The sequence below is a fragment of the Prunus mume genome, linkage group LG2, assembly GCF_029339155.1.
Source record: "Prunus mume cultivar Tortuosa linkage group LG2, ASM2933915v1, whole genome shotgun sequence".
Classification (NCBI taxonomy): Eukaryota; Viridiplantae; Streptophyta; class Magnoliopsida; order Rosales; family Rosaceae; genus Prunus; species Prunus mume.
In genome coordinates this window covers 16,456,894-16,527,597 of record NC_142699.1, presented here as the reverse complement: position 1 = coordinate 16,527,597, position 70,704 = coordinate 16,456,894, and the positions used below count along the sequence as shown (strand labels likewise).

Here is a 70,704-nt window from a genome sequence, read left to right as displayed (position 1 = left end):
CGCCCCTGTCGCACAACTTGTCACAGTCCGCCTTTTTCTCGCCGTTGCTTCCACGCATCGTTGGCATCTTTATCAGCGTGATGTCAACAATGCTTTCCTCAATGGTGATCTTGATGAAGATGTTTATATGAATCTACCTCCTGGATTCGGACGAAAATGGAAGACTCGTGTATGGAAGCTTTATAATTCCTTGTATGGACTTAAGCAAGCTTCACATCAATGGTTCATTAAACTTTCTATATCCCTTAAGCAAGCAAGCTATCATCAATCGAAGGTAGATTATTCATTGTTCGTTCGAACTCGAGGTAGCACATTCACTGCATTACTCATCTATGTGGATGATATCATTTTGACAGGGAATAGTTTACAAGACATTGAAGCAACCAAGTCATACGTGCTGCAACAATTCAAATTGAAAGACCTTAGTCAATTGAAATATTTTCTTGGCATAGAGATTGCTCGTTCTAGCAAAGGCATAGTCCTTTCACAATGCAAGTATGCACTTGAAATACTAGAGGATGCAGGACAACTTGGTGCAAAACCAGCCGATTCACCCATGGAGCAGAATTTGTCCTTTAGCAAACATAAGGGTGATTACATTGATGATCCATCTTCGTATCGAAGGCTTGTAAGGAAGCTGATCTATTTGACAATTATGCGGCCTGACTTGGTGTACACCGTTCACACTTTGAGTCAGTTCATGGATAAGCCACGAACACCATACCTAGGGGCAGTTCATCGGGTTTTGGGCTATGTCAAACGTGCACCAGGACAAGTTATTTTTCTTTCTACCAATAATCCAATTCAATTAAATGCCTTTTGTTATGCGGATTGTGCTCGATGTCGTGATACTCGACGTTCTACTACCAGGTATTGTGTGTTTGTCGATTCTTTGGTTTCTTGGAAGACCAAGAAGCAAACCACAGTATCTCAATCTAGTGTCGAAGCTAAATATCGTTCCATGGCTACCGCTTGTTGTGAAATTACTTGGTTACGATATATTTTGCAAGATTTAGGGATCAAGCATTTACATGCAGTCAAGTTATACTGTGACAACCAAGTAGCGCTCTACATTACTTCGAATCCAGTATTTCATGAACGGACTAAACACATTGAGATTGATTGCCATTTAGTGAGAAAAGGTTCAAATTGGAACGATCAAAACGGCTCATATTTCCACCTTACAACAACCAACAAACATATTCCATGAGTCTTCCACAATTTGCAATTTTACTCGGCAAGTTGGGAATCATCATCATACATTCCAACTTGAAAGGGAGTGTTGAGGAGCGTAAAATCCCAACTAAATCAACGTGATTGATTATGAATATTGATTATTGACCTGTACAGACATTTAATTTATTTCCTTCCTTTTATATAGACGTGTACATTAAGAATAGCTCATTTAGGCTAGTTTTCAGCATCTTAATTGGCTACTGTATTTGTATAAAGGTTTTGTACCTCATTTTGAAATATTATCAGTATACGAATTACCAATTCTATTAGAGCTTGTATTATGGAAGAGTGAGAAGTGATACAGTTCAATTGGTGAAAAATTGCCCCCAGCCTGAAAAAGATAAAAATAGAGATTGAGGTAGTGAACAAAAAACAGAGGCCCACATATACAGGGAAACATCAATGCACTATGTGGTTCATGGCATTTGGCATGGGAGGTTATGATGCCCCCAGTTGGTCCCTCTTTTGCTTTTCTTTTTTCTTTTCTTTTTTTAATTTTTTGTTTTTCTGGTTGGCAAGCTGGGCTGAGCTGAGCCTGAGCCCCTCCTCCTATTCGAAATATTCATCCTTCCAACCCTCGGATTGGTTTAATGTTTTGAACCAATTAATCTGGACTTAGAAAAGTTATGACTTTATGGCTGGTTTTGGGACCATCATCCGCTTTTGTTTCACTTTGACAGTTGATGGGATGATGTATTCTTGGATTCTGAAATGTAAAGTCAGCTGGTAGCCTAGTGCTAGCTATATAATGATCTTTGAATGAAGCCATGATCCATCATACACAAACTAATTTACTTACTGGTAACATTATCTACCGCTTCAACCAAACTCCTCCCCATGGTGGTAAACACATCTCACCAATAGTAAATCCTCGGTAGTCAAATGGAAATGGACCAAGTGAAGATACAAGATGCTTGTGCTACAAGTTAGCCGTTTGTCTAGTCAAATGTAGATGTACTTGCAGTTGCAGAATATGATGGAAACACGACAAAGAAACTCCCCATGCATATCAATGAAATTAATTCTTCCTCCTTCCCAATTTGAAATTGGTTTCAGTTAATAATCACAGATGTGAAGCATTCTATTAGCCTGTTTTTCAATTATTAGTCTCCCCCGACCCAAATATGAGTTTAGACTCTCTTTCTCTCTCGGTCTCTCTGTCTCTCTGTCTCTCATCCACAAGACTCTTAACACAAAAATGAATCAGGGATTTGAACAGAAACATGAAACAGGGAAACTTTCTTAGTACATAGTTGTATACATGTGAAACTAGAAACAGGGTTTTAACTGCTTCACATCAATCAATCAATCAATCAATCAATCAATATGATTAATGATGGTATATATATCTTAGCATATATTATGGTGGTGAGGTGGGAGACCGCAGCCGGTGATCCTCCGCAGCATAAAAAGAAATGCCGTTCCTTAAAGAAGCCTTAAGGATGTCGATGGATGAGCACATGTATTAATATTAATATTAATTAAGCAGATTAGTGAGTGCCCCTCAAAATTTTCAACCCAATATTAATTCTTTGTTTCTCATTCTTGAGAGAGAGGCTCAGACCCCTCCAATGACAGAGACTACTTGTAGTAGAAAGTAACTAGAAGAACCAGGGAAATCCACTCCACTCACTCCGAAGTCTTAAGACTGTAGAGACACTGCACAACTTAATGATAAAGCAGGATTGCATCTTGACCGTAATAAAGCTATTAGAATCTGTAATTATTACATTTATAATTAGTGCCCAACTTTGTCCTTGTAACAATCATTTTCGTTTTGGGGCCTGTTTGTTTATACATGAAACTTTGGTGCTGATCTTATCGCTTCACTTCACACTAGAGTTTTCTGTCTTGTTTTCCTTGGTTTTCCACAGGCATACATGTATAGTTTGTATGTGCCATTTTTGTATCTAGGGTTTCTGTACATGTGAAGTGAAGCACACCATCTTTCCTTTTCTGGAGCAATTTGTTTGGAACAAACTAATTCTTTCTTTCCCTAGTTTGCTTTGAGCAATGGGGGCACTTACTTAGGCAAAGTGGCAAGTGGAAAGGCCATCATATAACCAAAGGCTTTCAACCACTTCTCAGGCTTTCTGCTCAAAGCCTGATCAAAGATAAAAATGTTACTGTTTCTTTTGAGTGTACGTACGTATAATTAAAAAGAATCATTATCTTCTTCACAGTTTGGTCAACTCTCTCTTGGGAGAAAAACCCTTCGCTTTAAATCTTTCTACTGGATAGAAAGATAGAGCCTGCCTGACCACTTTTGACGCACAAAAGAAGCCTATAGTTTGTATTTCTTCTATATCTACCAGAAAACAAAAGAAAACAGAAAACGAAAATGAGCCTCACATTTGAAAAATTGAATTTGATATGGTCGATGAATAAGCAACTGAATCATGCAAATATGATATGTAAGCCACTCAAGTTTACTGAAAATATGAGACGGACGGTCCCTGTAAATGATAAAAATCCCATCCCATCAAAAGCCATGAAACTTGGGAACACCTTTACCCCAACAAATACTTGCACGCCAAGGGAATCATCTTCATCATTTGCAAAGACCTTTTATTTCATTGAGGCCAAGATTTTATACAACACAACACACCACACCACCAAGAGAGAGAGAGAGAGAAAGAGGAAAGTTTGAAATTGGAGAGACAAAAGGGATGTGGTTTCTTGGGGTCACCACCAATCATTTGGATTTATGTAAAAATGCAATTAGTGGGAAGTGATATATATCAGTCGGGGCCCTTTGGCGTGCCATCAACGACAACTTTGGTCTTACCCCTTGAACATTTGTAAACCCTTTAATTTGCATCAAAAGCCACACCCCAAAAAAACGAGAAATACTGCTTCCCTTCCCTTATGTATCTTCATTCACCCAAAACTCATCAATCATATCTATGTTTTTTTAACAATTTTTCTCACGCGTCATTTAGTAAGTTACATTTTATAATAAAGATATAACTTACAAGTGTTTCTTATACTTAATTACTAGCTAGGTTTAGTGTTAATCTTCTGGTCCTTTGAATTAACTTTGACTAATTAATAGACTTCTTCTAGCTAGGTAATATTATTAAAGATCCTCAGAGAAGGTTTTGGTTTGAAAACAGTTGAGTGGGATTCATTCGATCAGCAAGAAGATCTAGGTAGGGCCTACCTTTGTAATCATAAGTTATGGGCAAGCTTAAGCGTTGGAAATTCTATCTTCCATTCATCGAACGCACAGTATTTATCCATAACATTTGTCAATAAAAGTAAAGGGGCATTTCAATTTGTGCTCTGATTCGATATATGTTTGACTTTGAAATGCAATGCTAGAGCCTAGAGAGATGAGAAATCATTTTGCATGTGATAATTAACAGTAATGTTCTGTTCCCTGAGTGACATTATAAAGTCCAGCTAGTCCAACTTTGTATGTAAACTCCAACTCTTATATACGGAAAGTTCGTTGTCATTTTAACTTTGACTTGGGCTATATTTATACAATCCGGGTGATGGGCCTTTTAAAGTTATGCAAGGCTTGGTTATTGAGCCTAAACCCAAACAAAACCTACACAACACGAACTAAACGGGCCTTAGAGACTAAGTATATCATCAACCAAAGCCGCTCCAGCCCAAAGAGGCACTGAGTCATACCAACACACGCCTATGTCCATATTATAGCTTTCATTAACAAGATATCAGGCCTTCAATTTGAGGTAGAATAATTCCTTTACTCTCTATTTGGATGAAGGAATTTAAAATTATATAAAATTCTTAAACGACGAAATTTAGATCTCCGTTATTAAATTTCTGGCAATTAATAATTTCAGTGTTTGGATTTATGTATGTCGAAACTTTGCAAATGACAAAAATTATAGTGAAAATGAAGTCATGCTCAATTAGAATTGCGAAATGACGACTCTTCTGGCGAAAATTAAATTTGGGAATCTCGAATCCCCAATTTTCACTATTTTTTCCACCTCATTTAATAAGTTTCATGTTTAAATTGACAAACAATGGAAATATCAATTTCTTCTCTTCAATTTCTAACTTTTAGCTAAATTCCGAGTTATTTTTCTTCATCCAAACAGAGGATTGGTGGTGCTTCTAAGACTAATAAAGAATGTTTAAATGGGGTTGAATTAAGGAAGCAAGTCTAAGATATCCTAGGTCTGTTTATGAGATTGCAAGAAAAGAAGAAAGAAAAAGAAAAATCTTTTATGAGATATTGTGCAATGCAATGCCATGCTCATGTAGATGAGATATTCTAATAATATGAGGTAAAAAAATAAAATAAAAAGCCACAAAGGAAAAGGATATTAAAATCCCACACCTAACCTTAGCTATAATAAGTTAGAGGCATACTGATCAAAATCAAATCATCCAGATGACTAGATATTTACATGCATGGATGGTGTACATGTTGCCAAATTTGTCGTCCTTTTCTCCGAAGGTAATCACCAAACACTAAATATGGACCATTTAAGTTTTAGCTGGTCGCAGAGATTACAGAAGAGAACCAGCACAAGCCTGTGGAGATCAAAATTCAAAATGGGAAGAAGCAATATAAATATTCCGGAGTTGCCAGTGCCAGTGATAGGATTAGGGACGGCTTCATATCCTTTTGCTGACAACGAAGCCACAAAAGAAGCCATTCACAAGACACTCAAGTAACTAATTACTTGATCAAATAACATTCATTTTCAATTCATAATACATTTTCATTAATTGCAAATTTTGATTCAGATTGTATATTGTAATTTGTATGTGTGTGTGTGTAAAATATATTCAGGAATCTGGGATTGGAGTACCTTGATATGTATCTGATACATTTGCAGTGGGTTTGAAGAGAGCTGAAAGCTATGAATATCCTTTTAAGAAAGAGGACCTTGTTGCCATGGATTCCAAGTCATTGTGGGAAGGAATGGAGGAGTGTCAGAAGCTTGGCCTCACCAAGTCCACAGGTGTCAGCAACTTCTCATGCAAGAAGCTAGAAATCTTGCTTGCTACTTCAAAAATCCCCCCTGCAGTCAACCAAGTAATCACCCAAAAACTATATATATACGAATGATTCAAGGCAAGAGTACTTAATAATTAATCTGCTGGTTTGATTATAACTTGCAATTAATTTAAATAACTAGGTGGAGATGAACCCGCTGTGGCAGCAGAAAAAGCTAATAGAGTTTTGTGAGACGAAGGGCATAGTGATCACAGCCTACTCTCCATTGGGGGCAAATGGAGCACCTTGGGGGACAAAGATTTTGGAGAACAATCAGTATAAAACCAAATAACAGAATAATAAATAAATCGAAATATGCTTTATATATATAATCAAATCAATACAACAGTAGAATAAATTACAAAATACTGACTTGAATTTATGATAGTCACAAATCATCAAATGAGGCCCAACTTTGCCTCCACTAGGCCCATACCCTATTTAGTATTTTTAAAGTTTTGGTGCTTATAAACCATGAAATGAAACAACTACCTCCCAACGTGGGACTAAATGCAAGTGTATTTTTTCCTATACAAACTCTAACAAAGGAGTCATGGAATGTGAGGTGCTCGAACAGATTGCGGATGCAAAACGAAAAACCCTTGCACAGGTACAGGTGCACTCACACCCTATTTAATTACGAAATAATTACCATGCACAATCCTGCCTGAATGATTGCATTTAATTAAAATTAATGAATGATTCTGGGTGCTCTTCTTGTGCATGCATAAATCAAAATGAAGGTTTGTCTGAGATGGGTATACGAGCAAGGGGTGAGAGTTTGGTGGTGAAGAGCTTCAATAAGGACAGGATCCAAGAAAATACTGGCATATTTGATTGGGAGCTGAGTCCTCAAGAATTGGATAACATCAATCAAATTCCACAAAACAGAGGATTTCCAGCAATCAACTTCATTGCAGATGAAGGCCCTTACAAGTCTCTTCACAAGCTTTGGGATGGAGAGATTTAATCATCAAAATTCACCTATATAACACATTCTTGTTATCATCTCAATTTCCTTTAAACTTGCAAGGGGCTTGTAGCTTAACTGATTAAAAGCAGATTACTTCTGCACCCGAGAGGTCATGTGTTCAAATTTCTCCATACCCAACATCACTTGTATCAACAACAAAAAAAAAATTAAACTCCCAATAAACTCTACCAATGATTATTAAAGTTTGATGAGAGAGTTGCAAGTTCCAAGTTTGATAATGCCTTCAACCTTCTGATTGAACTCAAGCTCTTATGTGTCCCAAAAAAAAAAAAACCCTCAAGCTCCTTCGACCCAAAAAAAACACTCAAGCTCAATTGGCCCATCTTCGAGCCCACATTTTGCCAAAAAACTTACTTATAACTGGAATAACATTGTCATGCTATCTCCGGTCAATAATACATTGACACGTGAAAAATTTATCATACATATCATTGCATTATTGACATGTGATAGCAAAAAGTATTATCTCGCATTAGAATTTCTCTCTAAGTTTTGGCCACAGTGGGTTTCTTTTGTTTCGAGTCCAAATTCCAATGCAAGCTTTTTTTAAAAATTAAAAATTCCAATACAAGCTTGTAAAGGTAATTTCTTAATTAACCCTTTTAAGAATATAACTACTTTCCGTTGAGCAAAAAAAGAAGAAGAAAGAATTACCTTATTTTTTCCTTCGCTGATGAAGTTTATGTTGGCAAAAAAGAAGACACTGGAACTATTTCTTCACAAAAGTCAAGGGAACAAATTACCTAGGTTAATTAATTATAAGCTTTATTTATTGAAGTATTCTTTGAAATTATGGTAAAATCTTATTTAATTCTTTTAAAGTTAAAGTGACCTAGAGTACCCCCTTGACAAGTACTTCTCCAGAAGGCATTTTATGGCCCATAAGCGCAGAAGCATTTTTGTTTATCAAAAAACACTTTTAGCCCTTTGAGAAATACTCCCAAACAAACCCTTTAAGACTAGGATCCAAATCCAAGCTACTTTTCCACTTATGTCGGTTGCATAATTTTGCACCTGAGAAATGTTTACTTACAAAAATATATTTTAAAAAAAAAACTAGTGATCGCCGTAGATTCTTTTTTGTTGTTGAGAATTAGTGATTTCATTGATAGCAAAAAGGATTACAAATTGTCCTCCGCCAAAGCATCATACACAGCAGAAGGGAGAGAGAAGAGAGGGGTGGTGGTGGTGACCATGATGATGTTTGTGGTAAAGTCAAACCGGCTAACCATGTGCTACCCGATTAGTTTCTCAAAAGACAAATTGAATAGAAATATATCCTCTAACTGCAAAAATTAAAGTCTGCAATCTGAAACCAAAAGGCTCAAATGCGACCTGTCTTCATGCTCGCTTGTACAGTCCTATCTCTCCTTGCGCATCTCTGTCAAAGTCAATGAGCCTTTCGCATTGCCGTAGACGCTTGAATTACTTGAAAATATATGTAGGTGATTAGTTTGTCCAAAGTCAAGGTCGTTATTTATGAGATAGAAATGGAAGAAAGACAAGAGACAGAAAGGTATCCATCGAATTAATTCATATGAATTAATTGTCAACACCCACTCACTTACAAATTTGATTTCAATCAGTTGATCGAATCATTGAATATGAATCGATCAAGTTCATGATATACAAGCAGCAGTAGCTAGCTAACTTTTATTGACATGTTTCAAACTCAAACAAAAGTCAGAAATCTTAGTTTCGCTTTCATAAATTATCTTTATTCCATGGTTAACGTAATTAATTAATCATCAACTGAAGTGTTGTATCATATGCATCATTGATCAAGTCTTTGTTGCTAGAAATCTTAGGTCATCCATGCAGGAAAACAACCACTTATCCTAATTTAAACATCCAAATTAAAATCTGATATATATCGTAATACTGTAATTAATTATTGGACCTGACGCACATCATCATCATTATTATTGAGTTATTGAGTTTTTTGGGGCACCTAGATACCCCAAAATATACATGGTCATGGTTCGCTCAATCAAAGGCAAGCATCACATTCTCAATGTTTGACTTTTCTTTGATCAATCCACTCACAACCACAGGCTATTTTCTAATTAAATCATTATGAATTTAAGTAACTTTTTTTCTTTCTTAAAAATAAAAAGGTAAACAAAAGTTGCAGTTGACTTAGACTTAGTATTTTTCGCATGACCTACGACTCTCTATGTAGTGCCTATATAAAGGCAAGGCAATAGTGCAACTGGAGGCCACGACATACATCTACCTATCTAGTGTGTAACTCGTGTTGAAGAAGTTAATTTGGAAATTATTAGTCTTTTTTTGGGTGGACATTTATAATGCCGTCAATGGTGGTTCCTGAGGTAACACTAAACTCGTGTGACGGCATAACAATGCCAGTGATCGGCATGGGGACTTCATCGTACCCTCGCGCCGATCCAGAAACAGCCAAGGCTGCAATTCTTGAAGCTATCAAAACGGGGTACCGCCACTTCGACACGGCCTTCATTTACGGATCAGAGCATGATCTGGGTGAAGGCATAGCCGAAGCCCTGCGTCTTGGTTTCATCAACTCCAGAAGTGAGCTCTTCATCACCACCAAGCTCTGGGCCAGCTTTGCTGAGAGGGACCTTGTAGTGCCTGCCATCAAGGCCAGTTTAAGGTATCCTATATATTATTTAATTTAATGTAATATACTAATTAATCATTAATTGAAGTTTGATCCACTATTAATGAATAATATTATGATATAGGAATCTTCAAGTGGAGTATGTGGATATGTACATAATTCATTGGCCCTTCAAGTTAGTGAAAGAGGTGAAGAGTACGCCTGTTGAAAAGGAGATTGTGCAACCTCTAGATTTGAAGTCTGTTTGGGAAGGCATGGAAGAGTGCAAGAGACTGGGCCTTGCCAGGGCCATTGGCGTCAGTAATTTCACCTGCAACATGCTTCAGGACCTCCTTTCCATCGCCAAAATCCCTCCCGCCCTCAACCAAGTAACTATTTATTTATATATTATATATATGCAGAATTAATTAAAACACGAGGGAATTAATTATGATGTGTGTGTGTTTAGGTGGAGATGAATCCAGCCTGGCAGCTGAAAAACATGAGGGAGTTTTGTAAGGCAAAAGGGATCCATGTCACAGCATTCTCTCCGTTGGGTGCATCTGGGACAAAATGGGGAGACGACAGAGTTTTAGGCTCAGCTATCCTCCAAGACATTGCCAAAGCCAGAGGCAAAACAACAGCTCAGGTACCTTTGATTACTTACGTAGGCCATCCCAAATGGGGGCCTCAAATTGGGCTTTACTTTCTTGGGGCCCATAAATATAGAGTCCAAGTGCAAAAGGACATCCTCAATTAAAGAATTTTTAGACTTTATATCATAAAACTGAGTCGGAGATAATTAAAATACAAATTTATAAATAAACCAAATTCTAGACATGTATTTATAAAAAAATTCAAACACTATTTAAATATAGAAACACACTCAAAATCAACCCCAAAATCAACAATTGTATATTTTTTGGGTGTGTTTATAAATGGGTTTTGAGTGTGTGTAATGATGGGTTTTGGGTGTGTTTATAAAGTGTTTTGAGTGTTGAGTTTTTTTATAATTTCAGCCCCCATTTTGGGTGTTTTAGTGAAACCCCCTAATTAAAACAGAATAAGTTAACAACAATAAAAATTAATACATAGAATAAATTACATCATAAATTAATAGTATCTTTGATTTGATTAATTATTGATTAATCTTATAATTAATTACATATGCAGATATCGTTGAGATGGGTGTACGAGCAAGGGGTGAGCATGGTGACCAAGAGCTACAACAAGGACCGAATGAAGCACAACCTCGACATCTTCGGTTGGTCCTTGACGGAGGAGGAGTTGGACAAGCTGACTCATCTTCCTCAGCACAAAGGTGTCAATTTTACCTCACTTTTGGGGCCGCATGATATTGTGCTTGAGATTGATGCTCAATTATAACCATTCAATCCATCCTCATGGGCTTTCTTTCCTTCATTTATTTGCTTTCTCTCTTTATGTTGAACGTATTATTCGTCATAATATATAAAGTTTGAAGAAAAAGAATTACATTATAAAGAAATAGTAGTTGACCCAGTTAGGATGTAGCGTTTGCAAGGGACTTTTCTTTCTTTAGTCAATAACCTTTCTGTTTAAATTATATATGTATCATATCATGTTAGTTTAGCTTCTGGCTAAGTTTTTGGCTGCCCCCATTTTACCAAAAAAATTATATCTATCACTTCCAACAAAAATATATTTATATATGTATAACGGGCACATTGCATTAGGTGGGGCAAGCATGTGGGCTGCTTTTGTTGTCTTCGTGGACTCCATAAAATATTGATTCAGGCAATTCATTAGGCAGTACGTAGCTCAACAAGTTGACTCGGCAAGGATTTAGCCCCAATACCATTTTTTATTTGGTCAAAAAGCCCCAACAAATACGTAGGTTGGAGATGGATTTTAGGGTCAAAACTCAAATTTTGACATTTCATTCCACCACTTGGACATGGTCTAATAAGCATATTTAAAAGCGATGTCAATTGTCTCGTACACACAGTGGTGGACCCATTGAGGTACAAGGAGGTGTGGCCGTACCTCCCCTCACCAGAAAATATCATGAAAATGTTGGAAAATATCTATTTGCTGGTGTCCATAAACTATTAGATAAAAGGGACATTTTGCCTCAAAGAGGCTATAATTTTGTTTTCTAAAACGCTTAAATAAAATGCTCGCTATAATTTTGCACGCTGCTCGCGCATATATTTTTTTAAGTCATGACCAAAACAATGTCATTCTGAACCAGGCCAGGAAAAAAATATATATTTTTAAGGAAATGAAGAGACATGCCCACCGAATAAGTCTTCAGCCCTGGAAGCTCAAGCATAACTTCATAGTCTCGAAACCAAGTATATTGACAGATGGATTAGATATATAGATCTTGTTCATGTTCCTATCTTCAATTTGAAGCCTGGTCAATTACATCAAAATTCATTCTCTTCGCATTGCAAGGTCTGCTGTTTTTTTTATTTTCAGTTTCGTTTCTTCTGGTTTCTTAAAATGATTTTTTTATGTTTATTATTATTATTTTCCATGATTTGTTTGTTTAATTGTGGGTTTTAATTGATTAGCCAACTTAAGGGAGAGAAAAATAAAAAGTCTTGTTTGCAAGTTGTCATCGTCAGTTTTACTATTTTGATTAGCCAACATTTTCTGGTGTCATAGCTATCATAATGAGATTAATGAGGCCTTCTTTCTAGTTGGTAATTAAACTCGATTTATAGTTAGGAGGAATGAGATTAATGAGGCCTTCGTTCTAGTTAAGAAACAACATTGATTCATTGATGAATGATTGAAGGTCACCAATTGGTGTTGTGTCCACATACATATGATATATGGACTTACTCTCCTGTTGAAAAAGAGTGAAATTACCTATAGAATAGCTTAAAACACTAAAAGATTAGTGAAGGGCACGTAGGCAAAACGAAGGAATATAAAAGACACACCTAAAGGATTAATAGGTGCTACCAATCCCTTGAAAGTGCAGAACGTAAATAAAGAACATACATGGATTATTTTACGTGGTAAAACTCCATCTTTGGGAAAAATCCATGGAACCAGATAGTCCAAGGTAAATTCACTATAAAAATAATGATTACACCGTACACGAAGTATACAAACTTGCCATAGACCCTCTAAACAAAGTACCAACTTCTTTGTAACTGTACTTCTCTCTGGATTATCCTTCTCTCCTTATGTTGAGTCTGATACTTGACACGATTGATTCAAGCTCGCCACAGGTATGAGAACTTTGTAACTTATGCAAATGGATGCAATATGAATAAACAGACAGATCACCGAGATAATCTTACTCTTGATAATATGTCCTCAAGAAAACAAAGCACGTCAACTTTCTTTCATAATTTGAAACTCAGAAAAACCCACGTTGAAAGTTGTTGAGAAGAATGAAGCATAGGCTTCCTTTTTATAGTGATTTTCAAAACAAGAAAGAAAATTAATCAACACTTAAATTGAAAATCAAACAAATTGATTTACAAATAAAACTTATTCGTCTTCAATCAATCTAGCACAATGAAAATGCATGATTGAAAGAAAATATTACTTCAGAAATCGTTGATTGAAACATGTGCCTTCAAATCAGATCATGGAATTGAGACAATTGCCATTGATATTCTTTCACAACAAGTTTACCAGAATGCCAATTATTTAATCATATACTGACAAAGAGAAAACGTAATTGTATTTGTTTGTTTAATATTGATAATTTGATATGCATTTTGATTAATTGATATTGATTTTTGGTTATATTAATTGATGATTTGATATGAATTTTGGTTGACTAATTGTATAATTGTATAGAATTTTTTATTTAGCTTTCAATCTTTTATATATTGCCCATCTCCTGAACTGACAAAATTAAAAAAGTTAAAGTTACTCCAACTGAGTAGTCAAATCCTACATGAATTTGAAGGCCATAAGATATATGTCAAAAATAACATATAAAAAAAACTTGGCGTCATATATTATTTTAATTTTTTTTTTCAGTCATAGACCCTGATGTTATTTACTATCTTTTAAAATTTTATGCATTATAGGGACCCCATTTGCTTTTAAAAATATAATAAAATGATATGGACATACATTTCGGTTGAAGTTGATTTTTTTTTTTTTAAATGTCAAATTGTCATATTAGCTATTAAATTCAAATTTAACATTTTATATCTCCAAGGGAGATACTCTGAAAGTTTAAAGGGGAACAAATGCTTTTATGGTGGAGAAGCGAAAGTAACTACTTCTTGTAAGAATTCATGTTCCATGCATAAATGTAGTTCCGTCCTCGTTAAACATATTTCCAATTCATGTTCCAAAAATGTAGAAGCTTAGTTTCATATGCCAAGCAAAGCACATGATCATATCTAGGATATAAAAAAAGATTAGTTATTATTGGGTTTTAGTCCACGCATTTTTGGATTTAGATGTCCTTTGACTTTCATTACTTTTTTGTTGTTGTCGATTTTACCCTTTGAGATAATTAAGGAAAACACATTGAAAATCTATATATATAAAGCAAAAGGCAAAGAATGGTAAAAAATTCAAAATACCAGAAAATGCCCTTAGTTAAAGCAAACATTAAGAATTGAAATTATTAATTAAATGAGGATAATATGGTAAATTCACACTTTTCATATTTAAAAAATGAAAAAGAAAATGGATCCTATTTTTATGGAACAACTACCTATTATCTTTTTTAATTCTAAAATAAATTTAGGCTAGTATAAATTTAATGCATTATTTCCTTGTAATTGAATTTCAAAATTTTTTGAATTCTTTCCTTATAGTATTTACCTAATATATAGCAATCACATGAAATTATGTACCTAACACACATGTAAATAATGTTATCATTAGCAACGAAAAAAACTTAGTGATAAATCGTGTTACCTATAAGTCAGGAACATAAATTAGAAGACTACTTTTAAGTTAGTAACATAAATTAGAAGACTACCTATAAGTCATTTACAAAAATAGACAAATAAAATTTTATGTTGCCAATAAAAAAGGGTACATAAAAATACCATTTTATACGTTGTCAAAAATAATTTAAAAAAACATATATATAGGCAATAAGACAATATACCTACACCATAGGATAAGGGGCGGCCCTAGGGTGGTGCAAGTATACCGCACATAAAAAAATTTCTTTATATTATATATATATATATATAATATTATATGAATCGTATATATAATATAGCGTTTGGATATTTGCACAATAGCGTTTTCAGGGGAGTTGGATGGAGCGCATGCCTCTTTCGTAAAAGGGCCCGAGTTCGATGCTCCTTGAGATCGTTCTACTAGCTAGCCTTTTTTGATATTATTTTTGCATTCAACTTTACATAATTATAAAATTTAAATAAAATAAAAAAAATAGAGAGCCTTTTACAAACAGGCAACGTGGAAGCTTAACCACACCAAAGGAGGAATATATATGATATATCCCCCAAACGTTCTCAAAAATAAAATAAAAAAGGTTTTCTCCTCCAAGAAAAGTACTTTCTTCATTCAAAACACCATGAAAAAAGCTTCATGACTCCTTCTTTCTCTTAAACTCTGATTTTTGGGTAAGTAATCATCATTGTTCATCAATTTCTCTTTGGTTCTTCTTTTTTCAATCCTTTGACAATTTTTGTTATTCTTTCAATTTCAGGAATTTGAACACCAAAAAGAGAAAACCCTAATTCCTGAATTCATAAAGACCACTCAAAATCAAATAGTCAGATTCAAATCTCAATTCAAATTCAGGTATGTATCAAAATTTCAATCTATTCTATATATTACATGACTTATTTTATTAAATTATTATCATGTTGATGATTGGTTGTATGAGAATATAGTTTGTAGAAATATTTATCTATTTCTTGTTGGGGTTTTCTTCCAGGTTATAGGGTTTTGGAATTTTTCTTTGTAATCTAAACATGCCACCTACTAGAAAATATGTTTCTGGATATACAAAACGGCTTAGAAAAAGAAAAATCGAGGAATTGACTCAATCTCAAAGAGGAGCTCTTGATAGATTCATTGTTAGAGAATCACATGCTACAATTGATGAAAATATTTTCAATGAACAAGAACAAGATGATGTTGAGGAATTGCAAGATATTGAAAACAATATGGATGAATGTGTGGGTAATGCTGAGCAGAATGAGAATGATGATAATGAAAATGCTGATATTGATGATCATAATGAAGATGTTGAAGATGTAGACATAGAAAATCATAACAATGAGAACATCACTGATTTATTCAATGAAGAACCAAGCCAGTCCATTCCATTGGATATTTATGATCCAAGAAATTGGGATAATATTGATCCCAAATTATGTGACCTATTAGTGGAAAAAGGTCCTGTAAGAGATCTATTAATAGGAAAAGGTCCTAAAGATCATTTACATAGACATTTCTCTTCAACATTTTACACTCGTTATTTGCCAAATGGAGAGCAACATGATAGAGATTGGCTAGTGTATTCAAAGGATCTTAACAAAGTATTTTATTTTTGTTGTAAGTTATTTAAAAAAGGGCCACAAAAAAGTCAGTTAGCAAATGAGGGATTTAAAGATTGGATACATCTTAGTGGCAGACTTAAAGAGCATGAGACAAGTATTGAACATATTAATCATATGAGCACTTGGATTGATTTTCGTATTAGATTGCAGAAAAATAAAACAATTGATGGAGTTGTTCAAAACCGAATCAAGACAGAGAAAGAGCATTGGAGGAACTTATTAAAAAGATTAATTTCAATTGTGAAATATCTTGGAAAATATAGTTTAGCTTTTCGTGGAAGTAATGAGAAGATCCATGATATAAACAATGAAGTCATCCCAATCACTTCCTGAATCAGCTGAAGAAAAGTTTAGAATTGATTATTTCTTGTATTTAGTGGATCAAGCTATTGGTTATTTCTTGAATTTTTATAGTATTTTCGTATTAGATTATGCGAGGCCCAATTTAAGTTTCGCACAGGACCCTCAAAATCTCAGGGACGGCTACAAGAGTATATAATATATTTCTACCATAGGGTAAACAAAAATAAAATTGTTATTTATAACTCATGTGTGTAAACTAAAACACCTACGATACACCAGTCGAGAGCATATAGAAACATAAATACTACTTTACCTACACAATTGGATAAACTTAGGTTACAACTTAATGGCAGAACCATAAATTTATATAGGACCAGGCTAATTTTGTTTTTCTTGGCTTCTTTTATAATATAATACTAGCCTCTCTGCACGTGCTTATGCGCGTGTTGAAGGCTTTTTTAAAAAAAAATTAAAATTTTATTTTAGAATTAAAAAAGATAATGGGTAGTTGTATTACATAAAAATAGGATCCATTATCTGATTTTTCTTAAAAAAAATTTTAAAAAAAATATGAAAAGTGTGAATTTACCATATTGTCATCATTTAATTAATAATTTCAATTCTTAATGTTTGCATTAACCAAATGTATTTTCTGGTATTTTGAATTTTTCACCATTCTCTGCCTTTTGCTTTATATATATTGATATCATGCTTCAAATTGTCAAGAATTTTTTTTTTGGGTAGGGGATTAAAGCCGAAAACAACATAAATAAACACGAAATAGGGGTCTAATCAAATTTAGAAACCAAACGAGGCCTATAGTTGTAAGCCGAACATGTTAATTGGCCGAGAAATGAACTGGAGAAGAAAGAGAGAGAGAGAGAGAGAGAGAGAGAGAGAGAGAGAACTGGAAAAAGACGAGAGTGAAGAAGTGAAGGAAAAAGTAATAAAAAATAGCGAACTATACAATAAATTGAGAGAAGTGACTGTGAGAGAGAGTTGCATTTTATAACACCAACCGGAGAAGTTGTATCTTTAAAATAAGCTAATAAGCTAAATTCAAGGAGAAGTTGTATCTTTAAAATAATAAATTATCTTAAAATTATGGGATTTATGTATATCTCTATATTGAAATTTTAATAAAAATATCGTAATTATTGTCCTATAAATTTCTACACGATTTATACTTTAGGGGCATAATAAGAATAACCAAAAAAAATCTACATCAGAAAATACAAAAAATGAATGAAATCCTATTTGGCAGAAAAATCAAAGGACTTAGATCAACGGCAACAAATACATAATTAAACCCAACTTATGTTCTCACTTTTGAACTTATTCCAAATTTTCTATATATAAAAAGTACATAGTCAACCCGTTGCTCAATATTGTATAAATGGAAATCCTGTGGAGATTTTAGGCTATATTATTTAAAGGGGAAAATAAATTATAATAAGTGTACTCAATTGGAATATGCAAGTCGGCAGAGTTGTTGTGCTTTATTATATATTGAAGTCTCAAAAGTCTGCTGAATGGAAAAGGACCAGAGTGAAGAAGCCTTCTGCCTGAATCGTCATCATCATCAAATCGTCTTTAATCTTTCTTTATTTTTATTGACAGATCATTATTTGTATTTATTAGATAGCCTAATTAATCGGATACCAAGTTACACACAGTTGGTCGATAGCCTCCTCATTAATTTCTGTTAATGTTAGTTAAGAGTTGCATTGCATGTATTAATTTCTGTTAATGTCAGTTAAGAGTTGCATTGCATGTATTAATTAGTTTCAAGAGTTGGTCCTTAGAGCATCCACAATGATGCTCTTTATTTTTTAGCTAAAATTTAGCTAAAAATATAAGAAAGCTATTTTAGAAGCTCTCTACAAAATTTCAACTCCAACCATACTCTCTAATTTGGAGAGTCATAAATGCTATAACTCTTTTTTGATTGGTCTATCTCTATTAAAAAATAAAATAAAAAATAATTAGCATTAAATAAAAGTTCGAAATACTCATTAAATAAAGCAGCATTAAATTATAGGGAGCTACTAGGAGTCATTTCTCTTTCATCAGATTTATGAGCTCCTAGAGGACTCCTTATTTTAGGAGGTGGATAGGGAGCATGATTTGAGTTGCATTTTTACGATTTCTCCCTAAAATTTGTCTAAAGATGTAATTTAAGGAGCCTATTGTAGATGCTCTTAGTTCAGGCTAAATACTTTACTTGTCCAATTAATTAGGGGACCGCAAAATTAGAAAATTATAAGTTGGAGCAACTTGGGAAGGATAAAGATCAAGGATGGGCAGCAGCTGCCGGAAGAAATTCAATGCCCAGCTTCAACATCCATGACCATGACTGAATCTGACAGTCAAGGAAGGAAACAAACCGGGGGAAAAAGACGATAAACTTTGTTTCCTCTAATCAAAAGTATGGTATTTTATGGTGCAAACAGGCTCCAGATCCTCGATCGCCGTTGTACTTTGACCCAAAAATAGAAATAAAGAGAGAGAGATATCCTTGCGGTTATACTTGACCAAACTCCTACTGGTGTTGGGTATGTACGCATTCTCTACATGACCAAAAACAGAAGAGTTTCCATGCAAATTCTCTACATGACCAAAAACAAAAGAGTTTCCACACAGTAATAGCTTCAGTTGCACATACAATCCCTAGCTATATCCATAATCATACGTATATTGAAATAAATAGAACTTTTAATCCGTGGAATCATGAGTACTCTCTCTAATCCTAGTTCCCGGTAAAACAAAGCAAATTAACACGTGGCATCATATAATTGGACCCTTGATTAATTTTTGACTTGGTCAGGGGCAGCTTGAGACCTTCTCTAATAATAATAGGTGCGTGGGTAAAGGGGCGGAGAAACTTCGAGTGGGAAATAAGCTCTATGATTCTTTTGGTCCGGCCGCATATTAAACAAATAAGCTGGTATAATTGACAGGGTGTATGCACATGCCTGCAACCTGCTTATAAATAGAATGGACACGGTGTAGTTGAAGGCCAAGAATATATCTATTTTTCCTTTGAGTTGACTTGAGCGATATATAGCAGCTGTGCAGATCGATCTATACATCTATCTTCTTGTTCCTTTTTCTTTTGAATTGAATCAGATAGAAATTCACAATGGCAAAGGCAATTCCTGAGGTAATACTGAGCTGCGGTAACGACATTCTAGCCATGCCAGTGATTGGCATGGGAACTGCATACCCTGCGGCGGATCCAGAAACAGACAAGGCTGCGGTTCTTGAAGCCATTAAAGCCGGCTACCGCCACTTTGACACCGCCTTAGTTTACGGGTCGGAGAAATATCTAGGTCAAGCCATATCCGATGCTGTGCGTCTTGGACTCATCAAGTCCAGGAGTGAGGTGTTCATCACCACCAAGCTTTTTGCCAGCTTTGCTGAGAAGGATCTTGTGGTGCCTGCCCTCAACATGAGTTTAAGGTAACTAACTATTATTGATGTCATATATATATGACAAATCTTTTGCCTATTAATTAAGGGTTTCTTATACATATAATTATATCAGCAACTAATTAATATTAATTAATTACTATATATATATATAGGAATCTGCAACTGGAGTACGTGGATATGTACATAATTCATTGGCCCTTCAAATTTGGGGGAGAGGTGAAGAGTATGCCGGTTGCAAAAGAGATGGTGCTACCTCTAGATTTGAAGTCAGTTTGGGGAGGCATGGAAGAGTGCAAGAGACTTGGCCTTGCCAGGGGAATTGGCGTCAGTAATTTCACTTGCAACATGCTTCAGGACCTCCTTTCCATCGCCAAAATCCCTCCCGTCCTCAACCAAGTATGTATATATATCATTATATCCATTCTCATTTTATATATGTACTTACAAACATGAATAATACCAATTATATATATTCTCATTAAATTTTGGTTGAATTATTTATAGTTGGAGATGAGCCCAGCTTGGCAGACAAAGAAACTGAATGACTTCTGTAAGGCAAAGGGTATCCATGTTACAGCTTACTCTCCCCTGGGCGGAGCTAACAGTCGAGTAGGAGATGACAGGGTTTTATGCTCAAACATCCTCGAAGACATTGCCAAAGCCAAAGGCAAAACAACTGCTCAGGTATCGTTGAGGTGGGTTTATGAGCAAGGGGTGAGCATGATAACAAAAAGCAACAACAGGAAAGAATGAAGCAGAACGTTGACATATTCGATTGGTCGTTGACTGACGAGGAATTGGAAAAGATTAGTCATTTTCCTCAGCGGAAAGCAGTCACCTTTGCCTCAATTGTTGGGCCGCATGATCTAATTGTCGACATTGACGCCCAACTATGACCCTGTTCTTCGGAGGGGAGGAAATCGAATTAAAGTTAAATAAAGAGTGGAGTACTCTAAATAAATAAAAAGAAGCACCAAAACCAAGGGCTTTGACATGTTCGTCTTAGAAAAAGATGTACATGTGTTTGTTCTCTCTTGTTACCTGTTCCGGCGGCGTATATGATGTGCTGCTACTAGGTCTTATTTAACGCGTCTGGGCGCCGGTGAAGAAAATTTATATAGAATGGGAATATTATTCTTTTATTCAGGGCTTGCATTGGATTGGAGTTATTTTTAAAAAATTTCTTGTTGTTTTCAAGTACAAATATTATATGAATATATATAGAGTTCCGTGTGAAAGTTGGAATTATCGGTTATATATATTTTTTATTTGTTCTATTATTCTATTAATTTACTCATTCGTGTTGGAGACTCCGTTTATCATCTTGCAAAGCTAAGATCTACCAAAATCGTAACTATTTTTTATGGGTTATAAATCTAAAAACCCAACCAGTTACACAAGTCGGCATATAGTATGTACGCTAATTGAGGAGGAGCATGATTGACGTGCAACCGTGCAAGGTCTTGTAGGGACTTTTATCTTCTCTTTGTAAGCTTATTAACAGAAGCATTAATCAACGGAGAAAAGCCTTGACTTGAGACATCTTTTGAACTCCCACAACATCTTAGTAGTATGCGTGCGAGAAATTCCTTACTTGGTACTATTAAAAAATAATAATAATAACAGAAGCATTCACCAAACAAAATATTAATTTCCTTTCCATTATCTTGACATCTTTTATCTTTAAAGAAGAAAATGTATCCAAGTTTAGAAATGGAAGCGTAGGGGATGGGATGAAATCAAGGACAACTGCCCTAAATAAAATAACGTTTGCGACCAAAAAAATAAAATTCCTTTCCATTATCTTTATCACTTACTTCTTTACATCTAAAATATGGCCTGCTCCTCTGATTTATTTGTTTCGCATGTAAGAGATGAAGACAGTTTTAGATGATGGCTACCAAACTCACGAACGAGTAACATGGAAAAAGTCATTTCAGAGAGCAAGTAAAATGTGGACATACAAGGCTGCTGCCTATATTAACGCGTCCATAGATACATATAGTGAAAATAGTTAAAGGAAACCCCAACAATGCCCACATGTTCCCCATGCCTGAAGCAAACGCACAACACAAGTCTCCAAACGCTTTTACTTCGGAAAGCTTGCTTCCTCTGCTTCCGCTTCTGAAGGCACTCTCACCTACCTTCTAACAAAATTCATAGACTTTTTCCTATCATTTAAAAAAAAATTAAAAAAAATCGGAAGAAACAACCCCCCTATTCACACTTGATAGACTTATAAATGTGACGAACAAACAGCAGAGCGGCACGAAAGCCTACGGTACCAAGCATGAGAAAGAAGCCATAGCAAATGCAAGCCATGTAACCAAAGAAGAACGAGGTTTGCATAAAACCAGACATATCCGATCGAGCATAGTAATAATACAAGCAGTAGCCATAGATAAAGAGGCCAGTAGATCCGCCACATAGAAAAGACCTGTCACAAATCAACAACTCTGATTAGTCCAGACAAATGGTAGGCAGATGATAACATCGACAGTAATTCTAAAATTTTCTAGCTCAAAATGAATAGCAATGAGTAGAAAGAATCCGAAGAATATACTCTCTACTTTGGAGCATAATAAAAACCTTTATCAACATCTTTTTTTCTGTTCTTTTTAAACCTAACCTATTTGTATGATATAAACAATATCTACAAATTGAAACCAGAATATGAATATCCATGGAAAATTTAATGCAAGAAAGACTTGTTTACCTCCACCACCACTCATGATCTTCAGCAGCAAGTTGGAAATAGGTCAAAGCCACAGTTATAAAGGCAGTGACAATCAAAAGAATAATAAAAACAATAAACAGAATGCTGTAGATGGTGTAAATCCTGTGACCCCAGACACTGGCAAATATGTAGTAAAGTTCAATATATATTGCACTGAAAGGGAGAAACCCTGCCATTGCCATCTGAGGAATGGTCGTTCTGTACCATGGAAGAGGGGGAATTTCTCGAGGATACTTTGTGGTGCGGCAAGGAGCTTGGAACTCAGCCTTGCTGTTTTTCCCAGCAATGCCACCCAAGACAAGCAATGGTGATGTTACCAATGTCCAAATAAGGACAATTACCACAATAGTACCAAAAGGAAGAGCTGCAGTTGCACTATAAGCAATTGCAACAGTGTTAAGGAAGCAGAATGTCAGGAACAGAGGCCCACAGAAAAGGCACCCAGTAAGTAATAAATTTCTCACCTGTCAACCAGAAGAGGAAACTAAATGATTCCATTTCACTTTAATAAGCAGAAATCATAAGCTGCATTTGTTGCGAACAGAATCCATTTTTACTTACCCAGTTTGTTCCTTCAAGTTGACAATAGAAAGAAGTTGCAGTATATCCCGCAATGCCAGAAGTGAGTGCATATATGACCACAAGTGCAGTGAATAAAGCTCCTCGGTTGTATGGATAAAATACACCAACTAGTGCGAGCATAAAAATGAAAATTGTGCTGGAAATGCACAGAGGGGAAGAAGGTAACATTAAGTACTAGCATGAAATAATCCAAAATTCATATATCTAAAAAGATTGCAATAATCCTTACAGAGTGAACAGCTGGGTTCCAGAACCATGGGCAGCAGCGAACAAAGATTTGTGCTTGGGGAACCGGAAAACATCACCATGAATGTACTTCCATCCAGTCTCTTCTTGGTCATCAGCAGCTTCCTCATCTTGTGCATATCTTATTAAGAAATTGAATAAATACAGTAAGTGACAATAAATTGTAAACAGAAAACCCAGATATTTCATATAAATAACAAGCTTTCAAGGCTCACAAATTAAAATCTCACTTCATGAAATCATTCTTCAGGACCCGCATGAGAATGGTTGCAAGAAAACCCGTCAAGAGGAGAACTGTGACACATGAATTTATGATTGAGAACCAATGAATTTCCAAGTGATGCGGCAGCGAAGAGGACTGTGAGTATTTATCCATCCTATTCTCGAAGGGAATATTTGTTTCCCTCCATTTTACAGTGTACATGAAATCTGCATCAACATCCTTGTCCTCTGTCAAGTCCACAACAGAATGGGGATCCATCTTGGCCCCGATTTCAATTACACGGTCTTTGTTGTACATAACTTCGAATTGGATATGCTTGTATAGAAAATATTTGTATTCACTTTGGGTCAGTTTTTCCTTCCTTGTCAACCTTTCCCAAAAAACCCCAGATGGGCAAGTCATCATAATACATCTGGAAGTAGTAGTCTTTTTTCACAGCAGTTCGAAACTGAGCAACTTCTTCCTTGGTCAGCTTCCTTCTACAAGCAACTTCAGTGTCCTTCTCTTTTCTGAACTCAAGTTTATAAGGAGCACTAACAAGACGATCTCCATTCAGTACCTCTCCAAGTGCTTCCCTCTTCTCCTTCACATCACCTACCATTGATAAAGGGCCCACCTTAACTTACAAAAAATCAAATTGTTCTGGAAATTTTAAAAAAACGGAAATGAAATTCCGTTAACGCAGATACAATTATTAGCCGCACCATTGCAAGTTTTGTCCCATTTTAAAACTGAAAACATAAGAAAATCTATAACACACCGTCCTTCGAAAACTAATGGGGCATAGGACAGCGCTTATATTGATCCAAAGAATCTACATTTCAAGTGCAACAGTTATAAAGAAGGCCATTGTTGTTGGACTTATCCTCAGGAGAATTTACTATTTTAGAAGTTATGCATATGTTCCCCGCTAAGAAATTAGATATCGCAGCTAAAATTTACACATTTAAACTTTCTTTTTCTTTGGGGGGGTTTGGTCAAGCCATTGCATATGGAATGTTGAATGTAAAAGGCAAAATGTTTGAGATATAAAACCTGCTGAGCAGAAGGGGAGATCAAAATACCGATACGTTTCGCTGAAACCAAACAAAACAACCAAATACACAACACATTAGTCAGTTGCCTCCTCAATGTCAATGCCCTACAACAAGGTGCAAGGGCCGGTTTGGAAGCAATAAGAATCTTCCAAAATCAGCAATTGAATGAAGAGTATCTGAAAATGAAGTTCCAAACAGAGGATTTCTCCAGATCCAAAGTCAGATCCAGATGAGATTTGATATGGTTACCTGGGGTTGTGAAAGGGGCCGACTTTATTGGCGTAGAGAGGGACGGCGTCGCCATCATTGTAGCGGTGATCGGAGGCGTCCGATCTGACGCGGGTAACGCAGCACGTGATTAAAATGGCAAGGACGAGAATCGTCGAGAGGTTCTTCATGGTCTTGACGGAGAAGAAGATACGAGTGATATTTTCAACTGATAAAGTGAGAGAATGAACAAACCACAAACCACAAACCACTACAGCAACCCGATAATATTTTCTTTTAATTCATTTTTACAATTTTATTTTATTTTATTTTTTGGCCCTTTTGTCAGCTTTCTTGACTGAGGATGTATTTTAGGAGGAGCTCGTAATCTTCGCGAACATTTATTTATATATTAGTATGTAGTTCTGTTTCATATATCAGGAAAAAAATTGTAATAATAAAGTTTTTCTATAAGAATAGAGTTAAATATTCAAATCATTTTTATTGGGTAATTTAATGCTCGAAATTAAAAATATGTAAATATTAGAGAATCTTCCATTACATATACAGAATATAAATAAGGAATCAAATTTAAGGAGGTTTTTTTTATTCTTTTATTATTTAATTTTTTATATAAAAAAATTTCTATTAAGATGAGCGATAACATACTACATGAATGTTATGACTCAAACTCAAGACTTTTTTTAGGGAAGTAATTGTTCCAAACTACTACACTAATGAGTCATTTGCTTTTTATTTTTTTAATACAAGCAATATGAAGAGAGGAGAATCAAATCTAGGACTTCGGATGCAAAGTTAAGTACTCTGGAGTAGGTCTGGGCACATATTGGTTCGGAACTATAGAAGACTCTTCCTTTAACCAAATCAAAAACTTCGATAGACCATGTTCTCTTCCGTTAACCAAACTAAAGATTTCGGAAGACTTCAGATCGGTTAACCTAATATCTGATTTGGATGGTTCAAGACGCCGGTAGTACCGTAATAAAAACATACTAATAAAAATACAATTTATAATACTTTCATATAACACAAGTTCTTGAACAAATACACCAAATTATCCTTGTAAAATATAAAAATCTTATAGTCTAATTCATCAAAGTATGAAAATCAAATAACTTAGTCACTATATCATTCAATGTGTACTCAAGATGCACTGGGAGCCACTTGTGTTGGTTGTTTGAACATTTTAGTGTTATTTTTACTTAATTCTTTACATTTATGTAAATGATTTTGACATTTGTTCCACATTGGGTTCTTTAGTTTTTCATGCTGAATCCAACCATATAAAGAACATAAAATTTGGATCAACAGTTGAAAAATTAAAGGTAAAAAGGGGAACAAAGGTCGAAACTGGTAAACATAGGAAATTCATAAATTCCTCTCTGACCAAAAAGTGCTACAGGGGTGATAAAGAAGTGATACAAAGTGATAAAGGAGTGATACAAAATGCTGATTGTATTTATCTTTAGTTTCTTGTTTTGTATTTAAATAATAGAATACGTATAAATATCGGATCAGTACGGGTTTTTGTCAGGTTAGGAATGTTGTTTCCGTTAACCAAACCAAACATCTTGGTACGTAGGCACAGACCTATGACTTGTACAAGCCCAGGTGAGTTTTTTTTATTTCTTATAGTTAGTGTTAATGTTAATCCCATTTATAGCATAAATATTAACTTGAACTAATTGGATACTTGTCGTGTTACCTCTAGTTGCCATGTGCCTATCTGACTCTATCTTTGTGATGATAAGTTTTCATTTTCGAATTTTCTTATAAATTTTCTTTTCTCTTAATTCATTTTTGTTCATCATGGTAGACCTTAGCTTGCATTATTGGTGTAAAATAGGCCTTTTAAACAAATAAAATAAATGATATGTTCATAAATTATATATATATATATATATAATCTAACAGTTCAATAAGGAAAATCTAGCCCACCTCATTTTGAAATCATGGGCCCGTCCTGTCAATACGGATCATATCGGAAAAATTAAAATTTTAAAATAATTATTTAACCAAACCAAACCAAACCGTCGATATAGTATGGTCAGTACCTGGATAATTCGGATGAGATGTTCACCCATACTCTGGAGCTATAAGAGCATCTCTAGTTGCACCACTACTCCTTTATCCCTAGCCATTTTAAGCGAAAAAGAAGGAAAAACTACCCTTCAGTAGAGTCGCTATCTCTCTCACCATTTTAGAGATCGCTATTTTGGCTCGCTACATGTAGCGAGGGGGAGAGAGAAATTCAGGCTCGCCAACTGAAAGCTGCGCAAGAGAGAGAGAGAGAGAGAGAGAGAGAGAGAGAGATAGAGAGAAAAAAAAAAGGCAAGAGAAAGAGAGAAAGAAAAAGCTAGAAGAGAGAGAAAGAAGAAAAAGCTGGAAGAGAGAGAGGGAAAGAGAGATAAGAAAAGAAAAAGGTTCTGTGGGGTTGAGACAATTAGCTTTTGGGTTCTTTTTTTTTAATTTTTTTAATGAATTTAAAATAATAAAAAATTATAGGTTAGTTAAAATAGAGTGACTGTTGAAGGAACCATCCTTTCAGTGGTTAGCTATTTTAGCTAGAGTTTGGGTAAAATTTGGAGAGTCTCCTGAAGATGCTCTAAACCCCTTACTATTTAATGAATTTTTTTTAACTTCAGTAATAGTTGAAAAAATATTTCATTATTTAAATTATTTTTTGGATATTTTTCTGTTTGCAGAAGGCCCAAGGGCTGAAAATTAAAATAAATTTGGGTCTTCTGGTCCATCTCAGATACTCCAGGAAATATGGTGATGGATAGTGACACCAAAACAGAGGAAAGGCCCAAATTGAAAATTATGTTTTAACCAAATAAATAAATAAAAATTACGTTAGCAGTTTGTCTGACCAACAAAAAGAACTTTAAAATTGTGTTGGAACTTGGAAGCATATGGCAGGAACGTTGTTGGGACATGTGGAAACTTTGAGAAATTATACAATATTACAGTAGTACCACATCAGCAAATACATCTTTTAGAGCACTTATACCACAAAGGTTTAGTCTATGTAGGAGCGGGCCCTAGGCTCGCGAGACGATTCCAGCACGCACAAAGCAGCCTGGGCAAGATGTGGGGGCCATCAATCTGGGCAAGCTCAAAGGCAGATGCAGCCCATGTTGTTGCCTGGATTTGCTGACCCTAGGTTGGCATCAACAAGCTTTTAAAATTTGTTTTCCATTGCTACAAGGCATGTGGCAGCACTTGGGGCATCCAATCAAAATTTCCATTGCAATCCAATGATTGCCATTTTTTATGTAATAAAAATTTGAAAAAAAAAATTGAACAAAATTGAACAAAATACCAAAAAAATTTGAATTTTTTTCTATACAGATTAAATAATAAAATTAATTTTAAAGTTGAAGTATAAAATTTAGAAAATAAATTAAAGTATATAGTAATTACTTTTGTCCTAACTTATAAGAGTGGAAACAAAATTGTAAGAACTCGCCACTATTTACGTGAATAGTAATAATCTTTAGCTTGCCCTTGCCTATAAAGATGGAAGTGCTCTTATTCAAATATAGCCACATGTCAATTTTGTACAGCTGGACTCTTCGTTATTTTAAAAAAAGGAAAAAGGAGAATATGTCCAATGGTTCTCGCAAACCTCCTTCTCCTCCTTTCCAACCCACTTACCCCATCACATATTCTCCTTGTGTCCCCACCGCTTATATCCCCATCACATACTGCTGTAAGAAGAACCATTGGACATATTCTCCTTTTTCCGTTTTTAATTTTTAGCAAACCTCCCGTTTCCATTGTCAACCCACTTACCCGACAACCACCGCTTATCTCCTCAGCATGATTTTATGCTTAAAAATATAAGTGGTGGTTGTTGGGTAAGTGTAAGTGAGTTGACAAGGAGAAGGGAAAGTTCGCAAGAACCCTAGGACATATTATCCTTTTTCCTTTTTTAATTATTTTTAATTTTAATTAAAAGAGTACAAATGATGAAGAGTCTAACTGTACAAAAATTTACATATGGCCACATGCATTGATGATTTTACAATTAAATTAATGTCTTCAGGCTAAGATCAACTATATTATTATTATATAGTAATACATACAAAAACGAACAAATTTATGTTATGAAAGTCATCACCTACCCTAACATAATACTACCTTTAATTATTTGTTAACGTAATCTTTTATTGTTTCGTACTTATTTGATTATTTGTTAAGTCTTAATCTCATCCTCGTGCTCTGTTTAATTAACATATTATATATGCTCTCGTCATCTTCAGTAGATCCAGATCTATATTGTCAAGGTTTTGAGTTGAAATTACAAGCTGCAAACAGTAATTTTTTAAGCAACAATGGGAATGAACTAGAGGCAACGGTGTATGGCATATTCCAATTCTACATTATTGTCAAGCTACAAAATTACAAATACATATTGTGCACTGGAAAAAAGTTGGCACCTTCTACGTTCAGAACACAAGGAATTTATCTTCTTCATTGTGGTGTTCGCATAAACCACAACTAGCTGCGAAAAGGTAAATGATTCATTGTAAAGCCAAGTAAGAACAAATAAAAATTATATATGATATCTCTAACTTTAATGAAAGACACAAAGAAAGCTATTTTAGTGGGAAAATACTTGTCTCCTTTCCTGACAATCACAGTTTGACATGCTGACAATCACAGTTTGACATGTGCGCATATATATTGATAAAATCGCGGACCCAGAACTTTTTTAGCGGAGATGCAATATTGCCTAAGTATGAAAAATGGTTTTTCGGAATAATCATTTTCTCAAGATAATTTTTGGCGGCTTTTATTCCTTACACATCAAATAAGAAAACTTGATTTTATGGGATTTTAGTATGAAGTATATATTGAGTTAATGAGCCATCATTTTTAGCCTAAATCATATTTTGCACTAAAACCGAATTTTCATATTTTGATTTGGTGGGAATTTGATTTTCTAGTATTTTTATTTGAATCCAAATGGGGGGTACTTCCTTATTTACATTGTAAACTTAAATGTTGAAAATGGAAATAAGGTAATATGTACACCAGTCGAGCAAATGGGCAATTTGAAACACTTACAATGGTTTTTCAGGCGAGGGAAGGTGCCGTTGCACCTCTTTGCACCTTACTAGGTCCGCCAATGCATGTGCGCATATATATTGATAAAATCGCGGATTCATTAAAGAAAGCAAAACTACAGTCACATTGCGCACTTCAATTTGATAATTTTTTTAACAACACATAAAGCAGGAGGGGGAGGGTGATAACGGTAATAATAGTGAGGAGTTAGTTAGTGTCAAAGCATGTGACACCACGTGATGTTAATTAGATAGTTAGCAGTCTAGGATTAATTGAATATGAGAATATTTGTTTGTGGAAATTTTCTGTGTCTTCTTCTCCTTGTATGAAGTTATATTTATAATACAACAGAACTTTAATGGGTAGGTAAATAATAAATTCATATTTCTATTTACAATAGGAAATTATGAATTAAAGTAAATCAAATATAATTATAATGAGAATCCTTAGTGTGTAAGGAAAGAAAGTCAATAGTCCACAAGTCACACCAACACTCCCCCTCACATTGGTGCATAGATATTGACAATGTCCAACTGGTCCAGTGAACTGTGGAACGCTTTACTGGAAATTGTCTTTGTCAAAATATCCGTCAACTGATCATCGGACTTTACGAAAGGAAACCGAATCACTTTAGCTTTGAGCTTCTGTTTGATATAGTGTCGATTTACCTCAACATGTTTAGTGCGATCATGTTAAACTGGATTATATGCAATAGTTATTACAGTCTTGTTGTCACAAAAGAGATTCATTGAAGATGTAGGTCTATATCCAAGTTGTAAGCAACTTTTTTAACCAAATGAGTTTGCAAATTCCTTTGGTCATATCTCTGAACTCGGCTTCTGCACTGGATAAGGCGACCACCTTCTGTTTCTTGCTTCTCCATGTAACCAAATTACCTCACACGAATGTGAAGTAACCAAATGTGGATTTCCTATCTGTTATACTTCCTGCCCAATTTGCATCTGTGTAACCATCAATATTCATATGACCATGTTTTGAGAACATAAGTCCTTTTCTAGGTATAAGTATCCGAATAACTGTATTCATGTGGTCTTCACTCGGAGAATACATAAATTGACTGACGACACTCACCGCATAAGCAATGTCTAGCCTAGTATGAGACAAGTAGATCAATTTTCTCACTAATCTTTGGTATTTTTCTTTGTTAGTTGGAACTTGATCCGAGTATTCTCCAAGATGATGATTATGAACAATAAGAGTGTCTGCAAGTTTGCAATCTAGCATTCATGTGTCTGTCAATAAGTCTAAGATATATTTCCTTTGATAGAGAAATATGTCTTGTGATGATCGGGCCACCTCAATTCTCAAGAAATATTTGAGTCCACTTAGATTCTTCATCTCAAATTCAGTAGTCAAATAGTCTTGTAGTTGAGATATTTCATGTTAATCATTCCCAGTAATAATTTTGTCATCAACATAGATTATTAAAGCTGTTACCTTCCTTTCTGATGTTTCAAGAACAAAGTATGATATGAGTTACTCTGTCTGAAACCATTGTTCTTTATTGCCATGGTAAACCGTCCAAACCGTGCACGTGGTGAATGTTTCAGTCCATACAACGTCTTTCGTAATTTGCATATTATTCCAGTCTTAGTAGCATTATATCTAGGAGGAATATCCATATACACATCCTTTGTGAGTTCTCCATGTAGAAAGACATTCTTTACATCAAACTGGTGTAGTGACCAGTCCAAATTAGCTGCGATGGACAGTAAGACTCTAATTGTATTCAATTTTGCAATTGGTGCAAAATTTCTTCATAATTTGCATCATAAGTCTGTGTATACCCTTTCGCCACAAGTCTTGCCTTGTATCGCTCGATAGATTCATCAGTGTTGTGTTTTATGGTAAACTCTTATCTACATCCGACAATTTTTTTTCCTCGTGGTAAAGTTTCCAATGTCTAAATATGATTCTTCTCAATAGCTTTCATCTTTTCTTTTATAGCTTGAACCCACTTAGAATATTTAAATGCTTCAACAATCTTGGTTGGAATATGAATAGCAGACAAATGATGCACAAATGCCTTGAGTGGTTCAAATTGCTTCTCGGTGGATACATGATTCGTAATTGGATACTTTGATGTCTTGCCAATATCAGGTGAATAACGATGTGGTGACTTTCCACAATTTTGTCTGAAATGTAATTGGTATCCAATGGATTTATCCTCTAAATTCACAAGTATAGTAGAAGTAGTTACCTCAAGGATATTCTTAGGAGATTGATCTATTGGTATTATTGAGTTAGATGAGGGTATTCATCTTATTGTTTTGTATTGTCTGTAGGTGTGAAGCTCGGATCAGAAACATCTTCGCAGGGATCATGTGGGTCAGGCGATTAATCGTTATGAATGGGCAATTGATTGGTTTTTGACAGAGAGTAATCTCTTGCTCCAGACGGGATGATTGATCATTTCTATAATGGGGAGAGTTTCTTCGTTTTCCAAGTAACTCAATTATGCTATTCACTTCATATCTCTTCCTGAAAAGTAGAATTGGATGATGAGTTATGAAAGAACAGCTTAGATTCCGGAAATGTCACATCTAAAGTGATATAAGTACATCGGGTACGAGAGTGATAACAGCGGTAGCCTTTCTGATGAGTAGTATACCCCACAAAAACACAACGAAGATCACATGAATTAAATTTGCTACGTTGATTTTTGTGGAGATGAACGAAAATCACACATCCAAAGATTCAGGGTGTAAGTACGAAATGTAGGCGGAGCCCGTGTTGCGTAAGCACTTGTAAGGGAGTTTTAAAAGTTAATACACTCGAAGGCATGTGGTTGATCAGGTGAATTGCAATGACAATAGCATCATCCTAGTGATGGCGAGGAACATGAGCGTCAATCAGAAGTGCTTGTGCAATTTCAAGAAGATGTTAATTTTTTCGTTCAGCAACACCATTTAGTTGTGGTGTTTGAAGACAAGTCGTCTCATGGATAATTTCATGTTGTTGGAAATAAGCCTGAAAGTCATGATTGACAAATTCTCCACCATTGTCTGAGCGAAGAATATGTATTTGAGCGTTGAACTGAGTTTTCATATGTTTGTGGAAGAACTGAAAACAAGAAAATACTTCGCTTTTATTTTTCAGCAAATAAAGTCATGTCATCCGTGTACAATAATCTACGAATGTGACAAACTACCGAACACCAGAAGAGTAGTGATAGGTGAAGATCCCAAGATATCAGAGTAAATTAATGTGATCGGAGTAGTACACTTGTTTGTACTCAACTGATAGAGTATACGGTGACTCTTGGCCAAAATACAAGTGTCACATGTGAAGTCAGAGTCCTTGAAACATAAAAATAAATCTGGTATAAGATGCTTCATATAAATAAAAGATAGATGTCCCAATCAATGATGCCACAACCAGATTTGCTTTTGTTTGTTATTAGAGGGATGCGTCACACTGTTAGCCATGCCGGACTGAAGTGATCTACATAATACAGCCCTCTTCTCTTAGTACTACGACCAAGAATCTCCTTAGTGTGAATATCCTGATGCAAACAAAAACTTAAGTAAATGAATACACAATAATTCAATTGTTCAGTAAGCTAACTAACAAACATCAATTTATTAGATAAAAATGAAATAAGTAAAATATTAGATAGCGAGAGAGAGGACGATAGTGCAACAGTGCCAGCCCCTATCACAGGATAAATAACTCCATTGACGTTAGCAATACAAGTTCGTCAGGGTCATGTAGTATTCAGAAAATTATCAGTGGCACCGGAATTAATTATCCAACTCCTCTAATCAATCTTATCCAAAGTATGGAATCCATAACCAGTCCCATTACTGGTCGCATCGCATTGTGTTCTATCTTTGAGAGGTGCCCACCATTCGGGGTAGCCATGCAATTTAAAACAAGTCTCACGAGTGTGTCGCGGATCACCACAATATGCGCAATCTCGTCCATTTGTCGGGAGGGGATAATCTATGCAGTGGAAGATATATAGGATACAGGTTTAGTAGGAATCCAGATCGAAATCTGAGCCTAAGTCGAGGCCGAAGTCGGGATCTGGTCTGAATCGGGGACAAATTCGAGGTCGGGTCATCATCGGAGTTGGGGTCGGGTCATCATCGGAGTCGAGGTCGGGTCGTCAAAATAGGATTCTGATTTAGGATCAGGTTCGAGGTCATGAAAATAGGATCCTGATTCAGGGTCAAAGTCTGCATCTGTAAGAGCTGAGCCACCTGGGCACACAACTTAGCTATGGTTGGTTGAGAAGAAGAGAAGGAGTCGGTGGTATTACCTACATGAGGGTTAAAAAAATTATCTACCCCTATAGCGACGGCGGGGGTTTGAAACTAAAGTCAGCAATTCCAAGATCGCCGCTTTGATACCATGCTAAAATATAAAATTTAATATGAGAATATTTGTTTGTGATAATTTTATGTGTATTCTTCTATTTGTATGAGGTCATATTTATAATACAATGAAACTTTAATGGGTAAGTAAATAATAAATTCCTAATTTTATTTACAGTAGAAAATCAGGAATTAAAGTAAATCAAATAAGGTCATTTACGAGCTCATACCCGATTTTGGGGACATTTACGAGTACATACAAACGTCATAGAAAACGTACAATTTGCTCCCTCCGTTAGCCAAATCGTTAATGAATCTGTTAAATGTTGACGTGACGAATGTGGGTTCCATTTTTTAATGAGGTGGACTTACAGTGGACAAATGAATAATAAAAAATTATATACATGTTAAAAATAAATTTTAAATCATATTAAAATCATTAAAAAATGAAAAGAAAAAAAAAATCTCCTTTCTCCACCTACATAGCCAACCCTTTCTCCCACCCGACTCAACCCCACCTCTCAACCACCCCATTCCGTCGCCCACCTCCAAACCCAACTTTTTCTCTCTCTCTCTCTCTCTCATTCTCCCTCCCAACCCACCCCAACTTCTCCAGAAAGCTCATCCTTCTTCTCCTCAAATTTAAACCCATTTTACAACAACATTAGGAAATACAAATCATGAAGAAACTTGGAAAAGAAGAATATTGGTAAAGTACTGTGATAGGTTGATTTCCAAATTACCACATTTGAAACAAGATTAATTTTTGCAAATAATTCATCATGATTAATTATCAGTTTATGGGTAAACTGATAAACCCAGAAACAAGATTAATTTTTGGAACCAAATGATAAAGTTCAAACAAACATAAACTTGAAAAAGAACAGAGCTCAAAAAGGTAGATACTTCACCAATAACAAACGATGCAAATACTTCCCCAAATGTATTGTTCTAGCTATCAGAATGCAAAAAACGTAGATAATTCCTCAAATTTAAACTCATTTTGCGTATCCTAATATTGTTCTAGCTCCGGTGAGATCTGAAGAACGACAACGAGCTCGCGAGGTCTTGAGAACATTCCCCATGGCGTGTTGCGAAGACCCAACCACCTGGGTTTTGCAGATTGAAGATTTCTAGGTCCAAGGGAGTGAACGGTGTCGAGAGCTACAGACCGGGAAAATCGATCCGAGAGAGGCAAAGAATGTATGGATAGCCTACGAGCGACATCGACTCTACCGTTGCCGGATGAAGTTGTGGATGATGAGTTCGCTACGATGGAGCCTCATGAGTTGAGCGGCGCAGACAGAGTCGCAAGTTGAGCTTGGGAAGTTCATTCGTGTTCTTGCATTCTTTGAGAGAGAGAGAGAGAGAATTATTTTTCTTTTTCTTTTGATTTTAAATGAAAATTAATTATTTAATATAATTTTACTTATTTTGTATAATAGTTTATTAGTTTTTTGTCCACGTGGAACCCCACATCAATTAAAAAATGGGTCTCACAAATGCCACATAGCAGATAACGAATAAACTCATAAATAACCCTATAAATTAAGGGTTTATCTGTAAAATTTTATTTTGAAAAAGCAAAACTTTTTCAAAACGATGAAAAACCTCTCAACTTTCAAATCAAAACACGCAAATGTAAATGATTTCTTAGAAATCCAAAATAAATAAAGACAATTTTGTCATTTTGACTTCTTTTACAAAATTTCTCTCTCCTTTGTGTTTTTCCAAAATCTCCCTAATTATAATGGGAAATCAACCGTCCACAATTCATGTCAACGTTAACTCTATATATAACAGTCATTATTGTAATCAGTCATGATGAAAGATCAATTTACAAATCCCTCTAAAATACTCTTTCTTCTTCAACTCTCTTTTCTCTCTCTCTCTGTCATCAGAGGGGAGCACCTGAGCTCACACAACTGTAAACAGTTCTGTTTTCTTATTGGCGTGTGATTGGCAACAACAGCAGCTCACAGGTCTGCTGCTTAATCAGAAGTGAAAGCTGCTTGAGTTGAAATTGAAATTAAATTTGAGAAATGGCGACGGTGACAGAATGGCAGTTACCGTACAGAATATTGGGGGCAGGGGAAGAAAAAGATAGCTCATCATCAACGACATCGGATCCAACGGACGCAGTGGCATTCGTGGGGCTGTGTTTGGTGTTAGGAATCGCTTGCAGACATCTGTTGCGTGGTACCAGAGTACCCTACACTGTGGCTTTGCTCATCCTTGGCATTGCCCTCGGTTCCATAGGTCTCTCTCTCTCTCCCTCTCTTCATTTACATTTTATTTCCTGGCACTTTAATATTATAGCATTAGCATGCAGAATATCATTTCAATTTTCCGACTAAGTTGTTAAATTTTCAGCTTTGCTGGTTTCAGTGCTTCGATTATTGACAAATAAATAAATAAATTTAAGAGCATTTTGTTTTTATTTTTGAGTTTTTTCTTACTTGTAGGAATAATAGTGGCCTTCTGGAAAAAAAAAAAAAAGTAATAGTCGTGGCCTTGCTCAGGAATTTGTCAAGACCGTCAAAAGTCAGTGGGTTTTGGGTGATTTGCTGGGGCCAAGAATTTAAAAAAACTACCGGTAGCAGGACAACGGTGAAATGCGCAATGCGTGCGGGGATTTGTAATAATAGAAATGATGGAATATAACGAATAATCGAATGAATTCTTTATGGGACAGAAAATTACTTTATTCTTTGTCTGCCCATATCAGATGGTGGATACTCTCGCTTGTGTCCTTAGTTATGTTGTAAAAAAAAAAAATCACTGGGAGTTGCTTTGGTGAAAATTCTAGGCATTGCAACTGGTTTAATCTGTTGTTAAATTGTTTGTTCCAATTTAATTAACGATCCATAAACGTGCAGAATATGGTACACATCATCAAATGGGGAAGATTGGAGAAGGCATTCGAATTTGTAAGTTCCAGCTACATCTTTTCTGCTGACATAGTACTGCAACGCCTATTATAGGCTTTGACTTGGACTGGTTTCTTTCTTCCATCTCTTATAAACAGTTTTACTGTTCCTCTTATTGTGCAGGGGCAAATATTGATCCTGACCTTCTATTGGCTGTTTTTCTTCCCGCCCTTCTTTTTGAGAGTTCGTTTTCTATGGAAGTGCACCAAATAAAGGTTCCTTTTCATGGTCCTATAATTTCTATTTGTGAAATGCACGTAAATTATAAGGCTGCTATGCATTTTTCAAAACCAACTTCACAATTCTGTGGTTATGGCTTCACACAATCAATGACAGTTTGAGACACATCTATACAAATAAGAAGAACGAACTCTCTTTTGTGCAATTCTAGCTTGTAGTTTCGTGCGAAGTCACTGTTCAATTTGAAATTGTGTCAGACATGAAATGAACTGGCAGATTTTTCCATTTTTCATGCAGAGGTGTATGGTACAAATGATTATACTGGCTGGTCCGGGTGTTCTAATATCAACTTTCTGTCTTGGATCTGCTTTGAAGGTATCCTACACTTTGTTAATTAAACTATATGTTTGTGCTATTTAATTATATTGTGATATACAACTGCAGCTCACTTTCCCTTATGGCTGGAGTTGGAAAACATCATTGTTGCTTGGCGGGCTTCTCAGCGCTACTGATCCTGTGGCTGTTGTTGCACTATTAAAAGAGCTTGGTGCAAGCAAAAAACTGAGTACAATAATTGAGGGAGAATCCTTGATGAATGATGGGTATAGATTTTCAGTGACCTAACACTATTTCTAGTCAGATAATCTCTTTTCTCTACTCTTCAGTATTTTGTGTCGGTAAAACCCATGGGTGGTTGCTGTTGTTGTTACTTACAATCTTGAGTAATTATGCTTTTCATATTTTCTCTTATCTGAATGTGTTTAACTTCGTCCAGGACAGCAATTGTGGTTTATCAGCTATTTTATCGAATGGTTCTTGGAAAAAGCTATGACTGGGCGGAAATAATTAAATTTCTATCTCAAGTCTCACTTGGAGCGTATGTCTCACATATTTCTTTGAGCAAAGATGGCAGATTTCTTCTGGTTATATAACACTTTTATTCGTCCAGTGTAGGCATTGGTCTTGCTTATGGTATAGTATCTGTCCTCTGGCTCGGGTTCATTTTCAATGACACTGTGATAGAGATCACACTAACACTTGCTGTCAGCTACGTTGCTTACTTCACTGTATGTTCAAAAAATGGGGATGCCTCATTTTTTAGGTTCATATGATTATTATTCCTAAGTTCTGGTTGGTATGTCAGTATATTCATATGAATTTCGTGCTAAATTCTTACTATTGAAACCTGTCATACAAATGCTATAGTTGACTACTTTTATGTATGATCCTTTCCAAATTTATGTCTTTTTTTATTTTTTGATGTTTTTGTGCCTGTTCGATGTATAAAATTTTCAAAATAACCATTGCAACCTGTCAACTATAAACTATGTTTCACACGGATTCTTTGAAGCATAAAGAAGGTTGATGTTTTTACAGTAAACATATTTCTGAATTTATAATGCATTTCACATATCTAGAAAAAAAAAAATGCATGTTTTGTTTATGGAAAAACTGAAGTTTTTATTTGGGTGCAACAGGCTCAGGAGGGTGTTGAAGTGTCTGGTGTCTTGACGGTGATGACTTTAGGAATGTAAGCTGGAATGCTCAATAAGATTTCATTGCACACTGGAGAATACATTTGTCTTAATATTATAATCTGTGGACAGGTTTTATGCTGGGTTTGCGAGGACAGCTTTTAAGAGTGAAAGCCAACAAAGCTTACATCATTTCTGGTATGTCTTGTGGTTGTCGCTCACTATCACTTTGATCTAGAGCAGTCTGTTTGATTAAATAAAGTTCCAAGTGATGAGTTGATTCATCTTTGTTGTTTTTACTCTCTCGAACAGAAAGATACAAGAAATATGTGAATTAGGGATACATTGTCTATTGTCCTAAGTATGTCAATAACTAATTTAGACATGTATTGGAGTATACCTGTCAGTGATTTATGGCATGCTAGTGGAAATTGGTAGAGATATATAAGGTCCATAAAGAAAATGCGAGCTCTAAAATGTCTCCTTGAATCTACTCTTTCTTTATAAAATGTTATGTGCTCATGCTTTAGGCATCTTTTCGCAGGGAAATGGTTGCTTATATTGCTAATACCTTAATTTTCATCTTAAGGTAAGTGCATAATCCAACGCTCTTAAATTCCATTTTGTTTGGTGCCAATAATAAAAGGAAATCAGCATAACTAACTTTTAGCACTTGTTTGGTACCATGTGCTTGATCATGAGCTACATATGTAAAACACATATTTTCTCCTATGCTTTTCAGTGGAGTTGTTATAGCTGAAGGAATTCTCAGCGGTGAAAATTTTCTTGAAAATGGTAATCCTTACTTTTTGAAATACAGATATGCATTTGTGTATTCATTTTTGCATGCATAAATTTATGTACATGCTTGGTCATAATTGCACAGAGATGGATGCGCAATATAGGGCCGATCAGGTGTGGACTCTGCGAAAATACACTGGATGGTCAATCTTTGCATTTTTGCATATTTTTGTTGTTTCCTGCATTATTTCTTTGATATTCTGCACACTTAGCTCTTTAACTTTGCTGCTTGACATTTTAAATATTTAGTTTTTATGTCATATGTTCTGACAGATATTTTTTCAACTTGTCTACCTGTTTCCCGTACTATAGTCTTATCCTTCAATATAGGTTCCCTACCATAGGAATGAAGGGAAATAAAAAATTTTGGGTGGTTAACTTTTTAGTTGACTATATGTTAAGCTTTTTTATCTCTCTGTTAACTTAGGAAAAAGACAGTTCCATACTACTAATGCTTACACAGTATGACTAGGTATTTATTATTATCAACTCTCTGTAACTCTAAATGTTTTTGTTTCAGGATATTCTTGGGCCTATCTCATTCTTCTCTATGTTTACGTACAAGTTTCCCGGTTCATAGTTGTTGGAGTGTCGTTTCCCTTGCTTCGGTATTTCGGCTATGGTTTGGATTGGAAAGAGGCTATAATCCTTATATGGTCAGGTCTGAGAGGGGCTGTAGCATTGTCACTTTCACTGTCAGTCAAGGCAAGCTGTCGTTAATTAAGATTTAATTTTATACAAAGGGAAAATTAACTTTACCTTGTTGGTATGGCCAAATTTCATTAGCACCCTGTGGTTAAAAATCTCTACTGTCTTCTTAGTTTCACTAGTTGTTTACTTTTAAGTTGGATGGTGCATTACAAAACGTTCTCAATGAAACAAGAAGGACTTTGCAAAACCTCATTATTGATGCTTTTGCTGAGGAAATATTTCATTCACACATCTACTCACCTGATTTGCTGTTTTAAACATTCAGTGATTGTGTAGTCTGTGCAATTCCATTAGTTTTTAGTGCATAATCTAACAAAAGGAACCAGTTTTTATTTTATATGTTATACAATTTTTTTCCCATTTTTCTCTTTGAATGCTGATGATTTGTATTGCTTCTAATTTATTTTCCTTTATTCTTGTAGCGTACTAGTGACAGCTCTTCGCTTCTCAGTTCTGACACAGGATTCTTGGTACGCCTACGGAACATGAACGCACACCCATTCAGAGATATTTTTTTATATGATTATTAAAGCTGGTTTTTTTTATACATCAACATAGAATTGTTTTCACCTCTGCAGTTTGTTTTCTTCACTGGTGGAATCGTCTTCTTGACACTAATTGTGAATGGTTCAACCACACAATTTGTCTTACGCCTTCTAGATATGGACAAGCTATCAGCAGCTAAGGTGAGGATTTAACTGTTCCTCAAATTATACACTGCATTCTCCCTGTACGGCTTTATGTCTCCCTTTCTTTGTTTTGGGATTATAATGTTTAAATAATTGCTCAATATTTATGTCATGCAGCTCTAAACCCATATGAAAGTACATTGTAATTTTCAAGCTTAGTTACAGGTGGTCTATCTTTGGGCACTTTTCCCAACACTGGGATTGGTGGATACAATCTGAGAACTCCAAAACAGATTATAGTATTGACTGCACAACAAGATCTATAGGTGGATTAGCATAGCAGTAGGTTAGTGATGTTAGGCGTTCAACATTATTGGTAAGGATCCAGTATGTCAGTGACCTAAAATTGATCCTTGTATTCTCTTGAGTTGAGATAGTCAAGGTCCAACAATCGAGATGATGTGAACGTTTTGATTTAGGGTGCCCGGATTTATGTTTTATAGTATTTTATTCAAGTTTACATTAAATTTAAAGAACTTTTATTCTTTATTGGTGAATCTGTTATACTTTGAATTCTATATATTCCACAAAAACCAAATAAAGCACATTTTTATTAATGGCTCCAGAAAGGCATTCCTGTTATGAAATTATATGCATATACTTTTGTTTTATAATAGAGGCGTGTACTGGAGTATACAAAATATGAAATGTTGAACAAAGCATTAGAGGCTTTTGGTGATCTTGGAGATGATGAGGAATTGGGACCGGCTGACTGGCCCACAGTGAAGGGATATATTGCAAGCTTAAATAATGTTGATAGCGAACATGTACACCCTCATGCTGCATCTGAAAGAGATAATAATCGGGATCTTACAAATTTGAAGGATATACGCGAACGTCTTTTGAATGGTAAATTTGTTAGTGTTTATATTTCAGTCCCAGTACTTATTTCTTTCTACACTTATGTGCCATGCTTGCAAGCTTAGGCATTTATATTTCGTAGATTTCTGTAAACATACAACTAAAATGCTTAAAGACGCTTGTTTCCTGGAAAGAAGGTCCTTGAGATCATTTTGATGCATAACTTCCCATAGATCCAGCCATGGTGTGAAAATTAAAGGTTGCTATGTCTAACTGTGACCTCATTTGCTAATACAAAACCATTTCTTGTCTTAGGAGTACAAGCTGCTTACTGGAGCATGCTTGATGAGGGAAGGATTACACAATCTACTGCAAATATTTTGATGCAATCAGTAGACGAAGCAATTGACTTGGTTTCAGATGAGCCTCTGTGTGACTGGAAAGGTTTAAAAGCTCATGGTCATTTCCCGAATTACTACAAGTTCCATAAAACAAGCATTTGCCCACAGAAGTTGGTAACCTATTTCACTGTGCAAAGGCTGGAATCTGCATGTTACATTTGTGCTTCCTTTCTTCGTGCCCATAGAATTGCAAGGCAGCAACTTCATGACTTTATAGGTGATAGTCTTCCTTACTAGTTAATACCTTTTTTGGTAATTGTTCTGGCTATTTTGGAAAGGAAATTTACTTTCTACCCTACATGCTTTTCTTCATGATATTTGCCCTTGTCACCTAGGAATTGTTTTGGTTATTGTGGTAACCCAAAATTTTGATAAATATATAATTACTCTACATCTGCTGATTTATTTAGGTGATAGTGAAGTTGCTTCTATCGTCATTAATGAAAGTGAGGCAGAAGGAGAAGAAGCAAAAAAGTTTCTGGAAGATGTTCGTGTCACATTTCCTCAGGTTTGTTAGTTAAGTTTCCATATGGTGTGCTATGATGATAAGTTGTGCTGGATTCTAGTTGGAGTTGTTTTATCCAAAGTCCGTTGAACCTACCATACATATGGTTAAAACTTTTCTCACTGTATCCTTGCTTAGGAAGATTATTTTAGCATGAGATTGTCTTGTACGTATGAACACATTTGGAATTTTCAGGTTTTGCGTGTTGTGAAAACAAGACAAGTGACGTACTCTGTTCTAAACCATTTAATTGATTATCTCCAAAACCTTGAGAAGGTTGGCCTATTGGAAGAAAAAGAGATGCTTCATCTTCATGATGCCGTCCAGGTCTGTTGGTGACTGTTTGTCCTTTATAATTATTTAGTTTGTGCATCACTCTTTCGTGATATTAGAATCTTTTTTTTTAAATTTCCATGCAGACTGACTTGAAAAAGCTTCTAAGGAATCCCCCGTTAGTAAAGATTCCCAAAATAAATGATTTGATTAGTCTCCATCCTCTAATGGGGGCTCTTCCTCCTTCAGTTCGTGAACCACTTGAAGGTTCTACTAAGGAAACAATGAAATTGCGTGGGGTGACACTTTACAGGGAGGGCTCCAAACCAACTGGTATTTGGCTTCTTTCCACTGGGGTAGTCAAGGTAATTAAAACTCTCAGGTGAAACATTTTCTTTATTTCCTCATGGACAATATCATGGATGAGAATTATTTTTGGCAGTGGATAAGTAAGAGCATAAAAAACAAGCACTCGCTGCATCCAACTTTTACTCATGGGAGTACTTTGGGACTATATGAAGCGCTAACCGGAAAGCCCTACATTTGTGACATGATCACAGATACTGTGGTTCTCTGCTTTTGCATTGAAACTCACAAGATACTTTCAGTGCTTCGGTCAGATCCCTCAGTAGAATACTTCCTCTGGCAGGTATTTTCTTACTAAAAATTTCATCTTGTTGCAGCTGCCAAAACTTGTAGGGCTGTATTTATTGTCATTAACTTCTAAAACAAAAGGTCAATGGAATTAATTTTGTCTTTGGGCTTTACATGTGAAACATGTATGGCAAATGGGAAATTACAATATGATGATATGAATTTTGGAAAATATTATGGATTTATTATGATGTAACTGATTTTATTTAGTTCAACTTATTTTTAGGAAAGTGCCATTGCTCTTGTGAAACTTTTCCTACATGTGAAACATGCATGGCAAATGGGAAATTACAATATGATTATATGAATTTTGGAAAATATTATGGATTTATTATGATGTAACTGATTTTATTTAGTTCAACTTATTTTTAGGAAAGTGCCATTGCTCTTGTGAAACTTTTCCTTCCACAAATATTTGAGAAAATGTCAATGCAAGATTTGAGAGCTCTTGTTGCAGAAGGGTCAATGATGACCATTTACATAAGCGGAGAATCTTTTGAAATTCCTTACCGTTCCATTGGGTTTCTATTAGAAGGTTTTGTTAAAACCCAAGGTGTCCAAGAAGAACTGATCACATCACCTGCACCTCTGTTGCCCCCACATGGTTACCAAAGCTTCCCAAATCTGGAAGCATCAGGTAATATAAACTTGTGTTTATATGTCATGAAGTGTTGGCAATAATCATCGGCATGGTTCAGACCTTGCCATAAGCCCGAAATATGTTGTGTAGTGTGGTTGAGTTGCATTAATCATCGGATTGCTGTTTCTTATCATCATAGCTGGTTATGCCCAAGAGGATCCTTAACCCTTTTGTTTCTGATTGATGATAACAGGCACCAAGGGAGCCAGTTTTTCTCATCGAGGATCCAGTTATCTCGTTGAAACAAGATCAAGAGTGATTATATTTGACATTGCAGCATTTGATTCTGACAGTACTCTAATTAGAAGGCCATCATTTGTATCGCATGCAGATCACCCCCATAGATCTCTTAGCAGAGAACATAGTGGTTTTGTGAGTTGGCCTGAACATTTCTACAAGGCAAAGCAACAAAAGAACCCTGAAGGGATTGAGTTGCAAGCTAATAGCTTGTCAGCAAGGGCAATGCAGTGGAGCATTTATGGCAGCATGGTATGTTCAGTTTCTTTATCATGTTTTTTGGTGCTTTAGGATATAATGATGGTTTTTTTAATATGTATATGGGATTTTGAAACCTATACAACCTTTGAGGCTCTTTTATCTTTTTGTTGGTTCAGGCAGTTTATCTATCTTCCAAAGAACAGTTCAATCCAAAAGCTTTTAAGATAGTCATCATCCAAAACTGTTTTAATTTTGCTTCCTCTCTCTTTGGAAGGCACATTTGATATTTGAAAGTCATGTTTGGTGGCAATTTAGGTCTTCTTCCTATTGACTAACTTCTTTTCTCATGTTGTTCTACAAAGGTGAATGTCCCCCGGCACACCAGAAGTTTTCCAAGAAGTGGTCGCATTAAGCCGTTACACACCGTATCATATCCAAGTATTCCAGCATATCAGGGCCCTCCACATAATGTCTCATATCCGAGTGTTCCATCATATCATGGCCGTCCGCTTGTTTCTGTCAGATCCGAAGGGGCTACAACTGTCAGAAAGAACCTTGAAGTGAGAAAATTCACTGGACAAATGAGTCCTCCAGAACCGGGGGAGCAAAGTAGAGACCCTCAAAAGAGTCGTGTGGTAGTGGAAGATTATTCCAGTGATGAATCAGGTGGTGAGGATGATGTAATAGTGAGAATTGATTCACCAAGTAGGCTCTCTTTCCGCCATGCTCCTTGAGCTTGAATTGATGATTGAACATCCCAAAAGTCCCACGATTCTAATTTATTATATCATGGGAGACGACTTGGCTCAACCTCACATTCCAGCAACCGAGACCAATCATAAAGGGGAGGTTTTGGGAAGGACCAAAACTACGGAACCAACTGGTTTCACACCGGGGGAACAACATCCGGAGCAACGACCGCAACAGTTTGGAAAATATCTTGAGTAAATGTTTCTATCAAGTTATTGTAGTTTCTTTCTCTTGTTATTCTATCAAAATCGTTTCTATTTCTGAGCATGAACAAGTAGTATAAAAATCGACTTGGGCCATCAAAATTGTTGTAATGATCTCTTTCTTTTTTTCATTGAAACAAAAAATTATTTACGTGTCCTAACAGTTTTGCTTCTACATGAGAAAGAACTTTATCACATCGCAGACCGCAAAAAAAAAAAAAAAAAAAAAAACCACTTTATCCAATCTAAGTAGCATCTTATTTCAATATTCTACCAAAATATAGCCTTCCTTCCTTCAAGCCTCATAAAGCATTCCGACCTCAATCCGCTGAGGCGGAGGCACCCGTAGAGCAGGCAGAGCCGACCTACAGTTGCTGTGCAGAACTTCATAAAATGCCAGCATAATTCTATCAAACCAGCCAGAGTTATGGCCAATATAAAACCTTGTCTTTCCTCTAACATGAACTACACCTGCACTCCTTGCTTCTTCCAAATCAGATATCTCTTCTTGGTACTCTGAAGGATTGGATGGAAGACGGCCTGAGCAGTTTTGTATATGTGCCTGCAAGCTATTTGTAACTTGACTAACAAAATCATCTCCTTCAAGGTTTAGGGGATCTGCATAGCCATACTGAATAACACACCCATAAACCCCTTTGAGGCCAAGTTTTTTTATGACAATCCTCTCATGAGGAGCAACCTTAGGAACCAATAGGTATCGGAGAGTAGTGAACATAGTGACCTTGTGAAGGGATTTCATGTTTTTAATGTAGTGTCCAAGAGTCGGAGTGAGGCCATCTTGAATGTTGGTGTAAAAGAAGCACAATCCAGGAACCCTTTGAACACTAGGGTCAGATAATAGCACACCAAGTCTGTCTAAGGTTATCTTATGAGTCAACTCATATTCTAATTTTCTCTGTCTCCCATAAAACCAACCAAACATAATGAGGGCAAGGATAAAGGATATGGCAAAAGGAATCCATCCACCTTCAGGGATCTTAGTGAAGACTGCACTCACGTAAACACCTTCCATGACAAAGAATACACAGAAGTAAAGAGCAACCAGCATAGGTGGTGTTCTCCATATTATGATCATTACCAGTGTCAGTAATATTGTGGTGATGAGCATGACTAGACTGACAACAACACCTGAAACAAGGTTGTCGCAATAATCAGAAAATGAAAAAAATACGTCTGTAACATGTTAACCAAAATGTTAATAAATTGGTAAACATAATCTGCGACTCTTGAAGGCAAATCAATATCAATATGCACGGTTTCAAGTACATACCAAATGCGTTTCCAATGTCTTTCCCATCCCCAAAAATAAGTATGACAACAACACACAGAATCATGAGGATGTAGTTGACTTCAGGGGAGTAAACCTCGCCTTCTTTGCTATCGGATGTGTGCACAACCTTCACCCGAGGGAAATAATCAAGTACTACAGATTGCTTGATGACAGAAAACGTGGCTGATATTAGAGATTGGCTTGCAACTGTTGCAGCCAATGTGGCTATGATAAAGATAGGCCAGTAGATCGTTTTTGGTATAAACTTATAGAATCCATCATCATGATCATTTGGATTCCTGATCAGGTATGCTGTCTGCCCCGCATATGTCAGAACCAGAGATGGATAGATTGTAAACAAGAAAGCTATCTGTTGAGGAAAACACATCAGAAAGGCCAGTTAAAACAAGAAAAAAAATATGGGAACCTTAAAGACAGAGAGATGGTATTAGAGGTAAACCTGAATGGAGCTTCGGTTGAAGTGGCCAAGATCTGCAAACAATGCTTCGGAGCCTGAATAAAACAGGGAACACGGATTAAATAATTATTACCAAACTACAAGGTACAGAAAAATACTATTTTCATTATTAATTTCACCATGCTATGAATTCAATTAGTCCGGTTTCGTTTTGTGTGGCTGGACTTGAGACTTCCTAATATCTAAGAGCATATGATTCAAACGTAATCAAGTCAATCTTTCATACTAAATAATCATGATATCAACATGATACTCACCTGTGATGCAAAGGACAGTGCCACCAAGCAACAGCCAGCCTTCCCTTCCATTTCTCCAAAAGAAACGGAAGACATAGTGTGGTGATATTGCCTTAAATATGCTTGGATAATGATGTATGATGCTATAAATTCCTACAAGTGGGGTACACAAAGTCCATGCACCCATGATGGGGGAAAAAAGGAAGCTCACTCGAGATGTACCAAACTTTTGTAACAAGAACAGAATGATAAGGACTACTGCAGAAAGCGCTTCCACCACAGCTGCAAAATATAAACCAGAATGACAAAGAAATTCAAATATGATTTAATAACTGAACGAAGAAGACCACAATAACCTGATACCACTAAAACAATTCTACTCCAATTTCCGGAACAGAAAACTGACCTACCTGGCTTCCTGGGAAATTTCACAAGTCCCACTATCACATGGCTTAATTTATTTCCCTTCACCTCCATAATTGTCACTTCTATCTGTTTCTTATCCTACCTGTTTAACATTCCCAGCACAAACATGTATCGCATAACAACTATTGTTTCTCTTCCATGGTTTTATGATTGAATTTGAATAATATCTTTTGCTAAGACGAATTTATATATAAGCTCTTAGAAAAAAAAAAGGGCATCTAATTAAAGGTGCTTTTGATTGCATTTTATCCTAATTTACTGGAAGAACCAACAGTATTGAAAGCTCATTGTCATAGTTCAAACTTCCAATCATGCACATCAATACTTACAGGAACTCAGAGATGGAAAAGGCGCCCTTATTCCATCCATTGCTGACAAAACTGGAGATAAAAATTACATAAGTTAAAAGAAATTTTTTTAATATGACTTTCCAAAATAAAAGAAAAACAGAACGCACAGTGAAATACCAGAGATTGCAGGTGTAAGAATACCATCTCCAATAACCATGCACGTGCCTAGCATAGCAATAAAAAGCAACACCCTTCTAGCAACTACACTTTTTCTGAAAAACTTTGCAAGCCTACTCTGTTTTTCTGTGCCCTCATCCAAGAGAGAGCGTGAAAGAGTTGAACTTGAATTTGCAGGCCTTGAAGTAAGCATGCCAATGTTCATATTCCTGCAAAGTGATGAATACAGGGCAAAAGTTCCACCTGCAAACAATTAATGTCGCACAAGTCAAATTTCTAGGGATTAGTGAACTTGGATAAGCATATGCTTCGACGTGCTACCATGGTTTCACAATTTTGCTATCTTTGAAATCGTGCCTATTTACATGCTGATCATATCTCCACCAGATAGACAAACAAGAGGTTTTCAATTGACAAACATGTAGCCATTTTCCATGCTGCAAAATCTCAATGGTTGGAAATAAAGCACAATGACAACGGTCTTTTAAAGCATAACTCCAGTATGAACATCTTAAAGATGATATGTCTAACTTTTAGGAATAAACTCAAGATGTCTCCTTTTATCCATGACTCATGGCTTTGCAATGCTGATTTTACAACTTTCTGCATATGCATATGTGAAGTTATGAACTACAATTTTCAGCTCCCAAAGTTTCCAGTTACCCTATCGCATCCCAAATGTAAGCAATGCATGCAAAATGAAATAACAAAACGATAAACTAGAGTAACCACATCCATTCACACTAGTCATTAAAAAAAAATATAGAATTTAAAAATTAAATATCTGTAAGAGGAACCAATCACTTGATGTGAAGAAAAGGTACAAGAAGGACGAATGATTTGAAAATAAAAATGTGAGCCTGTATGTACCTTCGCCCTGATCGTCGGCTTTGAGAGCAATGCTGGCATACTTGACAACCCCAATGAGACTGAGAGTCCAGAACATAATGCTATAGATGCCCAAATAGTCATCTTCTGTTGGAGACTTGAGGTGCATCGAAGGGTATACATAGAGTGGGGATGTGACAAGCCCTCCAAAGACTACTCCCAGTGTCTTGTATGCAATTATCAGAGTCTCCCACCACCTACCCATGCTTCACATCATTCAAATAAACAACCAACACTGGTGATTAACAGGAAAGCAGAAAACATGGTCAACTTAGCTAAAATTTGATCCTGACTAATTGAGTTGGTTCAATGGGTTCATGTTTGTCATAACTGAAACACCAAGCAATCTTTCAAGTAATTGAAGTATAGCATTTGAGCAGAGGAGAGGAGTAGCATGTTCTGATGAAGCTGCAATTGAATTGGATGTATTTGATAACATGGTATAAGTTGTAACCGTGAGAGAGAGAGAGAGAGAGAGAGAGAGAGAGAGAGAGAGAGGAGGAGGAGGAGGAGGAGGAGGCAAGCGATTGGTGTGAGGATATGATATGCCGTATATAATAAAGTAAAACCTTATTATTGTTGTCTGTATCTGCACTAATAATAGAGCCGTTCACAGTGCAAGAGTGATTGAGACGACCATTGGTGGCAGAATCGACGACGACAAAAACCTCATACTCAAGCCACCGGCGGCGAGTCTGGTTGCGTTGGATGATCCATTAAAACAACACCACTAACACAAGTCGAGGAAAACAAGAAGAAGAAGAGACATCTCTTGTTGAGTCTAAACCTCTTCTTGAGTCTTAACTTCGAGTCGGAGAGAAAAGTCGAAGAAGAAGGCCTTCCCTTCCCGTCCCTCTTCCCCTTTAATTTAATCTGTAAATTTTCTATTCAATTGTGATTTTGCAGAGTGAGTCTTCGTGTGTTCCAAAATCTTAAGTTTAATAGGTCTCCACGTGACTTCCACAGCACAGTTCCAAGTTCTAACGGATGTGGACACTCTACTCTTGACTACTCATGTCGACGGTTTTTTCGGTCCAACTTCGCATTTGCATGTATCCATACGTTCCATTGGATTGGACGTTTTCTTTTCTTTTTTCTTTTTCTTTTCCCTTAACATAATAATAATATAGGGCAAGATTTTCTCACTCTTATTTTATCCACTTACATTCATTTTTTAGGAGAAAAAAGAGTGGGAAAATCACCACTCATAATATATTAATATTAGTATGCAATTTCCCTAACTAATGCCCCGTCACATCAATTGACCAAAACTTCCTTAAGTAATCAAATTATAAGAAGAAGAATAAAAACAAACATAAAAGATGCTCTGCTGATTACAAAAATTCCACTAATAATAATAAGGGAGATTTTATTGGCACATCCCATTATTTGTTCTTTACACCCTATATTAATTTTAAATATAAATAACTTATTTTACCCTTGTACACAATTACCGTTAAGGACAAAAAAATTTAAATTTAAAATTAAAATGCTCACTATACCCCACATATATTCCTGCAACCCTAGTATGACTTTTTTCTCAAACTATCATGTTCCTAAACCCTAAACTCTAGATTTATAAGTTTATACTAGTGAAAAAATATCTTGTATTTATTTATGAAGGGTGAGATTGAAGTTAGAGAGGCTTCGAATGAGGTACGAGTTTATTTTTTGGCGTTTTGTAAGTTTAGTATTTCGTAATCATTGGTTGCGTTGACATCGATCAACGCGACAGTAAATTCGGTGGGATGCCACCGAAAAGTTGCACCGTTTTTGGTTGGTTTTGACCGGTCAGCAACATAATATTCGGTGGAGATCCACCGTAAGATGAAACGTAATTCAATGGTTTACTACCAAAATTTTACCTGCGTTTCAGTGGCATCCAACCGAAATTTATTTATTTTTTCAGTAACTTATTGCCAACCACAAATTTAATCCAAGCTATTTTTGATCTTACTCCCATTGAAGAAAGAAAATCAAGGTGACGCGCCCTACTGAAGGCAACAATGTGAGAACAGAATGTGTAATGGACTATAGTGATCAATTCACAACTTATTCGGTAATTATTTGTCTGAAATGCTTTTTAGTATCATTAACGTGGCATTAATGTTTCAAATTTTATATTTAAATAATATGAGTTTTATGTGTAGATATTCAATTGTAGAGATGCATTACTTCGATGGGCTCGTGAACAAGGAAAATTGAATAATATTGTCATTGTAATTAAAAGGTCTGATTATGGAGGTGAGGGTAAGAGGAGACCTCGTGTAATAATTACTTGTGAAAGGAACGGTAACTATAAGACAACGAATATAAGGTCGGATGCAAATAGTGATATGAAAAAATGTGCTAGGGACACTGGTACCAAGAAATGTGGATGCCCATTCTTGTTAAAAGGTGTTAATATTGGTGATGGGGATGATTGGAAGTTGGAGGTGATTTGTGGAGTACACAACCATCCTATTTCAGAGTATCTTCAAGGTCATTCATTTGTGGGGCGACTTACTGAAGAGGAGAATGCCTTGTTGGTGGACATGTCTAAGAGTTTGGTGAAACCCAGAGATATTTTGGTCACCATTAAAGATAGAGATGCAATGAATGTTTCAACTATGAAGACAATATACAATGTTAGGATTCGAAATATAACCAAAAATTTGTTGGGAGAACCCAAATGCAACAATTGCTTACTAAGTTATCCGAACACAATTATATTGAGTGGCATAGGACATCTGGTGATATTGTAACTGACATGTTTTGGACACACCCCATTAATATTAATATTTTGCGTGCATTTCCACATGTACTTATCATGGATTGCACCTATAAGACTAATAGGTATCGTTTCCCACTATTGTAAATTTTGGGGGTGACATCTACTAATATGACATTCTCTGTTGCGTATGTGTATATAAATGCCGAGAAGGAAGACAATTACACATGGGCATTGACTGCATTGAGGAGTTTGTTGGATGATAATTGTCTTCCTGGTGTTATTGTCATCGATTGAGAGTTAGCACTCATGAATTCTATTACGTTTATATTTCTGAAAGCATGACATTTATTATGTAGATGTCATATTAACAAAGGAGTGTTGGCAAATTGCAAGAAGTTATTTGGGACCCTCAAACAATGGAAGCAATTTAATGAGGATTAAAATACTTTGGTTGGTTCAGAAATGGAGGAGGAATATTGGCATTGTTTGCGACAGATTGAGTCTAAGTTCAGTGAATTTCAAAAAGCTCTTGAATACATTCATGAAAATTGGTTAAATCCATTTAAGGATAGGTTTGTGGCCGCATGGACAAATACTTGTATGCATCTTAGATCGACGACCTCAAATAGATAAGTATTTTAGTCAACTTTTGATATATTAATTTGAAAATTTATTTTGCTTCAGGAAAATTTATTATTGTTATCAATAGAGCGGAAAGTGCACATGCAAAGTTGAAGCGACAGCTCCGCTCAAGCTAACTTAACTTTGAGAGATCATGGGTAACTATACACTCATTGTTAGAGCTGGAGCACACAAAGATTAAGGCATCTTTTGAAAAGAGTCAATGTTTTATTCAACATAGGTTCAGGCATCCGGAGTTTAGAGAGTTAGTAGGTTTTGTTTCTATAAAGGCTTTAAGTGTAATTGTGTGCAAGTCATAAAGGTAAATTTAGTTTACTTATTGCATGTACATATATGGTTTACAGAGTTAACATTGTAATTTTTTTGCAATCAGGTTAGAGACAGATGGGGTGGATGCTTTATCATGTGGTTGTGCTTATTCGTTAAACCACCAATTACCATGTGCACATGAAATTGCAGAGTATAGAGAGCGTGGTGTACCAGTACTACTTGATGTCGTGCATTCACATTGGAGGAAATTAGATCTCATCAATATAGGAAACAGAAGTCATGGCACAACTTCACCAGGAAGGTCACAACTACAAAGATTCAATATGTGGTATGAACAACAAGATGATGAGAAGAAGAAATAAGTCCACATGACACTGAAGGAGCTAATGAACCTGGTTCTACTGTGCTTACTTAACCAAAAAGAAGTTGAAGACCAAAGGGAGACCGTGAAAAGTCGACACTTCTACTCGTCGTTTGCCATATGCATTTGAGATTGCTAAGGCCTCCATTGCTCTACTTAAAAATAACAGTTAAGCATCGTAGAATTAGCTATAGCATTCATCATCAATCTTTTTTTTTATTATTGTTTTATTTTTTTGCGAATGTATAGCATCATCAATCAAGTTCAAGTAATGTTGGTCATAGCACTGTGGAGGCTGCTCCTTTTGTTCTTTTCCTTAAAGCCATGCCCAAATCACACGTTGAAGTTGAACCATTCACTCTTCCAATTTTGAGGTTGATTATTTAGTCAGAATGACTCATGCACAAGATCTAAAATATCGGCGATATCGAACATATCGGTAGTCCAAAAATACGAAAATTTTGATGGAAATATCAGGATATTATTGATATCGATAAAAATTGAATAAAAACTACGGAAATTGTAAGAAAGACTTGGAAATTTTTATTGAAACTTTGGAGGAAGCTTATTTAGTCAATTATCTATTAGTTTATCACAAAAAATTGGAAGGAAATGTATTGCATGATGGATTTAACTAATTTAAGTTGATTATATAGCGAGCTGACAAACAATGTGAGTGTAGAAAATATGTAGTAATTAATGAAAGAAGATTAAACACACCATAATCATTTATATATAATGATTTACTATATTGCATGGTAAGATAAATAAGTGACTTAGTACCACATAGAGTTCCTATGAGGTTCAAATTGTTCACTATCTTCATCATCTATATGTGTAGAATAAGTGTATTGTAAAGAGTAGTCATCAAATGATAAATCCCCAAAATAGTTTTGCATATAATTGTTAACATACCACCCATATGGATCCGAGATTGGTTGACGTTGTCCATGACCAAAATCATTTAAAGATTGAGTCTCATATTCTTTCCATGAGCTGCTCAATTCCTTCCCAAAAGGAATAAGATATGAAGGGTAGGGAAATGGTTGGTTATGAGTATAATCATAGTTATTACTTCCCACTCCAACAGAGTCTGAAGTTATAGATAACAAATCATCTTCTTGACTTGACAAATAGGATTACCTAACTATATGTATAGAAATATGACCACAACTAATTAGTTAGGTGAGTGGTTGAATGGTGGGGTAAATGAGTAAGTTGAAATGTGGTGAATAGTTGAAAAGCAGCTCGCAAGTATTATATATACTAGATTCCATAGTTTATATTCACAAAGTTATGAGCAGCGTGGTAGTTAAGTGCCTGCAAATTTCGGATTGGAGAGGGGTTCGAACCCCACTGTGTGCGAGTGAGTGAGTTTAAATTGTTTAATTTTTGAAAGTCTCGCAAGTAATATATATACTAGAATTCCATAGTTTATAATCACAGAGTTATGAGCAGCGCGATGGTTAAGTGGTTGCAAAATTTCGGAGTGTCGAGGGTTCGAACCCCACTGTGTGCGAGAGCGTGAGTGAGTTTAAATTGTTTAATTTTTGAAAATTCATATTGCGAATATTATCACCATTTAAAGCTGCGAAATTATCAATAAATTAATTATATAAAGATAGAAAACCTCATTAAAAAATCCAAAACAGTCGACATCAAAATAATTTAATAATCAAAATTAAATTCAATAGAGCCAGTTGTTATTTTTGGGTTTGTTTATAGAAATTAAATAGTGTAGACTTTATTTATAGTTTTAGTGCTAAAAATGGAATATATGACTAAATATCTTTTATAAATAAATGAGTTGTTTTAGCTTAACCCTAATGCATCTATCTAGCAAATGAGCATAGCAAGGATGAGTAAATCTAGGAATATCACACAACATTAAAATACGTACACCTAGAAGTAAATCTAGGTACGTAACTAAACTAGTGAAATCCTCCAACTCAAATAAGAGATCAAAGTCTAAGTCCTAACCTTTTTTTTTTTTTTTGGACAAAATGACAAGAGTATTTTATTGATGAGAGGGAAGAATAGGTTTTAAAATTGTAAATAAATATTTTTTTCTAAATAAAAAAAAACCTATATCGTAGGGACTAGACGAGCATCTCCTAACTTAAATAAGTAATTATGCATTGTAAAGAGTAAAAACAACTAATTATTCAAGTAGACCAATCATCATCTAGCATATGCCAAACGAGGGCAAGTATTGTTACGGAAACATCATATATGAACAATATATGTATTGGTTCCTTTTTAAAGCCTATGTTCATGTCAAAGTTGGCGATAAAATTCCACTAATAACAAAAGAGATTGCAAAAAAATTGTGCAAGCTCTCACAAACTCAAATCTCTCACACATATGAGTCAATAACAATATTCAAATTTTTACTCACAAGCAAATATTACAAAATAACAAATACAAATGTGTAAAACAACTCTCGAGAAAAAAAGTAAACAATAACCAATAAAAAAAAATTAAATAAAGATAACCTTACAAAACTCTTATTGTTGCTCAATAAAGTTACTAGCACACACCTAATACAAAAAGAGAGTTTCTCTCTTACAAATGGTGCCAGAGTAAAAATAACCCAACCAAACATATAGCAAAAAAAGCCAAAAGAAAAGAAAACTTGTTATAAAACTAGAGAAATTGTGGAGAGAATTTAGAGGCAGAGAAAACAAAGGAATGATGAACCTTTTTATTGGCAAAGCCTTGTGTCATGGGTCGCACATAGACAAGTGTTACCGTGACTCCGTTAGGACATCTATGCACTTAAGAGGTAGCCTAAGTGTGGAATGGCAAGAGCTTAAGAGCTAGAATGGTTGGTGTTGGTTGGGTTGCACTTGTGAAGGGTATTTTGGGTATTTCTGAAGGTTACAGGAGGAACTTGACGAAGCTAAGAATATCGGGATGTTTGTGATGTTGAGACGCAAGTAACGCAACTGACGGTTCACCATTTGGAGTTCGTATGAGGGAGTTATGCCCAATTATGACTCCTCGCATAGGTGATGTTCCCTCCTGGCAGAAAGCTAAATGCATAAAATGCTATATAGGGGGTGACATGGTGTCATGCTCTCCACCACCCCTGGTGCTTACACCCTTGTGGCATTAAGCGAGCATCCTTATGACATTGGAGGTAGTCATAAGGGTGGGCATAAGATTGTTGAAAGATAATCTATGTCTCCGAGGGAAATGAATTCCCGAGGATAGTACGAACACGCGGGGCCGTTCGTATTGCGTATCGTTCCAAAGAGTGAGGTCAACTTATGGCATTCGCTATGCCATCGGCTAACGAGGCATTTGATAATACTCGATGGACTTGGCTTGGGTTTGGCCTTGTCCAAAATGGAAGAAAGATATTTGGATGCCGGTAGCCATGGGTTGCGACCCCATGCAATGCATAGATAGTCATGTGGGACATTCAGAATACATATGTCGCCAAGGCTTGGGTGATATGCAAGTATGACAGCTTGCGTGTATAGCTTGAGGATGTGGGCTATCGTGGACGCTAAAGGAATAACTTAACAGAAGTGTGGGTAAACCAATGGTGTGTTGGATCGCTATGTCTTGACTTGGACATGAGCGAGCCATGAGTTAAGCATGCGACATGGTCGATGTAGTTGACGTGTCTTATGCAACGCTTGATGTATGGGCGTCGAGGGTTCGTTGCCGGATGCGGAGTGATTGTATTGTCACAAGGTAGTGTAACTCATTGTCTAGTAGGAGACGACAATTGAAGGGGAACCTCTCTTGAAGTTATGAGAGTCATGAATATCATGAAGTGGGAGAAGGCTGAGTGGGATCGAATAGATCCTGGGCCGCACGGGTGTGCTTTGAGTGGTGAAATTTGTGTTTCACTTTCGTCGCGCTGCGCCGCCGCTCATCCCGTGACATTTGGCTAATGACCAAAGAATGAAGGCTTCATGAAGGTGTAAGCAAATTTCCTTCTAACATGTGCACTTTCAAATTTTTTTATTTAAAAAAGTACAAAAAATTTCAGAATTTTTTTTAATAAATACATAGCCATATTCTTCACTTCCCACGCTAAAACTCTATACAAATGTCTCTCCTCATGTCTCATGTGAATATAATGGTTGCCATGATAATGGGTGAAAACACAACAAGCCTTTTGCAATGGCTGTCACTATTCATGTGAATAGTAACAGCTCTTGCCTTGCCCTTACCCTTTGCCATGGCAAATGGATGGAAGTGCTCTTATAGGCAAAGCCTTGGCTAATAACCAAAGAAGGAAGGCTTCATGAAGGTGTGAGGAAATTTCCTTCCGACATGTGGGCTCCATTGTCAAACTTTTTCAACAAAACTTTACTTTTGCTGCAAATAGAATGATCTATACCAAATTTGTCGTCTTACTGATGAGACAAGAAAACTAGTCTCACAATCATGTGGAAACACACCCAACCCAACCCAACTATCCATCTATTCTAACAAATAATTCTATAGTGAGGGTCTAATATATGGCTCTTAGGTGAGGCTCTATCTCTTAACTGTTTGATCAAATTAGTTAGCCGTTGGATCAAATTGATTAGCTTAATCCAACGGTTAAGAGATAGGGTCTCCCCTAAGGGCCATGTATTAGGCGCTCACTATAGAATGACTCATCTTCCGATATGTAGTAATTTCAATAAGCCACTAATTTAAAGCCCACAAAACACATACAAATTGGGCCAAAGAGTCTTAACAGCAAACACTCTACATCACTGATAAAGTTTTAATGGCTGCCAAAACTTGAAACAAAAAACAAACTAGAGGATCAAATATCTACAAGCAATAGTATTAGTATTTGAAGGGAAAAAATATTTTCTAGTACAAGTAAACGAAAAAGTTACGAATGTGATGTTTGGGAATGCCCCTCCGAAGGTGATCTCAGTCAAACTTGCGCTCAACTTCAACAGCTGCTACAATCACAATGCAACAAGGAACATATATATATATATATATATACATAAACTGGATATTGTTCTGGAAAACTTCCACATAAAATAAATATATAAGATATTATTGCACATAATCATTGTTGCTAACTTCATAGTTAATGTAAGGGTTTGTGACGCAAGTGGTTATGAGTATTTACATTTGTGAGAGGTTTCTCACACGCTCTACTAAGGTGTCATAACTTATAAGGGTTTGAATTTGAGACGAGTAGTCTGTAAATAAATGTCATTTTCTATTGGGCTATAATCCATTAGCAGTATCGTTTGTATTTAAAAAAAATAAAAAACAAAAAAAACTTCATAGCCAATAGTACTGCTCCACCATATCCATATGGTGCTCCAACAAGTAGTGAATCGTTTCTTTAATCCCAGGCAATATCAAGCCCGAAATAAAAGCCCGCAATCCCTGTGCATTTGATTATAGTAGACTGATGGGAGCTTTTACAATGATGAGTTAAAGTGATGAGGTTATTTGAGGAGACCGATCCGACAGTCAAAACATTTAAAATATTTAAATCCCATGATTTCTTTACATTTATTGATGGTGAGATTTGACCTCCTCAAATAACCTCCTCACTTTAAGCCCTCATTATAACCTTCCCTGTAGACTGATTCTTTGTAACCTGTGTGGGCCAAAATGTTGTAGTCTAAGTTGAGTTCATCTGAGCCCATGAGGGGGACCCATTTTAGGCCGAATTCTTTGATGGGGCTTTTTACTTCTCTTTGGGGCCTTTGGTCTTTTGTGAGGTCAAGGTCAACGGATTCTAATCAGAAAAGTTAAGACGTCGCCACGCCACCTGTATCTCAGTTATATTTTTCATTAATGGTCAGGATTGGGACTAATATTGAAAAGTCAAAAAAGAGACAAGGGAAAAGCAGCAAATGGGCATGAGTACAAATATTATTCAGCAAATGGACAAGGTTATTCTGTATGCATAGGAAATGTGATGTATGTGAAACAGTAAGAAATTAAAAAAAAATTGTGTTATGTACAGAAACAGATAAACTAGCTGGGAACACATATGTACTATATTAATTAAAGTAGGGGGCTTCAAACTCTCTATGTGCAGAATAAAGTAGGGGCACAAGGAGAAGTAGAATGAAATGACTTATTCAAAGCCGAGAGAGAGTATATGATTGGCGTGTAAGGGAATTGAACTCCCTCTCCCGAGGGAGAGTATATGAGGCGTGTAAGGGAATTGGGCTCCTCTCCCTCTGATAATATATGGTGGGTGATTGAGGTGGTTGGTTGGTTGGCTACAATACAAATTAGAAATTGATAGTGTTACTGGGGTTTTATTTATATAAACAAGTAGTAAAGAACGAGTCTTAAAGAGAGAGAGAGAGAGAGAGAGAGAGAGAGAAGAGCCTTCACGCGTTACTCACTCGGTTAGGGTTAAACGAATGAGTCTACGCGGCTTCCACACCCCTCATATTATTAACTCCAACACCTTGTTGTCGGCACCACTTCTCACTGCCTCTTCCGACTCCCAACTTAACTTCATTTCCAAAAGCAACCTATCTAGCCTAAGCTGTCTGTCTCCCTTCCATAGAAAACGAACACACACAGCCAGCGCAGCCAACATATTCAGATATTCATATGGCTGCTCTCATCCACAGCTGCGAAGAAGCAACCTCCACGGCTACTAGTGCTCATCATCAATATCATGGTGGTGCTTTCATGGCCCCTCGCTGGATCCCAAAACGGGGCCAAGTTCTCAAGAAGGTTCTCAAGACCGTCTTTTCTTGTCTCTGTTTTGATCATCATCAGCTCAAACACACATCATCATCAAACCCCACCAAATATTAATCCACAAATTAAGGCTTCTTCTTCATCACTCACCTTTTCCAACTTAATACTAAGCTAATTAAGAAGAAGGCTCTGAATGATGAGAGCGGGGGTGACTCGTTTTTGGCTGTTTTCCATTTCTGTATCAGAATCAGTTGTGTCGCTAGCTAGCTAGCTAGGGTCTGTTAGATTTTGTGTCCTTTTGATTGTTGCATTATTCTGGACCTCATCACACGTAAGTACCTTCCTTCGTTTTGTTTAGATTCTTTGTTTGTTCGCGGGATGTTCTTGAGATTTTCATTCAATCAATCATTTTATTCACTACGATCTGAAATAATAATATTTGCAATGTGATTCTCTCTCTCTCCTCTTGATCCAAAGATGGCAACAGCAGAACGAGTTATTTTTTGTAATTCTAAGGGAGACGAAGTTCAAAAACAAAATTGCATAAACAAACTTGTGAGTCTATTTGTATTTCGCGCCGCGTTGTCAAATTTCGCATTGCATTTATACCGCCCACACTCCAGATTGACATCATGCACTCGTTATTTTATTTTATTTTATTTTATTGCACAATCAATTCTTTTACGGGCGCGCGAAATAACAGTTTCGTAAAATATAAATTTACTTATATAACTAGAAAGAATCTTTGACCTATTACTGTAGTAAGTATTGACCACTTCCCGTTGCGGTTGATACGGGCAATGCTTGGGCTGAAGACTTTAGACTTTTGCTTTGACCCATTAACTATATGACGACAGCATGAGCTAATGGTAATGATGCCCAAAACAAAAACATTAGCAGTTGTTTTTTTGGGTGTAAAGCAATTATTGTTTCAATCTTGGTGGCTATAAGCACTTCCACCAGTTAGCCCTTTGTCCATGGCAAGGGGAGCACTAAGTACTATTTACATAAATAGTGGTGTCTTAGCACAAAAAAAAATTGTGTTTCCAAGTGCAAGGTTTGCCATGGCAATACTATTCATTTTTTTATTTTTTTCACAACTTTGTTTACTTAAACAATTAATTTGGATAATATTTTCGGATAAGATTTTTGGATTCCTACGTGTCAATACTACTTATATCGGATCAGATTTTCGGTTTCAAATTTCAGATACATTTCAAAATTCAAATTTCAAATTTCATGTGAATTTCAAATTTCAGATAAGATTTTCACCTTCTAAAATTACACAACATGTCATCTCTATCTGCCTAAATTTTTCTATAAAAGCAGAGGCTCAGCTCATACCTCCCACACCATATCTTCTCTACATCTTCATTTCTCATATTTTAGATTTCATTCTTCCATTCTCAATGTCAGACGACATGGAAGAGGTTTTGGAGAGGCAAGAGCGAGAACGGTGAGTAAGAATGCGTAGAAGAGCTGCAAGCAAAAGGGCGCATAGAGAACTAGATGAGCAACTTGGTGTGGCCGTTGCTTTGCTGGAGGAAGAAAACCAGAGCCGCCGTGGTTCACGAGAAGGCCGGGCACCGAATGTGGATAGACATAGACATTCTCGGGGTAAGAATCTTATGGAAGATTATTTTATCCCACAATCTTTGTACTCTGATGTTCATTTTCGAGTCAAGATATAGAATGCAACCTCATTTGTTCAATAAAGTCATGCATGATATTTGCAATTATGATGACTACTTTGTTCAAAAGAAAAATTGTGCTAGAGATTTGGGGCTGCTTCCCGAGCAAAAGTTCACAACTGTGATACGAATGTTGGCGTATGGGTCATCTATCAGTGGATGAGATTGCCTGGATGGGGAAGTCCACTATTTTGGAGAACTTTGTGCGATTTTGTGATGCAGATGAAAAATTTGTACACCAGGACTACTGCGCAGACCTACGCCTGAGGACTGCAACGGCTTCTACAAAAAGCCGAGTCTCGTGGATTTCTGGAATGATTAGTAGCATTGATGCATGCATTGGCAATGGAAAAATTGTCCATCCGCTTGGCAAGGGGACTATGAGAATCGGAAAGGGCGAAAAGCATCATCCTCGGCATTGCTGGTTTTGATACATAGGTTTGGCACGCCTTCTTTGGAGTTGCCGGCTCTCAAAATGATTTGAACGTCCTGGGTCAATCCCCGGTGTTCAATGATGTTCTGATAGGTGAATGCCCAACTATCACATATCAAATTAATAATTTCACTAAAACACCCAAAATGGGAGTTGAAATTATAAAAAAATCCAAGCACTATTTAAACATATAAACACACCCAAAACCCATCATTACACACACTCAAAACCCATTTATAAACACACCCAAAAAGTTGACTTTGGGGTTGATTTTGGGTGTGTTTCTATGTTTAAATAGTGCTTGGGTTTTTTTATAAATACATGTCTAGGATTGGGTTTATTTATAAATTTGTAATTAATAATACCGTCTACTAGAACAGGTATTATCTAGCTGATGGTATCTACCTAAGGTGGACAACATTTGTGAAATCAATTCCATATCCCCGATCCCACAAGGAAAATTTTTTTTTGCTACCTATCAAGATGGGTACAGAAAAGATGTGGAGAGGTGCAAGGTATCCTTCAAGCCCGGTGGGCAATTATCAGGGGAGCGCACGTCTATTTGATGAGGAGGTGCTTAGGAATATAATGATGACTTGTATCATCCTCCACAACATGATTGTGGAAGATGAGTATAATTACGATGTTGCTGAAGATGAGTATGAATCAGATCCAATGAACTCCGCCTTAACACGAATTTATGAAAAACCTATGGGGCCAAATGGAGAACCAGTGCAGCATGATCCGTTAGTTAGAGACCGATAGTTTCATGCATCGGATGATTGAGCGCTACACGGAGATGCAATCGTCATATATTCATGAACACCGTCAAATGGACTTGATGGAGTATTTGTGCGCGGTGAAAGGCAATGAAGGACAATAAAGTAAAGTGAAGATGTGTTTTTAATTGTATTATGTTTATGTTGTATTTTTAGTTATGCTTTGTTGTTTTTTTATGCTTTAGTTGTGGTTTGTTTATTTTTTATGCTTTGGTTGTGATTTGTTTATTTTTTATGCTTTGGTTGTGGGTTGCTTTTTATGTATGTAATGTTTTGAATAAAAAGGAATGTTGTTGAATATTTTCTTCATTCACTAAAAGAAAATGAATACAACTCATAAAATAAAATACATGAATTACAACTACTTTTTTAAACAAAACAAAAAATACAATGAAATGAAAGGCAAGCAAACTAACTTAATGGTACAATGAAATGAAAGGCAAGCAAACTAACTTAATGGTTTTGGTCATTTAACCAATCCGTGTTGCTAGGTTCATCGTCACGAAAAAGTCTTCGTCTCATAACATCCCTTCATTCTAACTTCCAAAATTGTTTTGTTTCGGGAGACATATGGGTTGTATCCATAGCCATGGTTTCCCGATCATTTTTTTCAATCTTTCCTTGGCGTACATACTCCCTTTCTTTTGCATATTCTACTTCCATTGCCCTATCGTGCTCTTGTTGTTTCATATCCATTTCAATTCTCATTGCTTGCATCTTTGAAAGCTCCTCCAAATATTTAGATGTATTCTTGGTAGAATTACTCCCTCTCTTCTCCTTCGCCGCCTTCCTCCCAATAGGCCTCTGCTCTTTTTCGATAGGTGAGTCTTGACTTATCGGGGAATCCATAGGTGAATCCGATGTCGGTGTCTCATGGAGTGGCATCTCGTTCAACACTATCGTTGGACCTTTTAGAATAATTTGGAATCTCTTACAATTCTTCACCACCTCCCAACATAGGGTATGGTTGAAACTTTTTTTCCCTTGCCCAGTAGAACCAAAAAACATTTGTGCTTGCATAATCTATACAAAAAAAAAAAAAGGAAAGGCAAGAAACTTTAAAAAATATTGGCAATGCAACAAGTATTTAAAAAAAAAAAAAGGAAATACAAGAAACTAAAAAAAATATTGGCAATGCAACAAGTATTAAAAAAATTAATGGAAACGCAAGAAACTTTAACCATTTATTAGAAATGCAAAACAAAATATAAATATTGCAAGAAACATTCATATTAATATTGGAAATACAAGAAATATTAACATAATATATAAATTGCAAGAAACATTTAAATAAAATTTAATATGACATAGAAATTAATAAAACAAATAATTACAAATAATTTACCTCACTGCTAAGGTTTTCCTCGCTTCTATGGTTGTTCATCGCTTTTGTCAAGGCATCTCTCCATTTTCTCCAGCTCTTTATTAAGAATTTTCAACCTACTATATAATGTCTGATCCGTACGGGTCGAACAAATTACCCTTTTACAAAATTCCTGATGAATATTTTTCCACATATGACATAATTTGATCTCATTGCCCGTTACGGAATAATGACTAACTTGGAGCCAAGCCTCACACAAGCTAATATCTTCTGTCATGCTCCATGCCCCTTCTCCAGTTTCACTAGAAGAACCCATAATATGATAGAAAAAAAACAACTTGAAAGAGAAAAAAAACAACTTGAAAGTGAAAAAAATTTGACTAGAAAGTGAAAAATAGTAGAATGAGAAGAAAATGTATGAAGAGTTGGTGTTAAAGGTGAAGAGAATTTGTTGGTATTTATAGAAAAAAAAAATTCAATATTTTTTCGTATTTTTTAAAATTTTTCCGATTTTTTCTTTTTTTATTGGGCAAAAATTGTCTGCTGTTGGATTGCTGGAAAAAACTGATCGGAGAGCCCAGGAGCTTCCATGTGGTATAGAGCCATTGGGGTTGCTTTTGATTTTTTATTCGCGAAAAAATGGTTGCGTTGGATATGTTTAAAAGCGATTGGATGGCTCCGTGAAATCATGCCGTTAGGCGATTCTGTAGCGCATCATCACAGCCCGCGGGGTGGAGCTCGGGTCCAGCCCAAGTTTGTAAGGGCCCTACTGCTTGGCCTGACAGCTTCTTGTTGCTGGAAACCACATTTTGGGTTTGCCCCTTCCCAATCCCTCCCCTTGGGCCCCTTACTGCCAATGCTCTAATAAACCATCTTTTTACACACAAAAATAAAATAAAATAAAATAACTGGGGCAATATTGATTCTGAAGCAGACGCGATGATGTAATAAGGAGAACCCAGAATGCATTAATATTGGGCCAATATGAATTCAGAACCAGGGCCTACGTGTGCTTTAAGCGGGCCTACATAACTTTGTTTGACAGAGGTCCAAGGAGGAAGAGATCATGTTTTATCTGGACTTGCTAATACCCTTGTTGTAAAAGTTTAAGTCCAATTCTTCGACTCAGGTCGTTGTGAACATATACACAGAAAGAAAAGAAAAAACAGTAGAAAGCTTCGTGAGTATTTTATTTAAAAAGAATTTAAAGAGTGAAATCCCAATGGAGGGTATTTATATATATATATATATATATATATATGTTTAAATAAAAAAGAGAATCCAATTCTCACAATATTGGGGATTTGGAAAAGCAAAAGTGGATGGCATTCTCACGTATACCAAGGATCTTGTTTTTCTTTCTTTTTTGAAGATACAAAGAAAAGGGGAAATCATTTAATTGAGTGCCATCAATTCAGTACCAACTTGTGTACAAACAATGTGAAACAACCAAAGTAAATTAGTGTTGGATTGGATTTGGAGAGTTATGATTAAATCTCAGGGAGATTAAGATGTACATTAACTTCAATTTACCATTTTCACCATACATTTACAAAACACTTCATTTTGCATTTCAAAGGTAGAAAGCCAAAAACACATTGATTCCTTGCTTCCATTTTTCATTCGAACCTCCTGCTCATCCTTTTAGGTCATCTCTCTCTCCCCCTTTACTATTCTTGTTTGATTTCTCTCTTTTTTTCTTTATTTACTTTCCCTTTGGAATATATACTTGACCTTTTATTTTCTTTAAATATAATTGAATGGGTAGTAGTAGTAGTAGCTTAGTGTAAAGTGTAGTCTTTATTTTCAAATAAATAGAATTCCATTCTATATCCGTCCGAATAAACATTTGCGTGTAACAGAAATAATATTATTTTATTATTTCCAACAAAGACATAGCGTGATAACTTTTCCACTATATGATTGGCCGAAAATGTATAAGTTTTTCTAGTGAATGTATAAGTTTTTCTAGTCCGTCCCACTAGTAGTATAAGTGTTGTGTGGCTTCTCTACCACCTGACCTATATAATATATATATATATATATATATATCGATTCTGCAATATCCAAAGAAATTTGAGTAGAAAAAGATGAAAAGCTGCTTCTTCTTTCTTTTTCTTCACCTAAAACAAGAAAAATGATTTCTCGTTGTAATGAGACAAAACATCCAATCCCTGTCGTCACTCCTTTGTCACTCTCGCACCAAGATTAGCCACGTAGGCATGCTGCTTGCTAGCTAGGATGTGATGTGATGTGCTGCTCGCTTTTTCGTGCCTCCTCCTCAAGCTGAGGCCGCACCCGCATGAGATATATATATATATTAAATATTTGCATCAGGAAAAGTCAAAGGGTATTACCATTAGACGGTTGTGATGCAGGCGCATGTAACTGGGTGCATGTTGTCTTGAATCCTGGGCCAAGTTTGAAATTTGAGTGTTGACCGGAGACCTATATATATATATATAATATAAATATAAATATATGCTAATGCGATGCAGACGAAGAAGAAGACATCCACCACAGCCACAGGCCACAGGCCACATCACATGAAGAGAAGAGAAGAGAAGAATATTATTCTAGGCATTGGCAAGGCAGGCATTAGTTAAGGATCAGAACAGTATTAGTCTAATGATTGGTGTACTCTTTAAAGTTTTATAAATTTATAGGAACCTACCTTACTGGCTAAGCTTAAAGTCTTGGTCTCATATATATATATATATATATGATCTGTCTGTTTGTGTGTAGAAATTGGAAAATGATTTGTACTACTTGTAGTGGTAGTTGTTGGAGTCTTGCAGAAGGAGGTATCTGCAGCAGGTACGTAGCAGAAAAAGAAAAGTTAAAGTAAAGGAGATGGGAATGAATTAATGGGAGAAGATAAAGCTTTCATTCATCACCAATCCAACACCATAAGGTAAAAGATTATGCATCTATGGTGGTCAATCCACCCATCTTATATTCAACAAATAATATATATATATGTGTGATCTGAATTTCCACTTTTGGATTATTTGAGTCTGATGATTTTCGTTGCTGTTGGATAGTTTGTTTGTCCCCACTTGAACCAGACAAATGACCAACCCTAGTTTACTTTACACCTTGCGATCGAGAACAACGACGTTAATTAGACTGCCTTATAGGCAGGTCCCTGTGTCAGGCAAGCTTTAACCTTTGAAGAGAGGCATGCATTTTCGTTTCTATTCGCTTCTTTTTCCATTATTTGGACTTGAGAAATCTTGTGTGTTGTTTGTTGCACACATTTATTGTCAAAGTAGTCAGTACAACAAACAAAGACGTGACGGAGCTGAATAATAATAAAATAGTAGTAGCAGTTCTTAATCAATTAACTATGTGTAAAAGTAACAACCCATAACACATGTTACACATTCATTTAGGTTTCTGTTCTATACAATTCAAGAGAGAGCAGATTTAATTAACTAGCTAATGAAGAATTAAAGATGAGAGATGGATATCATCGAACACTGAAGCATATATGTTATAGCTAGGTGCATGCGTAGCTAGCTAGCTGGCTGATGTGGTTGATTTTTAACCTTTGGTTCTGATAATAGTGATGGTGCCTCTGCCCTGAGTGTGAATTCTGGTAAGGGCCACCACAGCTTTGCCAGAAAGGCCAGGGCCATCAGCAGACACGCATGGCCGACACGCAAAGTCCCCGACTGGATGTCGTACTGGCCTTGTTGGCGGCATGAGGATCCTCTCGTTGATGTCGTTTAAGGTCATGTCCCCTTCTACCCCGCCCGGCTTCACCAATGCAAAAGGATAAACCACCTTTCTTATCACCCTCTTCTTCTTTCTCCTCTTTTCATCACTGCTGCTACCACCTATTACTGCTCATCCAATTTTAATAATCTATTAATTATACATATTTGTTTTTACGTTCGTACCCTTTTTATATTATATATAGGCACTACTTTTGATTGAGTGACCGAAAGAAAGAAAAATATATGTACCTGCAGCTGGAGGAGCAGGTAAATAATCAGAGTTGGCATTGGCTGAGTCCTCTTTGTAAGAAGAAGAAGAGGAGGAATCAATAGCTTCAGGAGCTGGCATTGTTGCCTCTTCTGCTGTTTTTATCATTCTGACTCTGTTTGTCTCCTCACAGACTCTGCTGATTGGTGTGGTTATACTTACAGGATCACCCGGTAGAACTGAAATTGAATCCAACTTTAATTAGTCTCTAAATTCCATGATTGATAAGAAACAAACAAACCAGAAAGTTAAAATAATTACCTGATAGCGCACTGGAACTGGTTAACTGGGTCATGCAGTCAAAATTCTCAGAGAGTTCCCAGTGTGAATTCCAGAGGCTCTGTTAGTTCCAAGTAGAATATGTAAATATGTCAGTGTGAAATTAATTTCAAAAACAGGGCATGCCATGCAGTAGATATAGAGAAGTAGGTACCTTTTCAAGAACACTAGTCGTAGTAGCGGAGTGGTTGATCTCGTTATCGGTATACAAGAGCACCCGTCTTCTTTTGGAAGGCTCGCTAAATTCAAGCAAAGCATCTTCCAAGTACCCCGTTGAGAAATCTGACTGATCTACCAGTGGAGGTGAGCAAAACGGTGACTTCATCATCATCGTCATCATCATGTACTCATCCATAGCTGCAACAATATAAAGACAAGAAGTTTATATAAGGAAGGAATGTAGACAGAAAACAAAAACAGTGAGAGAGAGAGAGAGAGAGAGAAAACAAAAGCAGAAGTGGAAGTGGTGGTGGTGGTACCTAAAGACATTCTGTCTGTGTTGTTGACAAGTCCAAGATGGTTGTTATGAGAATCCCAAGCTAGGGAAGAGCTGTAGAGGCTACTGCTTGTGTAAGCCATGGACAAGCTTAGTATGATTTGATCTGATATAAATGAAATGAATGACCTACTACGAATCAGGCCCATACATTAATTGATGCTGAAAATGCTTCTATTTATATTTATGTGCAAGCCTTGGCTTAGAGCCCAGCCATGGTTTGGGGGAGAGAGAGAGAGAGAGAGAGAGAGAGAGAGGACAAAGTTAAAAAGAATCATATGATTTCAGAAGATGCAGCCAGTCAACGGCAATGCTTTTTTTTATATTTAATTTTAATTAGAAAGAAAAAAAAGAAGGAGAAAAAGTTAGGGTGTCTCTTGGGATTCGGAAAATGTAGTCTCACTTTTATTAATTTTGTGTGGTTAAGATATGTATGCGATGGATATGTGTGTGGGGGACTAAATAATTGCAAATGGTACTCATATGATGATGTCTGCATTGCATTTGTAAAAAAGCAGATATTGTATTTGTAAGATTTGCAAGGCAAGGGAAAGATATGCCCCCATATCCTATGACTGTTTGACACAAATTCAAATTTCGGCTTTTTCTTTTTTGTTTCCTACAGTCAGCCGTTCTCCTTTGGGACACTTTTTTCTACACCTTCTCTCACCATCGTTCACATCTGAATTCTCTTGCCTGGTTTAAATTGAGTTTGGGTTGGCCCACTTCTTGGCATGCACGTTTGTGGGGTTCACTGAAATGGATGGAAGAAGAAGAAGAAGAATTCATATTTAATATGATGGGTGGGGTGGGTGAGTGTGGGACCAGTAGTACCCTTTGATCATGGAGTTTGAGAGGCCAAAGTTTAGCTGATGCGAGTCACCCACATTGTATTTCGTGGGGATGTTGATTGGTGCACAATCCGACGGCAGAGCATGTTTGTTCGATGTGTCGTACAGAGTTATTGTGTGGTGGTTTGTGCCAAAAACACACTCATCTTTAATCAGACGGTGACAAAGAGAATGGGCCGAGCCTAACACAAATGCTCGCATTGGACTTCTACGGAAGTCCAATCAAAAGTACTCATTGAGAGTTATTAGGCCCATGGACAGCTGGATTCGTACCCATTTACTGCTAATGATCAAGGAGCACCATCACAATTTAGCACTAACCCCCCTGTTCTCTGTGTGAGTAAGAATTTGAATTCGACAAAATGGGACCCCAAATTTTCACTGTGTTTAAGTAATAATGTAAAGCTTTCGGGGTGCTTTTCTGCACATGCATACACAGGTTGATCAAAATGCCCAATCTTTCAAAGTTT

The 70,704-nt window shown here is 36.1% G+C and overlaps 7 protein-coding genes and 2 pseudogenes across 11 annotated transcripts; 6 read left to right on the top strand and 3 right to left on the bottom strand.

The window, feature by feature from the left end:
- The first annotated feature begins 5,631 nt into the window (after positions 1-5,631).
- Positions 5,632-7,193, top strand: LOC103321345 (7-acetyl-epi-neemfruitin B aldo-keto reductase-like; annotated as a pseudogene).
- Positions 7,194-9,438: 2,245 nt separating this feature from the next.
- On the top strand, positions 9,439-11,484 carry LOC103320996 (D-galacturonate reductase-like). Its single transcript, XM_008222739.3, has 4 exons — positions 9,439-9,849; positions 9,941-10,184; positions 10,265-10,444; positions 10,969-11,484. The coding sequence occupies exons 1-4, from the start codon at positions 9,527-9,529 to the stop codon at positions 11,179-11,181; spliced, it is 960 nt and encodes a 319-aa protein (XP_008220961.2). The 5' UTR covers positions 9,439-9,526; the 3' UTR covers positions 11,182-11,484.
- A 3,993-nt stretch (positions 11,485-15,477) lies between these two features.
- LOC148919736 (uncharacterized) lies at positions 15,478-16,670 on the top strand. Its single transcript, XM_089047093.1, has one exon. It carries the CDS (start codon positions 15,720-15,722, stop codon positions 16,641-16,643), a length of 924 nt encoding a protein of 307 aa, XP_088903219.1. The 5' UTR covers positions 15,478-15,719; the 3' UTR covers positions 16,644-16,670.
- Positions 16,671-19,616: 2,946 nt separating this feature from the next.
- Positions 19,617-21,194, top strand: LOC103320997 (D-galacturonate reductase-like; annotated as a pseudogene). Its single transcript, XR_016124742.1, has 3 exons — positions 19,617-20,075; positions 20,201-20,444; positions 20,553-21,194. The product of XR_016124742.1 is annotated as a D-galacturonate reductase-like (transcript).
- Positions 21,195-21,965: 771 nt separating this feature from the next.
- Positions 21,966-26,417, bottom strand: LOC103320998 (transmembrane 9 superfamily member 2). Its single transcript, XM_008222741.2, has 7 exons — positions 25,123-26,417; positions 24,872-24,912; positions 23,844-24,430; positions 23,597-23,734; positions 23,347-23,503; positions 22,765-23,249; positions 21,966-22,485 (listed from the first exon to the last, which is right to left on the bottom strand). The coding sequence occupies exons 3-7, from the start codon at positions 24,239-24,241 to the stop codon at positions 22,266-22,268; spliced, it is 1,398 nt and encodes a 465-aa protein (XP_008220963.2). The 5' UTR covers positions 24,242-24,430; positions 24,872-24,912; positions 25,123-26,417; the 3' UTR covers positions 21,966-22,265.
- Positions 26,418-36,337: 9,920 nt separating this feature from the next.
- Positions 36,338-46,129, top strand: SOS1 (sodium proton exchanger, putative (NHX7) (SOS1)). 4 transcript variants are annotated; one of them, XM_089045333.1, is made up of 23 exons: positions 36,338-36,776; positions 37,397-37,447; positions 37,571-37,662; positions 37,925-38,002; positions 38,072-38,229; positions 38,403-38,504; positions 38,577-38,694; positions 39,106-39,158; positions 39,235-39,300; positions 39,647-39,691; positions 39,845-39,897; positions 40,424-40,608; positions 41,037-41,084; positions 41,193-41,300; positions 41,921-42,152; positions 42,420-42,722; positions 42,916-43,013; positions 43,206-43,337; positions 43,430-43,648; positions 43,726-43,932; positions 44,310-44,574; positions 44,771-45,066; positions 45,378-46,129. In XM_089045333.1, the coding sequence occupies exons 1-23, from the start codon at positions 36,560-36,562 to the stop codon at positions 45,747-45,749; spliced, it is 3,498 nt and encodes a 1,165-aa protein (XP_088901459.1). In that variant the 5' UTR covers positions 36,338-36,559; the 3' UTR covers positions 45,750-46,129. The 4 variants fall into 4 exon arrangements, with proteins under 4 accessions (XP_088901459.1, XP_088901458.1, XP_088901460.1 ...); XM_089045332.1 differs by having other exon boundaries at positions 37,571-37,704; XM_089045334.1 differs by lacking the exons at positions 36,338-36,776; positions 37,397-37,447; positions 37,571-37,662 and adding an exon at positions 37,699-37,827.
- On the bottom strand, positions 46,074-50,716 carry LOC103321000 (putative potassium transporter 17). Its single transcript, XM_008222743.3, has 8 exons — positions 50,324-50,716; positions 49,737-49,960; positions 48,867-49,109; positions 48,729-48,779; positions 47,995-48,255; positions 47,720-47,772; positions 47,260-47,629; positions 46,074-47,117 (listed from the first exon to the last, which is right to left on the bottom strand). The coding sequence occupies exons 2-8, from the start codon at positions 49,957-49,959 to the stop codon at positions 46,264-46,266; spliced, it is 2,055 nt and encodes a 684-aa protein (XP_008220965.3). The 5' UTR covers position 49,960; positions 50,324-50,716; the 3' UTR covers positions 46,074-46,263.
- Positions 50,717-51,780: 1,064 nt separating this feature from the next.
- On the top strand, positions 51,781-52,498 carry LOC148919735 (uncharacterized). Its single transcript, XM_089044420.1, has 2 exons — positions 51,781-51,813; positions 51,905-52,498. Exons 1-2 carry the CDS (start codon positions 51,781-51,783, stop codon positions 52,496-52,498), a joined length of 627 nt encoding a protein of 208 aa, XP_088900546.1.
- A 15,429-nt stretch (positions 52,499-67,927) lies between these two features.
- On the bottom strand, positions 67,928-69,625 carry LOC103321001 (XRI1-like protein). The gene is made up of 5 exons (XM_008222744.3): positions 69,367-69,625; positions 69,042-69,244; positions 68,870-68,948; positions 68,590-68,787; positions 67,928-68,466 (listed from the first exon to the last, which is right to left on the bottom strand). The coding sequence occupies exons 1-5, from the start codon at positions 69,530-69,532 to the stop codon at positions 68,165-68,167; spliced, it is 948 nt and encodes a 315-aa protein (XP_008220966.2). The 5' UTR covers positions 69,533-69,625; the 3' UTR covers positions 67,928-68,164.
- Positions 69,626-70,704: the final 1,079 nt, after the last annotated feature.

Bases quoted from the DNA above. Each gene is read 5' to 3' on its own strand.
- LOC148919736 (XM_089047093.1), top strand. From the start codon at position 15,720: ATGCCACCTACTAGAAAATATGTTTCTGGATATACAAAACGGCTTAGA.
- LOC103321001 (XM_008222744.3), bottom strand. From the start codon at position 69,532: ATGGGCCTGATTCGTAGTAGGTCATTCATTTCATTTATATCAGATCAA. The intron at 68,788-68,869 runs GTAATTATTTTA...ATTCAATTTCAG, and splicing joins CAGTTCCAGTGCGCTATCAG to TTCTACCGGGTGATCCTGTA. The intron at 68,467-68,589 runs GTACATATATTT...TTGGATGAGCAG, and splicing joins ACCTGCTCCTCCAGCTGCAG to TAATAGGTGGTAGCAGCAGT.
- LOC103321000 (XM_008222743.3), bottom strand. From the start codon at position 49,959: ATGGGTAGGTGGTGGGAGACTCTGATAATTGCATACAAGACACTGGGA. The intron at 48,780-48,866 runs GTATTTCACTGT...TTTTATCTCCAG, and splicing joins TCTTACACCTGCAATCTCTG to TTTTGTCAGCAATGGATGGA. The intron at 47,118-47,259 runs GTATGTACTTGA...ACCTTGTTTCAG, and splicing joins AGACATTGGAAACGCATTTG to GTGTTGTTGTCAGTCTAGTC.
- LOC148919735 (XM_089044420.1), top strand. From the start codon at position 51,781: ATGGACTATAGTGATCAATTCACAACTTATTCG. The intron at 51,814-51,904 runs GTAATTATTTGT...TTTTATGTGTAG, and splicing joins ATCAATTCACAACTTATTCG to ATATTCAATTGTAGAGATGC.
- SOS1 (XM_089045332.1), top strand. From the start codon at position 36,560: ATGGCGACGGTGACAGAATGGCAGTTACCGTACAGAATATTGGGGGCA. The intron at 37,448-37,570 runs GTAAGTTCCAGC...CTTATTGTGCAG, and splicing joins TGGAGAAGGCATTCGAATTT to GGGCAAATATTGATCCTGAC. The intron at 42,723-42,915 runs GTGATAGTCTTC...TGATTTATTTAG, and splicing joins GCAACTTCATGACTTTATAG to GTGATAGTGAAGTTGCTTCT.
- LOC103320996 (XM_008222739.3), top strand. From the start codon at position 9,527: ATGCCGTCAATGGTGGTTCCTGAGGTAACACTAAACTCGTGTGACGGC. The intron at 9,850-9,940 runs GTATCCTATATA...ATTATGATATAG, and splicing joins GCCATCAAGGCCAGTTTAAG to GAATCTTCAAGTGGAGTATG. The intron at 10,185-10,264 runs GTAACTATTTAT...GTGTGTGTTTAG, and splicing joins TCCCTCCCGCCCTCAACCAA to GTGGAGATGAATCCAGCCTG.
- LOC103320998 (XM_008222741.2), bottom strand. From the start codon at position 24,241: ATGATGACTTGCCCATCTGGGGTTTTTTGGGAAAGGTTGACAAGGAAG. The intron at 23,735-23,843 runs GTGAGATTTTAA...TTTCTTAATAAG, and splicing joins CTGAAGAATGATTTCATGAA to ATATGCACAAGATGAGGAAG. The intron at 23,250-23,346 runs GTAAGTAAAAAT...TCTGGTTGACAG, and splicing joins AACTTGAAGGAACAAACTGG to GTGAGAAATTTATTACTTAC.